Source organism: Mesoplodon densirostris, chromosome 6 (genome assembly GCF_025265405.1).
Source record: "Mesoplodon densirostris isolate mMesDen1 chromosome 6, mMesDen1 primary haplotype, whole genome shotgun sequence".
Taxonomy (NCBI): domain Eukaryota; kingdom Metazoa; phylum Chordata; class Mammalia; order Artiodactyla; family Ziphiidae; genus Mesoplodon; species Mesoplodon densirostris.
This window is the reverse complement of record NC_082666.1, coordinates 24,260,788-24,317,661: the sequence shown is the minus strand read 5'-3', so window position 1 is coordinate 24,317,661 and position 56,874 is coordinate 24,260,788. Positions and strand designations below refer to the sequence as shown.

The window sequence follows — 56,874 nt, the reverse complement described above, 5'->3', positions numbered from 1 at the left end:
TTCTGCCAAAATCTTACAATTGGCCAGACAAATTGCCAGATACCCAGTCAACACTGGATGAAGTCTTTATTGGGTCTAGGAATCAGCGCACAGCTGCCATTAAAACTCACGTTTTGGGCTTCCCTGGTGGCGCACTGGTTGAGAGTCTGCCTGCCGATGCAGGGGACACGGGTTCGTGCCCCGGTCCGGGGAGATCCCATATGCTGCGGAGCGGCTAGGCCCGTGAGCCATGGCCGTTGAGCCTGCGCGTGCGGAGCCTGTGCTCCGCAACGGGAGAGGCCACAACAGTGAGAGGCCCGCGTACCGCAAAAAAAAATACCTCATGTTTTGTTAAATGTGCAATATACTCTTTCCCATAAGTTTTAATTTTCCAAGATGAAGTGCCCAGCATGCCTTTTGGAAGTTATTTCCTCTGAAGTATTGATCTCTGTTTTAAGTTACCCATTCCTGTTATCCTCCGTCCTAGCTGACCATGTGGAATTCCCCCTTTCACCTCTGTGTTCCTCATTGGAAGTGATCTCCATGTGGGCAGGGACCACAACGTGTCCTGGTCACTGTGAAGGTACAGCGCTGGGCATAGAGCAGAGATGGATGGATGGACAGATGGAAGGATGGATGGATGGAAGGGTGGGTGGATGGACGAGGAGTCCACACAAAATAAGCCTTTATTGGGAGTGGGTTGCGGGTGTCACAAGTACAGGCCCTGGATGGTGTGCACAGAGCGCCTCCAGCTGTCCTTCCAGCGCTGAGCCTCCTTCACCTGCAGTGTGTTGTCGTCCTGGATCTTCTTCCACTCCTCTTCAAATGACGCTAAATATTTCTAGGAGCAAACAGCAGGAGGAAGCCACGTGAGGAAGGGCTTCTGGGCTCTGTGCCCTAGAGGAACACTGTAACCTGCTGGCAGTTAGCTTTGAACCCACTCCAGGCACCGGCAAGGGTTCCACAAGTCATTTCTCATTTACTTTGCCCAATAACCCATCAGCCAGGCCCGGTTGTTTCCCACATTTTACAGATTGGGAAACTGAGGCTCACAACCTTGCCTGGGGTTATTTAGCTAGAAAGAGGCTGAGCAGGGACTAGGACCTGCTCTACCTGATTCTGCACTCAGCCCTCCTTCCTAATCACCATCCCACACTGTAGCCTCCTTGAAGCTCAGGGGTCCTGGCTTCCTCCAGAGGCTGAGCCCACTAGGCCTGAGCCCTCACTGAACTTGGCAGCAGAGTTGTCCCCTCTGCCTGGGTCTTAGCACGGTGGCCTGGGAACTGAGGGCTCTCCAAATACTGGGGTCAGCATATCTCAGGATGAGGTTTCTCTCTGGGGCACCAGGAACAAAGGTCCACACATCTTCAGAGCCGAGAGGTCCCGCAGGAGGCCTCTGGGTGCAGCCTCCTCTTATGGCAGGCCCCATGGGGTCTAACAGGCACTGGGTTCAAATCCTGGCTCTGCTACTCTGCAGTGCCATAGAGGGGACACACTTCTTTAAGTCTTAGTGTCCTCAGCAGCAACATGGGGACAATTCTACCTTCCTCATGGGCTTGTTACAAGGATCCAACGAGAAGGCTCACGTCCAGAACAGAAACTGCAGCAGGTGCTCAGGAACTGTCCCTTATTCCACCCATTGTCACCCGCTGCTCCCACGGCCTCCATGCCTCTGACTACTCTGTCCCCTCACTCTGTCTCAACTGTTCCTCGGAAAGTCTTCCTTCACCACCCCCCCACCCAAGTCTGGGTGCGGTGTCTCTCGGCTGGGCTCCTGCAGCACTGGGGCTCGCACCATCAGACCCGAACTATCATTGGGACTGGACACAACCTGTGGCTCACCTGCTGGTGCTTAAGAACATTGGCTGTTCCCAGTGCTGACACTGTGCCCTGGGGCACCCTGACGTGTGTCATCTGCTCCATGGACCAAGTGACAGGGCACCTGGTGATAGCAAGCTCCCTCCTTCCCAAGGCAGACACACCGAGCTGCCCTGCGTTCCCTGGGGTGCACCCGCTCCACCCTGTCTCTCCACTCACCAAATAGATAGCATCTCGAGCTTCCACGGATGCCAGGTGGCCCAGGGTCGTTTTGGTGGTAGTGATTGATGGTGTTTTCTGGAGGAGAATCTTGTGTTGGATGGTGACTTTGGTGGGTTTGATTCCCGGCCACTTCCTACAAACAAACATGCATGAAAAGTCCTGCAGGCTTATCTTCATCATTCACAGTGCACCCTTCATCCGTGGTGAAAAAGGTTAGCATTTCTTTAAAAAAAAAATTATCATGCTTTAAACGCCTTAATTAAAAGAAAAACCCTGATAATAAACAAATGGGACCTAATGAAACTTAAAAGCTTTTGCACAGCAAAGGAAACCATAAACAAGATGAAAAGCCAACCCTCAGAATGGGAGAAAATATTTGCAAACGAAGCAACTGACAAAGGACTAATCTCCAGAATTTACAAGCAACTCATGCAGCTCAATATCAAAAAAAAAAACAAACAACCCAATCCAAAAATGGGCAGAAGACCTAAATAGACATTTCTCCAAAGAAGATATGCAGATTGCCAACAAACACATGAAAGGATGCTCAACATCACTAAACATTAGAGAAATGCAAATCAAAACTACAATGAGGTATCACCTCACACCGGGCAGAATGGCCATCATCAAAAAGTCTACAAACAATAAATGCTGGAGAGGGTGTGGAGAAAAGGGAACCCTCTTGCACTGTTGGTAGGAATGTAAATTGACATAGCCACTATGGAGAACAGTATGGAGGTTCCTTAAATAACTAAAAATAGAAGTACCATATGACCCAGCAATGCCACTACTGGGCATATACCCTGAGAAAACCATAATTCAAAAAGAGACATGTACCACAATGTTCACTGCAGCTCTATTTACAATAGCCAGGACATGGAAGCAACCTAAGTGTCCATGACAGATGAATGGATAAAGAAGATGTGGCACATATATATAATGGAATATTACTCAGCCATAAAAAGAAACAAAATTGAGTTATTTGTAGTGAGGTGGATGGATCTAGAGTCTGTCATACAGAGTGAAGTAAGTCAGAAAGAGAAAAACAAATACTGTATGTTAACACATATATATGGAATCTAAAAAAAAAAAAAAGGTTCTAAAGAACCTAGGGGCAGGACAGGAATAAAGACGCAGACGTAGAGAATGGAAGTGAGAGAGTGGCATGGACATATGTACACTACCAAATGTAAAATAGATAGCTAGTGGGAAGCAGCCGCATAGCACAGGTAGATCAGCTCGGTGATTTGTGACCCCCTAGAGGGGTGGGATAGGGAGGGTGGGAGGGAGATGTTAAGAGGGAGGGGATATGGTGATATATGTATACGTATAGCTGATTCACTTTGTTATAAAGCAGAAACTAAAACACCATTGTAAAGCAATTATACTCCAATAAAGATGTTAAAAAAAAAAGAAAAAGAAAAAAGAAAAACCCTACTGAGCATTTAACATTAAGCTTCGTCAAGTTCTTTTTTGCATTTTCATACAGTTTAAATCCATGTGTATACACAGTTGGGTTCTGCATGGGGAAGGGGAATCCCACACCTCTAGGTGTTTCCCTTTTCTGGGTCTCAGTTTCCTCATCAATTGGCCAGCGAGGTGGCAGTCATCAGTTCCTGGCCTGCTTTTCCTATTCTGCTATAAAACCACTGCTGACAACTTAGCTGGGCAAATCGCTGCCTTATTTCTTCTTCCAGAGTAACATTCTTGGGTCACAGGGGACAAGCACTTTGGTAGCTCTTGTCATACATGACGGACAGTTGTAGTGGATCACAGTGCCACCAGCAGTCTGAGAATGTGCCCCACACTGGGACAGGCCTCCATTTCTTTGGGGACCCCTTTGTGGGTCCTCATCACATGAACTAATAGCTGTTGAGCTCTTAGTATGTGCCGGGGCACTCCAAGTACAATCTCATTGAACTTTCTCTTCATAATATCAGGTAAGGTAGGCTGCCATGCCCATTTCACAGATGAGGAAACAGGCTTAGGACACAATCCCTTCCCAAGATTACCAGGTTTGTTTGACGTCAGAGCTCGTGGCCCTAACCATTCCACTGCACCACCCCCAGCAAATACAGCCATTTGTGGTATTACTCCCTGCTCTCGGCTCTCACCTGCTCCCCCGTTCAATCAGAGGCTTCTCACTCTCTTCCTTCAGGGAGAGCCCGGTGAGTTTCCTCCGTATTAGGATTGATGTTTTCTGTTTCGGGGGCTCCATCTCTGGCAGGCAAGAGACAGGTTACTGACGGCGGCCTCACCCACAGCCTGAGATCAAGGGGAGCCCCGACCTTACATTTAGAGAAATGAGGGCTCGCTCCCCTCTTCCCCACTTGGAGTCTCTGGCAGGAGGCAGAGGCCCCTCCCAAACAGAAGCCAAATTCACCATATTCATAGGTGGGGAACAAGGAGATGGCAGGGGGGTCAAAGCTGGAGGATGCGAGTTATGGTTTGGGCATGGTTCCCAGCTCCAAAGCCCTCAGAATGATGCTCTGACTTTCTTGCAGCTTCCGTGAGCCCCTGAATATGCTTTGTAGAGCCTTCTTTGGCTTATACTAGCTCAAATGGGTCCTGAACTAAGAATTTCTCCTGGAATGCATACATTCAAGGTTGTCCCTCTCATGTCCGGCTCACTGACCTGCCCTTTGACGTGAAGAGAAAGGGGCTCCGTCCACGTGGTGAGCAGCCCTCTGCACCCTGGTCTGCGTGGATGGCAGGGCCAGGCTGCTTGGCTCAGAAGCCTGACTTACAGAGCAGGAGAGGCTCCTGCAGACCTGGTGCAGGGGGTCTCCCTGGCCTGGCGGGTCCCTCCAAGTTACCGAGGCCGCCTCCCTGCCGGCTCCTCTCGCCTGTTCTCCCTCAAGTCTGAACCCCAGGGTCTCTGCAGGCTCTGCTCTCCCAAACCAGGCTCACATTTGCCAAAGAGACCCCCAACACTGGAAAGTGACCAACGCCTCGAAATTCATATACATTTTGACCTAGAAAGTCCACTTCTAGGAATCTGTTGCCCTGAAACAGAGAAATATGGATGCAGATGTTCCCTTCAGCACGATTACAGGAGTGAAAAGCTGGACGTGGCCCGATGTGCACCAGCACGGAACTAATCAGTAACATACGATGAACAGCAACTGAAAGTGCTCAAGGAGGTGGTGACTGGCTTGCCCAGCATCAGCCCAAAGGGAAATTAGCTTACAAAAGAGCACACACTTGTGATCCATCCTCCCATCCCCCCACTGATATACACACAGGCCTGTGCCCGAAGGGAAATAAGGAGAAGGAGGACAGCCAGTGTTAAGGGCACTTATTTCTGGGTAGAATGACCATGTTCTTCTCTTTCTTTGTAACTCATATTGAATTTCTCATTTTACTGTAAGAAATATTCATTGTCTGTCTAATGAAAACTTAAAAACATAAAAATAATATATTTATTTACTTAATAGATTAGTGATAAATGGATAATATTTAATATATGATTTGAATATTTGTGTAGTTATAAAAGTAATTGGTGCACATTATAAAAAATTTAAACATCACCTAACGGGGAAAAAGAAAAGATTTTAGAAATCTCTCACAGCCCCACTTACCAGAGATGGTCATCAACAGTCTGGTACCTGTCTCTCAGGCTCCGTTGCTCTCATTCTCTGTCTCTGTCTGTCTCCCCCACAGACTCATTTACATATATGCAGGGTGCATGTTTATATCACATATGTGTTTTTTTAATAGTATCATAGGTAAGTATAAATGGTCACCTTGCTTTTTCCTGTGACAGTATTCCTTCAGGACTTTCTGGGTGGCACACAGAGACCTACCACACCCACTTGAACAGCTGCACAGTACTCCCTCCTACATCTGGACCATAATTTATTTACCCAATCCTCTATATGTAGATATTAACATTGTTTCCAATTCTTTGCAATTTCAAGCAGTGTTGTGAAGAATATGCTTGAAAATATATCTTTGAAAAAGGATGCACGTATTTCTTTTGGATAAATTCCCGGGGTTAGAACGGCTAGGCCAAAGGCACACACGCTCAGGACTTTGAAGGCCCCGACAGAGTGTTCTCCAAGAGAGTGGGGTGGACATACAATTCTCTGAGAGGCTCTGTGGTGCTCAGGCTTCCTGACAGCCTCACCAGTGCTGGCTGTCACTGAACTTAAAAGCCTTGCCAGGCTATTGGCGAGAAATGATATCTTAATAATGTTTATATTCACATTTTTCATCATTGGTGAAGTCAAGCATTTTTTTTTTTTTTTTTTTTTTGCGGTATGCGGGCCTCTCACTGTTGTGGCCTCTCCCGTTGCGGAGCACAGGCTCCGGATGCGCAGGCCCAGCGGCCATGGCTCACGGGCCCAGCCGCTCCGCGGCATATGGGATCCTCCCAGACCGGGGCACGAACCCGTATCCCCTGCATCGGCAGGTGGACTCTTAACCACTGCGCCACCAGGGAGGCCCCAAGCATCTTTTAAATTTATTGGCCTTTTGAATTGCATGTTTGTTCTCTATCTCTTTTTACAAATTTGGCCTGTTAGAGTTCTTTATACCACAAGGATATTAGGCCATTCTCTGACCTATTAGTTATTAGGAATATTTTTGCAGTTTGTGGTTCGTCTTTCCATATTTTGACATTTTTCCTTGTTTTTGTTTTGGCCCCAGAGAAGTGCCAGCCATTCCTTTATGGCTTCTGGCTCTCATACTTAGGAAAGCTGTCCCTACCCCAAGATTATGAAAATATTTAGCACTAGGATTTCATTTTTTATATATCATCTTTGATTCATTTGGGATTTGCTTTTTTAGTTTAAAAAAAGAGAGTTTTAATTAAAACAGACAAAAATTCATCAGTCCCCTCCATAGAGAATGTATTTTCCTTCTGGGGGAGTTGGGGGAAAGCGGACGGCCCACCCCACCCACCCCAGGCCCATCACCCTGTGTCACACACCCTGGGGCCAGGGCACAAGGCCGGTGGCGCACATACTTGCAACCTGGACATCGTCAATGGTGACCACCTCATCCAACTGCAGCAGCAACTTCTCAGTGAAGGCGGCCAAGCTGGCTATAAAAATCCGGCTGTACTTCCGGGTGAACTCCTGGAGGAAACATGGGGAGCACAGTGCTGCAGGGAGAGGAACTTGTCTCCAAAGACAGGCTGAGGGAGGATTTGGGGAGCAGCATGTGAGACAAGACCAGGGCCACACGTCAACTGTGTCCAAGTTAACAGGCATCTGCTCTTCCCCAGGAGGCCTCTCCCTAGAGGGGACTTGGTTTGAAGATAGGCAATGATTCTGAAATAGCCAAGGGACAGACAGACAATTTACTAAAGAGGAAATAACACTTGACATGGATCTTGGAAAAGAAGTTCTCATTAGTAACTAAGTTAGAAATTTAAAAATGCAAGTTACAACGGCCAATAAAGACCATCTCCACCTATGACACCCGCCTGCTTTCATACCCTGCTTTGGCCAGGGTGTCAGCAAAGGGCCGTGCTCAGTGCTGTCGCTGGGCTGTCAGTGGGGATGACCTCCGGAGGGCAGTGCAGCCCTCAGCATCTAGACACGGAGTGGAAGGCACTACTGACCTCCAGCTGCTCCCTGGTCACCGCAATCAAGGTGTCCAAATCTTCCTGCCTTTTCTCTTCCACCTGACACAGAGACTCCATTTCTTGGAGATGTGTGGGGTGTCCGAGATTTGGGTGGAGCTTCTGGGCATTTTCATCCTTCAGAAAATCCAGAAATCAGTAGGTTTTTTGACCTGGTCTTGAGGTCAGGAGCAAAAAGTCACTGGCCTATGTCCTCTGCCAATTATGGCCACGGCCAGACTGATGTGTGCACTGACCTGGGTGTGTGAAGGGCTGAGGACTGGCAGAGGAGGGAAGACAGGGGCATGGCTGGAGCTGACTCCAAGGGTTAAGAAGTGGGAGAGCTGAGCATCTGCCCCAGAACAGTCAGGGTTTCAGTCCAATAAAATCAACAGCATCCACGTCCCATGGCTCGAAGGACCATGTGGACAATTATTGTTGATCTCAATGGCCATAGCCCCGTAGAACCAGCTGACCTACTGGTTAAATCCAACAAGGAGCGTGCTGAAGGCCTTCTATGAAGGAGCTGTTGGCTCAGCTCTCGTCTCTCCAGTGCCTAGTGTCCCTCACCCCCATCCAACCATCCCAAGCCTGGCCCACGTCCTTCCCTGGGACTCAGTTCTGCCGGTGCCCCACTTCCATTTCTGAACTCCCAGGGCCTCTGGTCCTGGAGAGGAGGGGCTGGTCCGGGGGGCCCCACCTTCCTTCTCTCCAGCTGTTCCTGATAATTCGAGAACTGTCCCCGGATCTCTTTGGTAGAGGTGCAATATTTTTTCCAGTGGTGCTCCTTGAAATTTTCCATCACCAGCCAACACACCTGGGGCAATAGCTCCTCAAATCTCTTCATCTGGGCCCGTAATTCTGTAGGAATTGGGGGTGGGGGACCAGGGAAGAGCACAGAGCAGAGCTAAGTTGCTGTGGCAATCTCTCCAACAAAGGCTCAAAGCAGCTTCCCAAAGAGAAAGGCTTGGTCTACAACGTGTTAATAGTTATTCCATCAAAAGGGGTCCTGTGGTCAAACCAGCATTAAAAGTACTAGACTAAACAAGTTCAAAGGACTTCTTTTCTACTCTCTGTAGGACCTTCCAGTGCTTTTAAAAGGCACTGCATCTTTCTGCAGTTGTGTCTTATCCATTATCTCTTCAAATATTGCCTTGACCCTAGTCTCCTCTCCCTCTAGACCTCTAAATATCTGCGTGCCAGACCTACTCTTTCTTCCATCTCTCTTCACCTCTCTCCCATATTTCCATTCCTTTGTTTTTCTGTGCTGCATTTTGGTTATTTTCTTTGGTATTAAAGCCATTCATAATTTTAAAATTTCAATGATTTATTTTTCCAATATAGAAGTTTGATTTGGTTCTCTTTCATATTTACCTGGTCATTTTAATAGTCTTTTGCTCCTTACTCATGCTTTCAATTTCCTCTTTTATTTAACTCTAAATAAATACACTATTTTATATTCTGTGTCTGATACATTCAATATCTGAAGTCTTTACTGGTCTCATTCTGCTGCCTCATGCTCAAGGTGCCTTTTTGTGTGTGTGTGTGTGTGTGTGTGTGTGTGTGTGTGTGTGTGTGTGTGTGTGTGTGTGTGTGTTTTACGGTGAACTCTTATTCTGGGCATTTTATTTGTGGGAATCCCTGGAGGCCTGAACTGAAGGTGGGCTTTTCTGGAGAGAATCTGTAGTATCTCTACTAAACAAGCATCTGGGCATGACTAACTCAAAATCATTTTAAGCTAAGGTATCAGCTAGAGGTCTTATGGATGATCTACAAACACAAAGTTGAATTTAGGTTTATCTAAGTGTGACTTCAGGTTTAAACACCACATAAGAGCTGGCTTATAGTTATGGATTCTCACTGGAGTTTTTCTTCTTCTTTATCCAGTGCCACGGTTTATAACAAGACAGTTTCCTTCTAGTCACTGGGGGAGGAGGGGATGTGGTTTCTGTCTCATTCTCCTTACTAGGCAGATGGAGCCCTGTGGAGACCCTGTTTTCTGTGGCTTGTGCCCTTTCAGACTGCCCACCTTGGGTCGTCTGGTGCTTGGTCTCTGTTCTCAGTGTCCTGGAGGCCATGAAAACAGAGGCTCAAGTGGACCTGGGAGTCAGCAAAGCCCTCATGGCAATAGCCAGAGTCACTGCTCAATTTATCTCTGATTTCCTATTCTCACTTAATCTTGAAGCCCTGTATGTTTCTTACTTTATAGCTAGCTCATCCATGCATTTAAAAGTTTACCGCCAAAGTGTTATATCCAGGATTTTTACATGTTTTCAGTGGGAGAGTTGGTCAGGATACTGGACTCCCTGAAGGAAATGGAAGTCCTCATTTAATGTGAACTGTCAATCTGCCCGAGAGGGACATAATCTGCAGCATTTCTCAAACCCATTTGACCAGGGAACCTTTCTTTTGAGGCAGATCCCATAGGATGGGATCCCACAGAGTTCACATGGGGAAACTCTGAGCTAGAGAAACAAAATGCTGCCCGTAGTTTCAATTCCAGTCATTCTACAGCTACAGTAATGAGAGCCACTGCTGATGATTTCCCCTGCATATGGCAGGGCTATGAGGGGCTTAATCCTCAAAAAGCCTTGCATGGTGGGTATTATCCTTATCTCCATTTACAGGCAAGAGAAGGTGACTTGGTCAAGGTCATATGGCTGGGGGATGGCAGTGCTGGGTCTTGACCCCAGGTCTGGCCGTCCCCTAAACCTCTCCCTCTTCTACCCGTGCTGTCCCTCAACCAACACAGAAGGCCTGTGATGGGCCCTCACGTTCCCTGCCTTACTAGCAGAAATAATCAGGACTTATGACTGCATAAAACACACACAGCTGTGGACATGGAGAAATAGGAATGGGGGCGGGACCTATGGGTGTGTTTTCACAGCTCCTTTTAGGTTGTTATAATAAACATAAATGGCAAGATGTATCCTGCCTGCCTCTTTTCATGTCCCTATTCTCTAGGAGGCTATGTCTATCAAGTTCATCGTAGCCCAAACCCAGCACAGGCCAGCCATACAGTAGGCACTGTGGAAGGATTTTTCAAATGATTAAACACAGAGGCACCATATGACCCAGTAATTTTCCTCCTAGTTATAAACCCAAGAGAAATGAAATCACACATCCACACACAATATGCACGTGAACGTCTGCAGCAGCATCATCCATAATTGCCAAAAGGTGGAAACAACCAAATGTCCATCACCGAATGAATAAACAATACTGCATGACCCCATTCATGTGAAAGCCCAGATAGGAAAATCTATAGAGACAGAGAGTAGATTAGCGGTTGTTTATGGCTGGGGACATGATGGAGGGACAGTGGGTTCTAAAATTCACAGTGGTGATGGTTGCACAACTCTATGACTATGTTAAAAGCCACTAAATGGGTGTAAAGTGTACAATTCAATGTATTTTAATATATTAAAATTAAATAAAATTAAATGTATTAAAATTAAATTCATTAAGTGAACATTTCAATAAAGCTGTAAAAAATATCTATTCAATGAGTGAAACATTTTTAGTGATACAAATCACCATATTTCTCGAGAAAAGTGAATTTGTTTTGGCATTGTTGTTTCTCCCCAGTTAAATCTGATCAAGATTTTTACCTAATTCTAAGATGTCAGCTTTTCACAGGGAGGCTCCTTTGCCTCCCCAGTGACCTCCAGGTCAGGAAGGCATCATTCAGGCCGTGAGAGGCTCTGTGCTCCCCACCCCACCGGCCTGAAGCCCATCTGCTGGCCACACCCACCTATGAGGCAGGAGTTGTGGTACTTATCAGCCTGGCTGTGGTACCCCAGGATCTTCCTGCAGATGTTCTCTGCGCACTGGTCAAAGGTTTCGTACATGCAGTCGGGCCTGGTGACTGAGTGCTTCTTTTTGCGGTAAAACTCCTGCAGGAAAGGGTTGAAAGTGTGGGTGCCAGGCCCCTCCCAAGGGGGCTCTGGCCCAGCACCTTGGCATCCTCCATCGTGCTCGCCTCACCCCCTGGCCTTCTCTACTGCTGTCCTCTCTGCCAGGGTTGCTCCTCCTCCCTGTCTGTCCTTGTCACCACTGTCAGTATCCCAGGGCTGTGTGAGGCATGAACGAGCCAATGGTATAATTCTATGTATCCTTCAAGACTAAAATGGGTCTTCCACCCACCAGGCCGAGAGCTTTCTCTGAAGCGCCAAGCTGGGCCACTAATACGGATGACCCAGAGCTCTTCTCTAAAGATTCACAGCCCAGGGGGAGGCAGACAGGAAGCACAGAGACACCCCTGTGTGGGGTGCACTGGACCAGGGCCCTGGGTCGCTCCTACTAGAGGCCCCCTGCTCCCACGGCCCCACCCATCCCTCTGTGGTGCCACCGTGTCTGTCATCCTCTGCTGGGTGCTGGCCTCTCAGGGACAGAGACGGGGCTTGTTCCTCTTGGCACACCCGGTATCTGACACACAGTAGTCAGGAAATGGTTGGTGGCTGAATAAATGGGTAAATGAATGGATGAGCTTTAATTTCTAGGATGGAAGACAGCACATAAGGTGACAGAAGCTGGGTCGTGTGGTCATGCGGGCTGCAGTCCCCTTTGTTCAGTTTCACCCAAAGGCCATTATCAGCAGAAGGCAGGAGGCAGAGCCCACTGGGGACGTGTGACCAGCGGATGGCAGAGGGGCAGGTAGAGCCCTCACCTCCACCACGGTCAGCAGGTGCTCGTTGCTCTGCCACAGGAGGCTCAGGATGATGCCTTTAAAATCCCTGCAACACACAGGAGACAGATCCCTGAGAGGCCTTGCCTAATCACACTAAATGGTGTGGACAAAACCAAAGGGGCTGAACATTCTGAGTACTCAGCAACCCGGCCAGAACTGGAGTTGGACAGCTCAGGATGCCCAAGCACGTCCCCACCTAATATTTCTGTTCATCTAGTTTAATGCCTCTTGCATGTGACAAGCTGAGCCTGGCAGCTTCCAAGTGTCTCTGTTCTCTTTTGTCCTCATCACTTCTTGTAATTACTCATTCCTGCCCCAGGGCCATTGCTCACACTGATTCCTCTCCAGGGAACACTAACTTTCCTCTTGGTCACGTTTGTTCCTGCTCTTCCTTAGATCCTGGCTCAGTGGTGATTCCTGACTGCCTTGTTCCAATGCTCTTCGTGGCCCTCAGCTTTACAGCACTCCCCACAGGGGGACTGGGGACTGATCTGCGTGACTGGTCATTAGCCCCATCTCTCCCAGCACCTGGTAAAGTCCACCAGGACACACACTGTGCATCTGTTTTTGTTCACCATGGAATCCCCTGTCCCATCGCAGTGCCTGCACCTAGCAGTGCCTCAGTCTTGGTTGAGGGAAGAAAGAATGATTTCTTATAAATATTAGTCGAATGAGCAAGACTGCCTGTAGGACCAAACATCCTCTTTCTGGTACCCCTGGCCTTTGGGTTGACTGTGCGCACACAGGGTCTTTACTGAACAAACCTGCACAGATCCAGTGAATATTCCTGTCGGTTAGGTCAACTGTCTCAACAGTAAGACTGAAATAAGGGACAGATGTGTTAGAACTGCATGGACCTATAGGACAACTATTTTTTCACAATTTCTATAAAGTGATGCAGTGACTGCTTTACACACACATCAGTTTTGGCATTTTCTAAAATACATGTATATAAGTCATGTGATCTTTCATTTAAAAATTCATCATAATTAAAGAAAATTAGAAATAAACTGAAAAGCAAGAAGAAAAAATAAATGCTAACATTTTACTGTATTTCCTTCTGCTGATTTTTGTTGTTGTTGTTGTTGCGGTATGTGGGCCTCTCACTGTTGTGGCCTCTCCCGCTGCGGAGCACAGGCTCCGGACGTGCAGGCTCAGCAGCCATGGCTCACGGACCCAGCCGCTCCTCGGCATGTGGGATCATCCCGGACCGGGGCACGAACCCGTGTCCCCTGCATTGGCAGGTGGACTCTCAACCACTGCGCCATGAGGGAAGCCCCCTTCTGCTGATTTTTAAATTGGTTTGGAACTAGGTTCATGTGCATTTTACATTCTGCACACTTAAAAGTGTTCCCCCTACATTATGATATCATTTTAAATGGCTGTGTGACACCATCGAGTATGTATGCACCATGGTTTACAATCCCCTATTTTTGGACCTTTAGGGTTTTTTTCCATTTTTAACTGGGATAAAAAGTATTGCTTGGTATATCATGTGAGTGTTTTCTTCTTGATAGATGGTTTCCTTGGTAGAGGGACCCATGGACATGCACAAAAGGCATAAACTTATGGCCTTCACTATACCTTTCCTGACTGCTTTCTGGAAAAGTAATTTGCTGTCTGTTGACCTTGACAAAAACTCTCCCCTCGAGCCAACGTTAGGCTCCTCTGCACGCTTTCACTATACTTTCCCAAATACTTTTCCACTGTGTGATTCATGACCCTGGCGTGATTTTACTAAGGATAATTTGGAACGACATTGGCTTCTTGGGGAAACAAGGTCTCCCCAAACTGGAGGGGAGACCCCCTCTAAGACCTCTCTCCCCCCCAACGCCTATGCTTCTTCTTCCTCCTTTTGCCGCCTTCCACCTTCCCTTCCGTTCCCTGGTTTCCTTTGATATGACCCCTTCATAGCCCTACCTCCTCTGTCCGTCTGTCCACCCTGCCAGACCTCTCCTTTCCCACTCCAGCCCTCAACCCCCTGCAGTCGCTTGAACTAAATTCAGGCGTCCTGTCCCCATCAGGGCTCTCAAGGGACAGAGGAGCTCCTGAAAGCAACTGCCTGAGGCTAAAGAGGAAAAAGGGCTAATTTGAAACAGGCTGGATGTTTCACCCGCTCATATGCACTCTAGAATTCGGAAACTCTTGTTAAGTATACTTATTTTATGGCAATATAATTATTTCTGTGAATTCAACAAAAAGCTGTCCTCCTTGTAACAGGATGTAATTGGAAACATTGATGTATAACCAAGGCTTTGACTGAAATGTCATATGGACAATGATGCATAGGATCAGATATGACCAAACAGTTTCAAGAAACTAAGGTTGACTTCATGGAGACAATGCTTCAGAGCCCTCTTGGGAAAACCCACCTGGCACCTGGCTTATGAAGTTCCCAGCCTCACAGGTGAGTAAGGAAAACCTTAAGGTACTGTGGGGACCTCAAGAAGAGAGGCTTTCACCCAAATCTATAGGTACTGCAGGTGAAATCTGACTCACCTTTTTGGCTTCAAGAGGCTTTTAAGAGTCTAATCTGAGATTCTTTTTGAAAAGTTCCAGCAATGTAAACGTAAAACGTTTAGGTGGTCAGTCACCACGCTTGCTGCATTTATGTAAATAATTACAGGCCAAAGCTAATGAGACCAGACTTGTTTTGTAAACAAGAATCAAAAAGAAGGGGGCTTCCCTGGTGGTGCAGTGGTTGAGAGTCCGCCTGCCAATGCAGGGGACAGGGGTTTGTGACCCGGACCAGGAGGATCCCACATGCTGCGGAGCGGCTGGGCCTGTGAGCCATGGCTGCTGGGCCTGCGCGTCCGGAGCCTGTGCTCCGCAGCGGAAAAAAAAAGGGCGACATAAATTTTATGTTTCAGTGGGAAACTATAGCACTCTCTCGTGATTAGTAGATTCTATCCCTATTCATTGGCTTTGAGGTTTTGTGACCTCCCTGGAAACTGGCATGGATCTTGCTGTCATGTACGTTTTGTCAGTTCTTACCAAATCTCTGTTCTTCTAGTCTCTTTCAATATCTGGCTACAACGCTCCACTGAGAGCTGAAACCTGACTCTCTAGGTCCCTGTTGGGACTCGAGGCTGTTCTGTAGCTGGCTTTTCCTCCAGGATCCAAAGAAGCCTTGCCAGCTGGAGTGGGGTGATGGGCAACTGGCATGCCAGGAGCTACTCCCGAGTGGGCCACTCTGGGTGCTTCAGGCCCAAGGTCTATAAAGCCCCTTGACTGGCTGCCCTACTACCAAGTCTCAGTAGACGGTTCAGCTGGCCCTTAAGGAACAAAAGGTGACTGAATAGAAATGAACTTATTGTTCAAAGGAAAAAAAGAATGTCTTCTTGGTGAACGTCTAAATTTGGTGGAAATATCTCTCAATAAATTTAGGTGAGTTAGGCTGAGACAAACCAACCTTGACCCTTACCCATCCCCATGCCAACCTCTCCTGCTCTGCCCCCTACTTCCTATTTCCCTTAGCTGAGTTAGATTTAGCTGCCCCCTGACAAAGATGACAGGTTAAAATGGAGTTAAAGGACATGGCATCGACACTTACTCTGCCGGAGGAGGTGGCTTGTCTCCGAGCACCCGGTACTTTCTATCTCGTCTGTTGGGCTTGGCATACTGTGTGATGCTGTGGGGCAAAGGTGGGGCAGTGCTCTGGAGGCTGGAGATAAACACAGGCAGATCTGAGCCCGCGTGAGCCCCACCCTGGCCTGCCTGTGCGGCCCCGCGCTTCGAGGTGCTCCCTCCCCATTGGCAGCCCTGGAGACAGCCGTATCACGGGGCTGAAGCCCTGACCACTAAAACTCACACAAGGCTGCCAAGAGTGGTTAAGGGACAGAGGTGCTCGAGCCCAGAAATCTGTATCCTTTTCTGTGGTGAGGACCCAAAGAAAAATAGGTTGAGCCACATGTAGGGTTGCCAAATTTTCAAATAAAAATACAAGTTAAACTTGAATTTCTTAATACAACACTGTAAATCAACTATACAACAATAAATTTTTAAAAAGAACTCAAATTTCATATAAGCAATGAGAAATTTTTAGTGAACATCCCATGCGATATTTGGGACACACATATATAATATTAAAAATATTATGTGTTGTTCATCTGAAATGCAAATTGAACTGGGCATCCTGAATTTTTATCTGGCAGCCCTAGCAACATGTACTTCATTGGTAACCACTGAGAGACTGAATATGCAAATGGACAACAGCTGAACCGTATATAAATAGAGAACTCTGGCGCATAAGCTGCAACAACCGGCCTAGGACACCAACCCCTTAGCTACAATAAAAAACTCAAGAAGCCGGCTTGCAGAAGTCAGACTTGCAGGAGGACAGATTGCTATTTCTAGTGGCAATCCAGGAAGCCAAACAATACCGTGGAAAACCACCCAACTCCCAGACAGGTTCCCAGGGTGGGAGGCCATGCGAGCCAAGCCACTGGGCAGGGGTGAGCACAGGCCAGTCTAAAGCCGGTGCCAGAGCTGGCCCCTCGTGGGGTCCCTTGGCGTGTCAGGGCTGTGAGCACAGAAGGTGCACTCTGAGGACATGGTCTGGTAAATGGTGGCGGGGTGGGGCCTGCGGAGGGGAGATCGCAGGCAGCCTAGCCTTTCTACCTCGCTGCCACGGTGGCACTGGCAGTGGACAAGCCCTTCTTCACAGGGTGCTCTGCCCGGTTCCGGAGTCGCTTCAAGCCTTTGGGTGACGAGCACCCAGGACAAGAACAGAGGATCCAAGGTGAGGGGGGGCCGGGTGGCACCACCAGCTGCCCCACCACCGGTGCCCTGAGACCTGTTTGCCTCTACCTGTTTGGGACTGCTCTTTGTCACGCTGCTGGGTTGGACATTTTGAGTCAGGAAATCTGAAACCAAAGGAAAGGATGTGAGCTTTTCCCCAGTGACCATGAGCACGGCTCAGGCCAGGCACTGGGCACCATCCCAGTTAGCCCACGATGCCACGTGAGTCTGCCCAATCGTGAGCCCCACTTCAGAGGAGGAAGCTGAGGCTTTGAGAGGAGAAGCCCCCGCACAAGGTCACGGCTGTCAAGGGTGGGCTCACATGGGGGCTGGCTCCCGAAGGCTCAGGGCCCCACTGTGTACACCCAGGCCACTCACTGAAGGATCTTCCTGACCACCTCCACAGCTGTGTCTTCAATCAGGGACTTCCCCATGCGGCTTGGCTGGCTGAAGGACTTGGGGGTGACCACGTCTACCTTGGCCTCTTCTTTATGGGCTTTTGAAGACACCAGGATGTCACTCTCTACCTTCAGGTCGGTCAAGATGTTGTCCTGCAGGCCAAAGATCAGGGCCCGACTGTGTGGGTGGCAGGCAGGCTGGGTTCCCGTCCCAGCACCACCTTGCCCAGGTGCTGTGGCTGGAGGCCAGCTGCCTGACCTCTTTGAGCCTCCCTTTTCCCTTCCGTGAAGTAGCAGTGATCATATCTACCTTAGAGGACTATTCATTCATTCATTCACACGTGCATGCTTCAAAAATGTTTCTTGAGTGCCTGCTTTCTGCAAGCCTCTGCCTGGGTATGGGACACAGGATGAAGAGGCCACATGTGACCCTTACCCTCATGCAGCTTACAGTCTGGTCAGGGAGACAAGACATTTATTTGACTACAATGGTCTAAAATGGGGCCGGTGTTATGAAGGGGAAGTTCCAGCGTCTTCCCTGAGGCTGAGGGTCACGGACCTGTAAGGCCACCCGTAGATGTGCCCAGGCAGTGTTTCTGACCAACGGACAAGTGAGTGAATGAGTGCATGGATGAGTGAGTGGCCACCTCCACCTCGAGTTGGACCTTAGAGAAAGGGTGGGAGTGGTGGCCCACCACGAGTGCTTAGTTAAACTGTCCCCTATTTTATCCTGCATCTTGGCTCAGCACTAGACTGTAAGCACTGTAAGGGAAGGACTCCAGCTGGACTCCTAAGTTTCATCTTGTGGGGCGCAGTACTGATGGTGTGATGGAGGCTTAGTGCTAGTGGCACGGCAGGAAGAGCCTCCCCAAAGAAGGAAGGGCTGGTTCAGAGCGTGGCAGTGTGAGGCAGGGCCTGAGGGTGGCCAGAGCAGGACTTGAGGGGTGTCCGCTTATGCTACCATTGGCTCTGTCACAGCCCTTCTGGCAGCTGGTTGAGCACCTCTGGTGTTTAAAGCTTGGTGAGAGAGGGTGGGGTGAGGGTGACGGGTTCTGCCCTCTTGGGGCACACCGTCTAGGGGAGACGACTCCTAAAAGGGAGACCTCACTGCATGGTCTGTGGGCTCATGGGGAACTGGGACATGCCAACGAAACCAGGGGGTGAGAGAAGGCCTGGGGGAAGAGATCTCTTAGGGGGGCCAGAGAAATGAAGTGCCCATGGAGGGCAGACCTTGGAGGAGGTTGCTGCGCAGGTCTAGGTAAAAGGTCTGGATTTTATCCCAAGGGCAGGAGAGTGACACGGGCAGACTGGCTTTGTCCAACATGAGGTCTGGCTGCAGCTCTGGAAATGGATCATGGGGGGAAGTGAGAGGATAAGGGCAGCCAGGCGGGCAAGAGATGGGGGGTTGGACAAGGCCATGGGGGTGGGGTGGGGAGAAGCTGGTGGCTGCTCATGGCAGCGGGTGGGAAGGAAGAGGCTGAGAGGTGAGGCTGCCCTGAGAGCTGGTGGGCCCTGATGGCAGGAGGAGGTGCTGCCAGGAGGTGAGGGGTCTCCTAAGAGACCAGTGCAGGGAAGTGACCCATCTGGGATTTGAACCCAGATCTGACTCCACAGCCTGTGGCCTTTCCAAGGCATCCCAGCAGGCCTGACGTCCGGCAGTGGCCTGGGAGATCTTGCCTTGGGCTCTACTGAGCCCTGTGGGTTTCCTGGGAGCCCAGACCCAACAGCTCAGCTGCTCTTCCCCACGGCCGCCCCATCCCGTTCCTTACGGTAAAGACCGCTTGAGTCACGGATACCATGTCCAGCTTGCAGTTGAGATACTGAATCCTCTGGCTCAGTTTTTCTTTCCAAGTTCGAACAAGGCCAAGGAGGTCTTCTGTGGTCACTCTCTAGTGTGAACATGGAGGGAAAAAGCCACAGGAAGCAGGCTGCGGGTAGGCAGGCTGACTCCATGTGAACTGCGGGAACCGGCTGGCTGGCAAGGACACCTCTTGGCTCCATGGGGGCCCCTCACTTGCAGGGAGGGCCCTGTGGGAGTGGGGAGCCCTGGGCTGGCTCTCTCAGGTGGCTCCACTGCAGCAGTGAATCCTTCCCTGATGGGGCATCGGGAGTTCTATTCCTGGTTCTATGGGTTTGTTCTGGGCAAATGATTTAAGCTTGCTCTACTTAGTCTCCCCATCAGTGTGATGGGGACACAGAATGTTCCTTAGGATCTCTTCTAGTTCTAATGCTCTACGTGTAGAAGGAAATATTTGGCCCAAGATGGTGAGGGTGGGTAGGCGTGAAATGGCCACAGCCTTTCTGGAGGGTGATCTGGCTATCAGATCAAATACGTCAAATACATGACCCCTTAGAGCAACAATCCCACAGACCATACCTTGCAGGGGGCAGGGAAGCACCCGTGAGGATGTTCACCTTCCCCAAGCAGCCCGCACAGCGCTCAGTGGTCCCCACACATTGCTCCCTGAATGGCCCACTGACCTAATGGATGACCCAGGCCAGGTGGCACCTTGACCTCTTCCCATTCCCTTCATTTCCAATGCACCCTGAATCCCGCCCATTCCCCCGCCGCTCAACCCCGGGATTGGAACATGTCCCTGCTGGAGTCTCGAGTGGTGATACTATTTGGTCTTGGCACTCTGCCTCATTCCTATCTGCCTCCCTGCCTTTCTGCACCCAGCAGCCAGAAGGTCTTCTTTAACGTGGCACTGAGCACACGGCCCTGGCCACACCCTTCCCTGGTCCCCAGCGCCTTCACCGAGCATCTGATGCATTGCTTCCGCCTCCTGATCACCACCCGGCAGGAGTGTCCAACCAGTGTCCTCTGCCAACACAGGACCACCTGCCCGCTCAAGCTCATGCTCCCCATCCCATGCCAGGGTCTGTGCAAGCCCCCTGGTACCCTGCCCAGTGCCCTGACACATCAGATAGGAAGTGAGGAAATGTGGGAGAGCAAATGCTTCTGCTCTGAAGAGAGAGAGTTGTCCCTAAAGGGCCTGCTGAAGCGGTCACAGCAGATTAAGCTGGTTTTCCCCTGCTCCCCCGTGTATGTGTAGGAACATCTGCACGAAAACACAAGAGGTTACACGGGACCTCCACTCTGTGCTTTGTGGATGTTCAAACTTTTTTCACCAAGCACACGTAACTATGCAAGAAAAAGCAGTAAAGATAGAAAAATAAATGTCCTCTCAGTGCTAATAACAATAAAACCTCAACTTAGTCACTGAAATGGAAGACAGAACCCCTGGCCAGGACATCTGGTTCTCGAGTGCCTGGCTGAACTGTGGAGAAAAGATTACTTGGAGTGGCCAGGGTGCAGGTGGCACAAGGGACAGAGACATGCACTAGAGGCAGAAAAACAAGCAAGTCAACAACGTAAACACGCAGAGATCCGCTATGCTGGTCAGTGCCTGGCAGGCACCTGGAACCTCGCTTCTCCCAGACTTTGCTCCAATTTGGACTTTTCACAGCTTATACACAGAAAATGGAAGTAACCAATTTATGTGCAATGGTCAAAACAAAAGTAAAATCAAACAAAAGGTGGGTGTTCAGAGGGCAGAGTCCTGCCTCTGTTATTCATCCAGGGCTGCGTTCCAATTACAGGGAGGGAGGCCTGGTGACATCAGAGGGGGAGGGAGGCCAGACTCAAGCCCCTGTGCTCACTGGCCTCGAGATGCCTGCCTGGGAGGAGCTAGAGGCCGGGGGCAATGGCTGGTTTCTCTTCTCGTCCTTAATTCCATTGAATAAAACAGGAGTTAAGTAGGAAGGCTCAGAGACCCCGCTGGTGGTGGAGAAATCTTACAGATGTAAGTTTATTTCCAGTTTATGATTCTGGCCTGATGCATCTTTACTATTCATAGCTTAGTATCCACTGAGCACTTACTTTTTCATCTCTCCTTGAGCTTTGGCACATTTGTACCTTGCTTTGAAGCTGTTCCAGAGAAGAATTTAATCCATCTGTTTGCAAATTGGATTTTGCCACCTAGAAAAACCAGAGGTTCTGAGATTTGTTTCTAGAATACTTATTTTGATCAAGAAAATGTTCGGCAAATCATTATCTGAGAGGTGGATTAAGTATCGAAAAAATGAAATCGGGGGAAAAATGCACAGTCGTATCAGGAACTCGATCAATGCAAATTTAAAGGACTTTTTTTTTACTGTCAAATAGTAAGTTTTAAAAATAAAACTAGTGACCTGCAGTACTGGTTGAGGGCGTTAGGAGGACACTCTCGTGCCCTATTGGTGAGGGGATGTCTGTACAAGCCACCTGGAAAGTACAAAGAGCCTTAAAACATTCATGCTCTAACCCAGTAATTCCAGCTCTGAGAGACACCCTATGGACACCATCAGAGTTTCCAGTGCAAGCATGTCTAACACACCATTGTGTATATTATAAGTGAAACCCACCAGATGTTCCTCCAAAAAGGAATGGTTAAGTAAAAATGGCAACACATTCAGGAGAGAGAAACCATCAAAGTGATGGGGGTTTTTTTGGGTTTCTTTTTTGCGGTACGTGGGCCTCTCACTGTTGTGGCCTCCCCTGTTGCGGAGCACAGGCTCCGGACGCGCAGGCTCAGCGGCCATGGCTCACGGGCCCAGCCGCTCCACAGCACGTGGGATCTTCCCAGACTGGGGCACGAACCCGTGTCCCCTGCATCGGCAGACGAACTCTCAACCACTGAACCACCAGGGAAGCCCCAAAGTGATGTTTTTGAAGAAACTTTTCAAGATAATACAGCTTAAAAAATCGTAATAAATAGCACCCTTCCCTTGTCCCCACTGCCCTGACCCTCACTCCAACACCAGCAGCCCAGCTCACACGGCCCTGCTGACCCGGCCCCCACTCCAGCCTCACTGCTCCCCACTTTTTCTTGCTCGAACTCTCTCTCCCCTTGGCTCCAGCTCCCCAGGATTTTTTTCACGATCTCTCCAGGACACTGCTCCCCAGCCTCCTGCCTGGCTGGCTCTTCCTTCACCATCAAGCCTTGGGAAACACCACTTTCCTAGTCCAGATGAAATCCTCTCCTCTACCTCCCCACACACCTCACACAGCCCTCATGGCTTCTGTAGCCCAGATGGCCTGGCATGGTTAAGGCCTGAATTTCTGGTGTCAGTCAGACCTGGGTTCACATTTTGGCTCCACCATTTAAGAACTCTGTGTTCTTGCCCTAAGTCACTTAATGACTCTCTGCCTCAGTTTCTTTATCTCTAAAATGGGGATAAGAACAGTACTTGCCTCACACAGCTCTTGTGCGGACTCACACAGTTAATCAAAATAAGCCCACTGGCAGGCTGCATGGTGCATAATAACTCAGTGGATGTTAGAAACTATTACAATTTAATCTCTGACTTCCGGGCTGGGGTGCAAGTCCCATGGGGCAGAGACCACACCAGTATCCCCAGCACCTGGGACAGTGCCTGACATGCAGGTGTGTGTGATAAACGTCAAGTCCCATGGGGCAGATGAAGAATGAATCTGTCCTACCTCGCACTTGATGTTCACCTGCAGATTTGTCAGCAACCGCTGGATTTTCTCTATGAAAATAAGGTCCACAGACAGGTTATGGAATTTACTTTCAAACTTGTTGATGACATCATTAGCCTTAAAGAAAGAGAAAAAGTAAAGGAATGGAGCTTAATTTGGAACTTTTGGACTTTAGAAGCAGAGGGGGACAGGCTCAGTTAATGGTTGGAAAGGGGGCTTGACCAGCCTATCAGGCAGTGAGCAAGGTAACCACCTTGTGAGCGGGTATCACGGGAGCCTGGCTAGAGGTCGTGGTGGGGCCCGCTCACCTGGTCCAGGTACTCGCTCTCCATCTTCTCCATGTTGATCATGATTAAATTTTCAACAGACTCTATCCGGGCAGCTTCCTTCTCCAGTCGATGACACACTGAGTCAATTTCTTCAGAAGAAAAGTTGCCTCCCTCTGAGAACAATCTGAAAATAATTGGGGAGAAATAAATCCACTGATCAGACCTGAACCTTTCCACGCAGTCCAAATACTGTGGTTGACCAGGCTTTAGATTAAAAGTACAAGATCATGGGGCTTCCCTGGTGGCGCAGTGGTTGAGAGTCCGCCTGCCGATGCAGGGGACACGGGTTCGTGCCCCGATCCCGGAAGATCCCACATGCCGCGGAGCGGCTGGGCCCGTGAGCCATGGCCGCGGAGCCTGTGTGTCCGGAGCCTGTGCTCCGCAACGGGAGAGGCCACAGCAGTGAGAGGCCCGCGTACAGAAAAAAAAAAAAAAAAAAAAAGTACAAGATCATGGAAAAACAAATGCAGGTAGCTCAAGGACAGAAGCAGGGCAACAACCCAAATGTCCATCAAGAGATGAATGGATAAACAAAATGTGGTACATCCACACAATGGAATATTACTGAGCCTTAAGAAGGAATGAAATTCTGACAGATGCTGTGACATGGATGAGCACTGAAGACATTATACTAAGTGAAAAAACAGACGCACAAGAGAACAAATCTGGTGTGATTTCACTTCTACAAGGTCCCTAGAGTAGTCAAATTCATAGAGACCGAAAATAGAATGGTGGTTCCCAGGGGCTGGGGGAGGGCAAAATGGGCAGTTTGTGTTTAAGTTAGTGTTTAGAGATTCAATTTGTGAGGATGAAAATGTTCTGGAGATGGGTGGTGGTGATGGTTGCACAACAGTGTGGATGTACTTAATGCCAGTGAACTGGACACCTAAAATGGTTAAAATGGATCATTTTATGTTACAGATATTTTATCCCTATTAAAAAATGGAGGGGCAAACAAGACCACCTCTCAATAGAGAAAGCCCAGTGGTCTGCAGAGGCCCCAGATGCTGGGTCTCACCTGCAGTGCCTGACAAACTCAACGTTGGTGTAGCGAAGCTTGCCCAGGCTCTCCTCCAGGTACCGGCGGAAGCTGCGCAGGGTCACCTGGACGATGTTGACATAGCTGAGCAGCTCCTGGTGCAGAGTGCTTCTGACAGTGACCAGCCTGGGGGACACGGGAGGGCAGGGTGGTGACCTGGGCACAGGCGGGCAGCTTGGGAGGTGGCTTGAGCTCCACATGCCATGCCCAGCTGTGGGGTCACCAGAACCACTGCCTGTCTTCTCTGGGTAGAAAAAGAGTCCTTAGAAGGAAATTCACGATGCCAGTGCGTGTGGGGCTCTCAGTGAGCTGGACCAGAGGGCAGCCCTCTCCTCTGTCCGGCCCCTGCCACCAGATTGCTAAGAGAATCCCCAGGTCCTACTGACTCCGTCCCCTCCTTCCCCCACCCGCTCTCTCTAACTCACTCCCACAGACGTAGCTCCGGAGCCCGGGACTTCCTGGAAGCACGGGCTGCAGGTTTCCTCTGTACACCCAAGTCTACCCTAACCAGCTCCCTCTGGCTCACCTGACCACGGTACAGACACCTTCCAGGGCTCCTCACCAGTGACCTGACGGAGGCCTCCCTGGGCACACAGGTGCCTCACCTCAAACCCCTGGGGGGCCTCTCGGGACCCCTCACTCTGCCCTGAGAGCAGGGCATCCCCACCTCGAGCTGGGCCAGTGCTCCTCTCCAACGGGAGAACCTGCCCCCTCCCCACCTTTCTCCATCCCAGGCCCGAGGGCCTCCTGCAGGAAGCTCTTCCGGACTTCCCCTGATAGGAGTGGTCTTTCCCACCATGGACGTTCCAGGGCACATCATCTGCACCCTTGCACTCTGACCGCGGGCACCCTTTTCTCTCTTTGGCTGCTCCCCCACCCCCAATGCCCAGCCCCCGGCCAGATGCTTTACACAGTTGCACCCTTGCGAAGAGGTGAAAACCCTTCTGGAAACCCTGACCCTTCTATTATCCACAGAGGGTGGGGGAACCACTCCTTTGAGAACAGCCACCTGGCTGGGATTCTAGGGCCACAAGGCTACAGCTGAGACCCCCAGTGCCCTTACTTCTGGCTCTTGGTGGTGCTCAAGAAGATGTGCTCCAGGTCGTGAATCTTGCGCCAGAAGTCTTTTCTCCTCATGTTCTGCTCCTCTTGGAACTGGCAGAACATCATCCTCTCCTTCCTCAGCGTCTCCATCACCCCTGCACAGTGGCTGTCCAGCCGCTCTTGGTGAAGCAAGAGTTCGGCTGGAAAAGGACAAGGAGAGATGAGGCCCTCCAGGATCTCAAGCCAGCCCAGGACAGTGCTTTCCTGGACAGCGATGTGCCTCTCCCGGGCCAGCTACAGAGCAGGGACCTTACAGGCCAAGGTCCCTTATTCTGTCCCCACTGCCCTCCCCGGGGCCTGGCCTGGGAATGGACACAGAGCTCAGGGAGGCCAATATGAGACAGCCCTGGGTCTTTAACTGGAGAGGAGGATCTGGCCAGCTGTGATCAGGGAGGTGCCTGCGGTGGAGATACCCTGCCTGCAGCAGAAGAGAACAAAGCCTGGGAGACGGAGAGCACCTCCCACCCCAGGAGCAGGTGGGATGGGTGTTGGGGAGGGCAGGGATCTTGATGCGAAGGCCTGGGAGAAAATAGCCAGCACAAAGCTGGGCAGTTGGCATGTGTCCCTTTATATCAGTGGCTTCTCATTTCCATTGAGCCTCAGTTACAATGAACTTCAAGAGCTCTATCATAGGCCTTTAGAGTTAGCAGAGAGTCCCAGCTCACCTCATCTCACCTCCTACTGCCTGGAGTGGAGGAAGTGCTATGGTCTCAGCTCTGCCAAAAACAAACAGTGGGATTCTGGGGCTTTGTTTCTCCAGCCTCGTTTTTCACATTATGCACTGGGCCAGGAGCCAGGGAAGGGGCAGGAAACCAGCCTTCAGGGAGCATCTTTGTTTATATTTATTAATTAATGCACACATTTCCCATATGAGGACAATGAGGTTCCAAAAGTCAAGCTGGTCTCCCAAGGCCACAAGCATTGGGCCTCTGGAGTCCACACTCTTTCGCTGCTCCAGGCAATAGGAGGTTGGGTGGGGTCAGGTGGAGGCTCTCTGGACGCTTTCAGGGTCAATAATGGAGCTTAAAGTGTGACTCGAGTAAAAACCTGACGGGAGCCGTTGAAGGATCCAAATAAAAGTGCCCTCCCTCCAATTAATGGAGCCCTCTGCCTTAGAGAGGAATGGCATGTCTTTTTAAGTGTTAAAAATTGTAAGCTGAAAATAATGGCTACCACTTTTGGAGGTTCTGGCTTATGCCAGATGCTCATGATTCCTCACTGTACCATTTCAAGGAGAGTTAATTACCATCAACAGCATGCCCTCTGCAGGTTAGGAAGGGATCAGAGAGGTCAGGTAACCTGTCCAGAATCCCACAGCTAGACAGGTTGAGCCTGTTAGCTCTGATTCCTGAACTACAGGCTTGCCTCTAGGGCATCTGCCATGCAGGTGTGTGTCTGACAGGTGTGTGAGCATATCTGGGATCCACAAAGCTAAAATAGGACAATACTCTTCATGTCAGCATCTAGCACCTTCTTTAAAAAAACCTTAAATAAGGATTCTGAGTACAACCTTCTCTGCCAACCTGGGAGGTACGAACCCTCACGCACATCTTCCAATGTGTGATGACAACATGCTAAGCATTGCATGGTACAAGCTGCTAATGAATGTGGGGTTGCAATGGTACAGGCAGCGGGGGTCTGCAGTACCTGCCCTGACGTTGTGGATGTCCTTTTCAATGAACTGGGCTCTTGGCTGGTGCAGGTGCAGACGCAGCTCCAGTTCTGAATCCAGCTCATCAATCTTGGTGGCCACGATGACCCGGGCATTGAGGGCACATTGGTCAAACCACTTCTCTAAGTGCTCAAAAAAGCCAGCTCGAAGACTAAGGGAGAGACCAGCGAGGGTCAGCAATTGTGAGCAGGGAGATATCTTTCCACACTGATGCTTAAAGTGCTTCCCCTTCTACTCCTTCTTCCTTATTTTATTTCCCACTACACTGTATCTCTTTGTTTGGGTGGACCATCATTCATTTAGCCAGACCCCCTGCTGAAGGACATTGGGTGGTTTCCAACCATTTGTTCTTACAAAGAAGACTGCAATGAATAACCTCGTACATATGTCAAGTGTAGAACAATTTCTATAGGATAAATTCCCTGAAAGGGAACTATTGAATCAAAGCCTGAAATACGTTTGTGGATCTGGCAGATACAGCCAAACGGCTTCTGTTGCAAGACAACTTGAACTCCCATCAACGATGAATAAAAGTTCCTATTTATCCATAGCTTCAGAATGTATTGTCAAACTCTTGAATTTGACAATTTTGTCATATTATGACTGAGATTGAGCATATTTTCATGTGTTTAAGACTATTAAATTTCTTTTTCTGTGTACTATCCATTAATATCTTTTGTCCATCATTCTAGTGTGTAGTTGCCTTTTTTCTTATTAATTTCTAGGATCTCTTTATGTATTGGGAACATGAGGTCCTTTAACTGAGATGTGAGTTGCAAATATTCTTCCCAGTTTATTATTTCATCCTGTTAAAATGTAGAGTGATTTTCTTGGCTATATATTGTTAAGATGTTGGTTCTCTCCAAATGTATCTACATATCCAATACAATAAAATTAAAAGCTTGGCAAATGTCTTCTTTTGGAAACTGATGAGCTGATTTCAAACTTATATAGAAATACAAATGGCCAAGGAGAGTCAAAACAATTTTGGAGGATGTCAAGGTTGGAGGGCTCACACCACCAGATAATAAGACCTAATATAAAGCTACAGTAATCAATCAGGGGGAGGTGGTGATGCGAGACCTGGCAGAGCAGTGGAGAGAGGAGAGTCTTCTCAAATGGTCTGGGGTCAACTGGTTATCCATATGGGAAAGAAATGAATCTGACTTCTACCTCATACATAAACAAAAATCAATTCCAGTTGAATTGTACATCTAACTACGAAATTTTAAAACTATAACATTTATGGTAGATAACACAGGAGAATATTTTCATAACCTTGGGGCAAGCAAAGATATCTTAGATAAGACAGAAGTTACCCTAACCCTAGTGAAAAAAACTGATGACTAGGGCCTTATTAAAAGGATTTCTGTTCATCAAAAGATACCTTTAAGAGAGTAAAAAAGGCAAGCACAGAGAGGGGATGAACATTTGCCATGTATTTAACTAATAAAAAACTCATATCTGAGATAGATAACTCACATAAATTAATAAGAAATAAGATAGGCAATCCACCAGAAAAAAAATGGGCAAAAAATGTGGCTAGGCATTTCACAGAAAGATTACTAAATGGCCAATAAGTATATGACAAGGTACACGGCATTGTTACTCATCAGGAAAATGCTAATTAAAACCACAATGAAAGACCTCTACACATACACCAGAATGGCTAAAATAAAAACTACTGACAAAACCAAGTGAGGATGTGGAGCAACTGGAACTCTCATACGCTGCTGTAAACTGTTAAAACAAAACCACTTTTGAAACCTCTTTGGCAGTATCTTTTGGTTGTATCTCCTCTGAGACAGATGGACCAAAAGATAGATGGACACACATATAAGTCAATTTCCCAACAATTCCACTCTTAGTTATATAGCTAACAGAAATGTATACACATGTTCACCAAAAGAAGCCGGACATAAAAGAATACATTCTATGGGATTCCATTTAAATAAGTTCAAAAACAAGCAAAACTAATTCAGAAGTTAGAATATTTGTTATCCTTGGGTAAGGGAGGGCAGTGACGTGAGATGGGTACATGAAGGGGGTTGGTAGTGCTGTCTTTCCCGCGAGTACTGATTACTGGGTGTGTTCCCTTTGGGTAATTAATTGAGCTATATGCTCATAATTTCCATACTTTTCGGTATGTATGCTATGCTTCAACATTCAAATCCAATCCGTTGAACACAGAACTATTTTTCTGGTTGGTCCCAAGGCCAGATGGCACAGTGTTTGGTTCAAGACTCTGGAATTACAGGGTCTAGGTTCATATCCTGGATTTAACTACTTCCTATCTCAGAGATCTTGTCCAAGTTATTAATTCTGAGCTTCAGTTTCTAGAATCACCTGTGAAATGAGCTAATTACAGTACCCCTCTCTTAGTTATTGAGAGTATTAAACTTTCTCAATAAATAGTAGCTCTGATGGTGGTCCTTGCTTTTCTTCATTCCCTGGTCTATGGAGAGGGCAGACAATGGCCTGTGACAGAGGAAGGAGGAGGATGAGGTTCAAGTCAGAAGACATTTTCAAGGTGAGATGCTGCTGAGGTGAAGGAGAATAGAGTCCAAAGGCCTGACTTCACTCCTTCTACTCCCTGCCTCTGGTCTCCTGTCCATGTGTAAACATGGGAGGTAGACTAACCAGGTGATCTCTAGCTGGTTAGTCCTAGCTATGACACTATAGTATCAGGAGGGCAATGCAAATGCTATCCAAGAGCCAAATGCAAATTTTCACATTTGTTCCAAATTCAAACATAAAGGATCAGAAAGAAATTTGGGAGTTAGGGGCGGTAAATGTTCAGTGGTAAAATTATTCTATATTCTTCATTGTACTTTTTTCAATTTTCTACATTAAATGTGTCACATAACCAGAGCAAAATATCATACTGATATACTCATAACTATGGTCTATATCTATATAATTTTCCTAAAAAAGAAAAGAAAAGGAACTCTAATATTAACAGGCATGCCAGGATCTAGAACCCAGAAACACCTTCAGGGAAAACCCTGTTTCTTATGTATTGATACAAGGCCCAGGCCAGCAAGTCATCCTGGGACAGGCAGAGGGCTCACTCTCACAGAGGATATCTGTGACTGCGAAAAATCCCTGGACATCTGCTACTTTGTGTTGTGTTTCTCATCTCTACCCTCAGTTACCTACGTGTTTTCTATTCCATCGAAACTAGTCCAATCTTCCATTATACTATTTCACCTTGTTAATAAAACTCAAGGAGAATGAGAATAAAAGGGTTTTTTACTCACTGTTTCTTAATTTCTAAAACTAGTCTGGATAGAATGATCACTTGTTCTAGGACATTGGCACTGGAAGTGTCATTGAAGAGAATGGCAGAAAGGTTGGAATGGGGCCTCTTGCTACTCTCTTCTTTTTCCAGGGGCAGGAAGACAAAGTAAGTGTTTCCACTGGATGTTGTGAAGGACTCCATTTCCTCGTGGGAGACCACTCCCAGACTCTCTTCCTGGGCTCTGACCTAAGCAGAAAACAAGACTTTTAGACTTGCCATCATCAAACAGACTTGGTGATCCCTACCACAGTTTCCTTGACATCAGAGGTTGTAAACCTGTGGGACAAATCTTGCCTATAATTGCTTTTTTACCCATACAGTGCCTTTTAAAATTGGGAAATTCCACCTAAAAATCTGGATTTCTGATTTCTTTTTAAAACCAGAAAATCTGGCAATTCTGAGACTACATTCCCACAGGGCATTGTTGGCTGGAGCTGAATAATGGCTGCATGGCTGCCATCGACTGAACGTTGACGTCCCTCCAAAATTCATATCCCCAGTGTGTTGGTGATTGTAGGTGGGCATTGGGAGGTTATTAGGTCACGTAGGCAGAGCCGTCCCTCAGGAATGGGGTTAGTGCCCTTATAAAAGAGATCTCAGAGAGCTCTTGGCCCTTCCACCATGCAAGGACACAGAAAGAAGGCAGCCGTTTGTGAACCAAGAAGTAGGCCCTCACCAGACACTGAAGCTGCCAGCGCCTGGATCTTGAATTCCCAGCCTCCAGAACTGTGAGAAATAATTATCTGCTGTTTATAAGCCACCCAGTCTGTGGTGTTCTGTTAGCGCAGCCTGAAAGGACTAAGACAGTAGTCTCTCTCATGTGTCACTATTTTACACTTGGTGTCCACTCTTTTCTATTACATGCCTGTGGGCATTTGAGTTTGGGGTCCCTGTTCAAAAAGAGGTCTCATATGCCAATTCTTCCACAGCAATATAGGAAAAGAGTCTTTTGCAATTTCATGATTATGGAATTCAAATTACTGTTCTGTGAGTTTGAATGTGTTTTGAGGACAAGATTTATTAATATGAGAGTTACTTCCCTGCACTCTAAGGGGAGCTATCTGCCAACTTGGATATGGATCTTTTTTCTTGCATAAGCAGAGAATGGGAAGAGAGAAGGAATGGAGGAGCTAAGTTGGTCTACACAATAAAGAGGAGCTGGGAAAGAGGGAGGACCAGGGAGGGATGAGGAAAGTCGAGGGGTGACTTCAGAGTAGGTTGCAAGATGGGATGTGAGGAGAGGAAGGTGAATTTTAAAAAGCATTGCTGGGGGCCTCCCTGGTGGCGCAAGTGGTTGAGAGTCCGCCTGCCGATGCAGGGGATACGGGTTCGTGCCCCGGTCTGGGAGGATCCCATATGCCGCGGAGCGGCTGGGCCCGTGAGCCATGGCCGCTGGGCCTGCGCGTCCGGAGCCTGTGCTCCACAACAGGAGAGGCCACAACAGTGAGAGGCCCACATACCGCAAAAAGAAAAAAATAAAAAATAAAAAAAATAAAAAAATAAAAAGCATTGCTGGGCTTCCCTGGTGGCGCAGTGGTTGAGAGTCCGCCTGCCGATGCAGGGGACACGGGTTCGTGCCCCGGTCCGGGAAGATCCCACGTGCCATGGAGCAGCTGGGCTCGTGAGCCATGGCCGCTGAGCCTGCGCGTCCGGAGCCTGTGCTCCGCAACGGGAGAGGCCACAACAGTGAGAGGCCCGCATACCGCAAAAAAAAAAAAAAAAAAAAAGCATTGCTGTGAGATAAGAATTGGATCCCTGCTGACAAAAATAAAAGGTGTGCATACATTTATTATTCTCTATATGTATCCCAGTGGAGACTGCGCCACAGGGGACCCCAGCTTGTCTTAGGGACACACAGAGTGAACACAGCACACCTTCCATACCCAAGAGTGAATCCGCTGCTGGCCTACCTCATCCATAGATGACCTCTCACGCTCTTCCTCCTCTTCCTCCCTCTCCTCCTCCACCTTTTCCTTTTTCTCCTCCTCTTCTTCTTCATGAACCATCATGTTTGCCTGGTTCAGGGGTGATTTTAAGGAGCTGTCTCTTTCAACCTGCATTTCTTCTAATCCCGGAATAGGGTCCTCTCTGGACTCATCCATCTCTTCACTCAGTACAGACTTTTCCTGTGGCCTTACTACCACCTCTTGAGTGGTGGGGCACTCGATTTCTTGATCTTCTTCTTCTTCTATGTCTTCCACTGGCCTGGGGGAACTCGTTCCCCTACTTACGCTTTCCTCACCTTTGCTCGTGTCTGCTTGAGGCCTTTGTTTTCCCCTCAGTTTTCTCATTCTCTCCTGGAATTGCTTTCCATGTGGTTCTGTTGATGACCAAGCCCAAAGCCCAGGAAGAGACAGGTTACCAATGCAGCCTGATTGGGCCTCCCCAGCCCCCAGATATACAAGCGTGGAGTCGGGGAGACTCAGACTTGAATTGTAAAAGTGTTACCTGGTGCCCTCAGTCGGAAAATGACTTCACCCTCCAAGTTCTACAAGGCAAAAACAAGGACACTGAATGAGCAGAGTGCCACTTCTGAGGGTGTATCTTTTCTTTTAAGGAAAAGGCCCCTCCCCTCCCCTTCTACAGCTGATGCAGGCCTTGACCACTTATTTCACAGGGGTAATCAGGGTGTTCCCAGTCAGTTTTCCTTAATCCCAAGCAGGCTAGCAAAGCTTTCATCACACAGCGGCAATCACAGAATAAAATCTCATTCTGACACATTTTTAGTAGTGATCTGGAGCAAAAAGCAAGAAAGTAAAAATGGAGGGATGCAAACAAAGGGGCAGGAATCTGCTGCACCCAGTGCTGGATGCAAACATACAGAATGAACATGATTTACAAGATCTGGGAGCCCCCTCGTCAACACTACAAATTCCCTCTCTCACAGGCTGTGGGTGAAGTTGTGGATATAGTGTGTCATGGATAAGTGTGGATCTGAATTCCAGCTCCTCACAAGCTGGGTGACCTTGGGCAAGCCCCTTAAACCCTACGGGCTCAGTGTCCTCCCTGTGACACAGAGACCACAGTAGCACCTACACTTTAACCCAGGCAACCAGATGGATCTCAAAGGTAGTGAGCTTCCCCACTGACAGCTTGAGTTCTGCCTCAAGCCAGGTGCCCCATGAAGCATTTACGAGCAATTGGGACAGGGATCCCTGCTGAGGGGAGGGATTCTCTGAGGAGTCAGGAACCCCACACCTATAGAAAACCCACACCAAGTTCAGTGTCAGCCACAAGTATCTTCAGCCCTGGCCGTGCAGGACTCTGGGTGCATGTGTGGGAAAGAGCCAACTCTGGGAGAGTCAGACCAGGACACTCCGGGCATTCGTGCATTTACCAGGGAGCACTCAGTGTGTCTGAATTATGTGCAGGGCACTGCTGAGGGCAGTCAAAGCTGGACGAAAGTTAGGAGGGCACACCTGCCCCTCAGAAAACCCCTTCCAGTAGGATGCCCTGAACTCCTGCATTTGACAGCGACCAACGTACAAGCACATTCAGGGAAAGGAGAGGTGACGGGGTGAGGAAGGGGATATGAGGGTCAGAGTGAGTGGGTGGGATCTTGTCACTGGCAGTGGCTGGAAGTATGGGTGGGTTTGGGGTGTGTGGAAACAGAAGGATCCTAGCAGAGGAACGGGGTGAGGAAGGGCAGGGGGCAGTGGCAGATGCAGGAAGAGTGAGGAGTTTGCTGAAGCAGGGAGAGTCAGGGCGGGAACCAGATGCGGGGGGCCTCTGAGGTCATCTAGGGACTGTGGGCTGGGTTTGGTAGGGGCTGCAGAGCTGGTGAGGGCCTTTTGAGCAGGAGAGTGGGTACATCAGAGCTGTATTTTAGGAGGGTTATGCAGCAGTGGTGAGTTGGGTGAATGGAACTCAAAGTCACATAAATTAGCCTTTTAATAGTAATTCCATTCAAGCCTGAGGCCTGGATTCTGAGCCTTTCAACCTCTTTTAATATGAGAAGAGATGGTCTCTTTAGGAGACGCTTTTAGCTTCTCACTCCTTGATGTCCTGACATAGATTCTAACTCCCCACAGTCCAGAGAGGCAATCAAAATTGAGGCAAATAAGACCTAGAAGTCATCCTCTCCCCATTGCTCCTTGGTGAGCAGCTGGGATTTTTTGTAACCCTTTCCATACCTGTTCAAAGATTTCACGAACACAGAAGTGTCGGCTGAGGGTGGAGCTGTAGGAGTTGAGTTCCTTCAGTATGATTGCTGGGTACTCCATCACTTCCTTTGTCAGGAGGACATGAAAACTCTCATACCTGGGAGGCAGGGAGGTGAGACCACTGTCTAAGCGGGGGCAGCTGGGTGTGAGAGACCCCAGCCAAGAGCTATGCCTGGGACCACATGGAGGTGGGCTTGTATCTGGCGTTTAGTCCTGCGCAGAGCTACCGCGTAGGTTTCCTTTTACAATAAGTCTTTGGTTTGTTTTGCTATTTTTCTGATCATACAAAGAATACATACTCTTTGTAGAACATTTAGGAAACACATGCGAGAGAGTTCTCTGCATGCTGTAACATGGGTTCCCACTTCCTGTCTACTGTACTAACCCTGTCCTTGAACTTTACCTATATCATTCCATCAAGCACTCCAAAACCCCAAGGCCCAGACTTTTATCTGTTCCCTAGGTAAGAAGACCAAGGTTCAGGGGGTTACTTATTTGCTTTAAAACGTACTTCTGAATCTAAGTACTGCAGTCAATTGGCAGTGCAGTTCCATTTCTGTGAATAGTCCTTACAGAATTAGTTGTACAAAGGCACAAAGGTACAAGATAGTTTACAGGGAACTGTTTTTAATATTGAGAGATTGGCACCAGTCTTAAAAAGCTAATCAACTGGAGGATGGTTAAATCATTATGAAGCATCCATATTAATGAATGGATGGTCATTTAAAAATGAAAATATATCTGCAGTTATAGAACAATTCTTATTTTAAAAACACTGTATGTGTATATATATATCCACATTTATAAATGTCTATGTTCACAAAAAGGATGAGTTGGGCAGAAATTAGGAGAATTTCCTATGTGTTTGTATTTGTTAACTTTTTTTTCTTTAACAAAGCATGTATGTTTTAAAATTTAAGAAGGTGGGGGGAGGGTCCATGCTCTTGACCTTTAAACTACATGGCCTAGAAACCTCCCTCCATAAACTTTTCTGATCAAAGTTCTCCCTGAAACCTTTTGTGTTGGCTGAGGGTAGAGCTGCAAAGAACCACAATGGTCTCTGAAGTTGGAGACATCATTGGGTTGGGCTCCTAGGCAGGCACCTTCTGATCTTGAATATGAATTCCAGGCTATCCCCTTCTGGCGTCTGGTCTGCCTACCTGCATTTCATATTCTTCAGAAAATCTTTGGCCTTTTCCAGGTGTAACTTCAGGGTATTCTCACAGCTTTGCTGCCTCAGTTGGTCCAAGAGCTTACCGAGGTGAGCCTCCTGGGCCTGGCAACCACACCCCAAACAGAAGGAAGCAGATATGAGTTACCAGAGCTCGACGAGTGTACGTGACGCGCAGAGACCCTGCCCCTGGAGCTGAGGTCCAGGTGCCCCGGGCAGGCTCTATTCTACAAAAGGGGCACCAAATGTACCACCACCTTACTCTCACTGCTCTGGGCCTTTGGGCTCTTTTCCCTACCTGGAATGTTCTTCTCTGTCTACTTTATATCCCTGGAGACCCCGCCTAGATGGGACTCCTCAGGGACATGTCCCTCACCCCCAGCCCGCCCAGGCAGACCCCACTACACCTTCCGGAGGCACCCACTCCTTGCTCTCCTCTCACCTGTTGTGCTTGACGTCAGATGCTGAGTGCACCCCTCCACCCCTAGACTGCATGAAGGCAGGTGGGTGGGGGCCAGCTCATGTCCTGTGGGGACAGGATGACTGCCAGAGGTAGATGCTCCATGCCCCCCAGTCTGTCTGTCTCTCACACAGACCCCCTCACAGACATGTCTGGATCCGGCACCCATCGCACAACCTGGACCTGACTCTGGTAGGATTCTTCTGCTCCCATGCAGCCCCGTGACCAAGGTGAGCCTCAGTTTCCTATCTGCTCAAGTTTTATAGCTTGAGCTTTTACATTTGAGTCTAAGATACATTTGGGGTTAATTTTTCTATAAAAATAAAGTACATAAAATATGGTGTGAAGTATGGATTGAACTTCTTTGTTTTGCATCTGAACGTTGGCTGAGTTCACGGGCCACCAAGCAGAGCCACTGGGCAGCTGACAGCCTGGGTGTGGCCCTTCGCGCATGCCTCGTGGGGGCTACCTGGATGCTGGGCCCACACCTGGCTCTCGTGGCTGTGCTTCTGCCGCTGCTGCTCCATCCTCTTCTCGAGCTCCAGCTCCTGCTTCGACAGCATGCTCCGATGTACCTCCCACAGCTGCACAGCCTCCTGGAAATAGCTGAAGAGATCTGAGCTCTGCCTCTCTGTCTGCTTCGCCACGGCCTCGAAGGATTTCTGCGGTGGAGGAACCCAGAGAAGGGGCCTTAAGTGCCAACCGGCCCAGGCTGAGGAGAAGAGCCCCACTCACAGGGCTCCCTCGCCGGCCAGTGGAGGCCCATGTCACTGGCCATCACTGCCTGGGCACCATCCCTCAAGGTTATCTTCTGTGCCACATCGTGGCTCACGGTCCCCTCTCTGCTGGGACAGCATTTCTGGTCTGTCCAAGGCCATGCCCTCAGACTGGTTGACCTGAAGTCCCATCTCTAGACCTGCCCCGTGTCCACTGAAGTCCCTGACAGGAAAAAGATGGAGTTTGGGGCCTACAGAGAAGAAGGTGCCACCCTAGACACCAGCCTGGCATCAGGTGGGCCATACCCACCTTGGCCTGGGGTATCCCTCCTTCTTTGGATTCCCTGACTCAGCACCTGAGCCAAACACCACAGTCTACTGTTAAATCCTCACCTCTCCCTCTTTCATGTGTGTCTTTTATACTCTCCTAGGGTCTGGAGTTGGCAAACTGTGGCCTGTGAGCTAAATATAGCCCCCTGCTTATTTTTGTTTAATCTTGGAAGCTCAGCACAGATTTTACATTTTTTAATGGCTGAAGAAAACCTAAAGAAGATATTTAATGATGTAAAAATTACATGAAATTCAAATTTCAGTGTCCATAAATAAAGTTTTATTGAAACACAGCCATACCCATTCATTTCTGCATTGCATAGGGCTGCTTCTGTGTGACAGCAGCAGAGCGAGAATTTGTGCCAGAAACCTGACAGCCCACACAGCCTAAAATATTTACTATCTGGCCCTTTACAGAAAACGTTTGCTGACCCCTGCTCTAGACTCTAAGCATCATGGGATGCAGGCTTATTGCTCCTCGTGACCTTCAGCACCTAGACTCGGCAAGGGCTCGGGGAGCACTCACTGCCCGAGACTGTTCAACTGGAGTCCACAGGTGACTGAGGCATCAAGGGGTGAGCCTGGAGCACCCAGCACAGGGGCACTGCTCCGAGGGGCTGCACGCACCAGTGACAGCAGAGTTGTAAGCCCCTGGGCTCCCACTCCTCTCACAGCCCAGCACGCCGGGTACCCCCCACCCTGCTCTCCAGCCGCACGGGTCCCCAGTTACGCACATCCAAGACCTCCAGCTCCTCCTCCACCTTGCTCTGGAGATTTCCCACCATCTGGAAGAAGGACGGGCTCACCAGGCTCTCTGCTTCCTCCTCAGTGAAGGCCTTCCAGTCCAGCAGCTGCTTCTGGAGAGGAACAAGGCAGAGCCCGGCTTAGGGCTGATGCCCTGAGATCACCTCCCAGCCATCCCTGAGAACTCGGCGGAAACTCCCACAGCGGTGGAGACAGTCCAGCTTTATCTGCCCACTGTGTCCAGGTGCTGTGTGCTGCCCCTGTTCACTGAGTCCCCCAGAGGTGTTCTCATTAGCCCCGTTTGGCAGATAGGAAACTAAAGCTCACAGAAGTGAAGGAACTTGATGGAGGTCACACACCTGGCAAGTGGTGGAACTGGGATCTGAACTCAGAACTGTCCTACTGCACACCCTACAGACATCAACCGCCATCCTACATGGCCTCAGCGTTGCTGTAAGCCAGACACGGCTCCCATTTCCTGTCTGGAATTAGGCCAACTGGAAAGCCAGCTCTCCATATTAATAAAGACTTGATTTATGCACAAAATCTAGAATAAATCAACCTCCCCCAAATTAAAAACATGTCTCCAGTGGTATACTTCCAATGCCGCTGCCCAGGAACACCAGGCGCCCTCTGTCAGGCTCAGAGTGCTCTTGGGGTACATGAGGACATCAGCATTCACCCCCTGCATGCACCCAACCAGGGGCCATGAGCATGGGTACAAGGCGTCAGCACTCAGGGCCACAGGGCCACGGGGCTCTGGGGAGGGCGTGAGTGACGAGGTGGTGAGCGCTGGGGGTGTGGTCTTGGGGAGGCTCTCCAAGGGCACGAGGTTTCCCTCCAGGCTTTACTCCTAAAGTTTGACGCCCCTAAAGGGCTGACTGAGAGGCACGTGACTGCCCCTAAGGCCACAGAGCAAGTGGGCAGAGCCCTGTGGGCTCGGACAGCCCTTGGGACTTTTGCAAATGGGTCGTCTCACCTCCATATGGGGCCAGCGACACCCACTCTGCAGGGCCTTGTAGGATCTGATGAGAGTGGGTGCAAGATGTGGCACAGCCCCCAGAGACCACAGCGTGCGCACCGTGCACCGCGCTGGCGAGCGTTCTGCTCCCCTGAACTCTGCTCACCTCAGAGTCTTGGCGGCAGAGCCAAAGCTCGACAGACACACACGTGAGGGGTGGATGGAGGAACAGGTGCTTCTTGGGGCCCGCAGGTGAGACCCTCATGGCTTGGGGACTCCTACCGCCAGAGCCGGCAGGTTACACCATCTTCAAAATGATTAGGCTTTTGGGGGTTTTTCATCTAAAGTTTTCCCAAGGAGGCAGGGAGGGGGCATTCTGACACAGTATGTCCTTGCACCTCAGAAAACCAGGCATTGTAATTGAAGGGGGTTGTGAGAGGGCTCGCTGTCTCACCCTCTAACAGAGGTGGGCAGGTGGAGTGAAGTTGTGTGTGATGCCAGTGGCAACACTATCTACAAAAGGGAAGCATTGGAAATAACTCCCATGACATGACCTCCACTGAATAAATAAAGTGAAGTGATACAAAGGGTCAAGGGTGAAGGCTGAGGTGATCAGAGGGTAAAACTTTGTCCGTGGGGTCAGGGAAGGCTTCCTGGAGGAGGTCACGTTGGGGCCACTGAGGGGTAGGTGGGAACAGCTGGGGAGAAGAGGGTCCAGGCTGAGGGAACAGCTTCAGAATGCCCAGAGGCCAGCGTGGAGGGAAAGCAGGGGGTGCAGGCTGGAGAAGGGCAGGGGCATAACCTGTGCTCCCCTCCTCAGACGGGTCAGGAGGGGCACCCACCTTGCACTTCTGCACTTGGGCCAGGCACTCCTGCCAGGTCTTCTCATACTGCAAGCGGATCCGCGTCATGCAGTCCACGTGGTAGGCGTCTCCATAGGTGGAAAAAAGACATCAGCAGCTCTTCCAGAAGAAGAGGGGAGGTTGGGAAGAGGAGTTTCCCCGTCGCTCAGGGAAGAGGCTTCTCCCCAGCCAAGTGCCTCAATAGTGGGGATAATTTAGATCAGGGGCTGCTATCTCCCTTGCCTCAAAGTTCCCAACACCCCAAGATAAGGACCTCAAATAAGGAGCCACCTTTTTCTGTTCTGACCCTAATTCTTGACTCAGTTTTGAGGCTGGTGAAACTCTTTTGGGGGAGTTGCACCAAGTCACAAAACAGTAACCAGGTGCAAATTAAGGAGTGTTTACAGATCATGTCTGTGGTGAACCCCTTAAGAAGCGAATGGACCAGCAGAACATTCCAAAGCTGATGGACTGATTGATTGACTGATCTTCTCCTCTTCCTCCGCCCTACTGTTTCTGGTTTATAGTCACCTCGGTGTATCTCTTGGTGTCTAAGATAAGAAACTGAAGTTTAATGTTCCTGGCAGTTCTAGAAACTGAAAGATAACACGAAGATTGTGTGGTGGTTGTTCCTTGACAAGGGCTGGGAGGAGGGCAGGCTGAATGGCAGCCAGAACACTGGGGAGGGGAGGGCTTCCCTGGTAGCGCAGTGGTTGAGAGTCCGCCTGCTGATGCAGGGGACGCAGGTTCGTGCCCCGGTCCGGGAAGATCCCACATGCCGCGGAGCGGCTGGGCCCGTGAGCCATGGCCGCTGGGCCTGCGCGTCCGGAGCCTGTGCTCCGCAGCGGGAGAGGCCACAATAGTGAGAGGCCTGCGTACTGCAAAAAAAAAAAAGAACACTGGGGAGGGTAGATGTGTAGTGGAACTGGTGAGGAGAGGCCATAAGCTGGTTTCTCCCATCCCCAAGGCCGCTGCCTAGGCCAGCACACCTCCACCCTTCCTATGAAGTCACTATGATGAAGCCCCCCCGGGTATCTGTGCTTCTGTTCCTGTACCCCTCTGATCCGTTCCCCCCTCTAACCTTATCACTCCCAGCTCAGAACCTTCCACTGGGTTCCCACTGCTTTTAGGATAAAGTTCAGCCTTTTGCACATGGCCACATGGCCAGCACAGTCTGGCCCTCTGGCATCTTCCAGCCTCGCCTGCCACCTTCTCCTTTCCCTGAAGGCCCCAGCTCTGTCTGACCTCTCAGCCTCCCCACGTACTAGTCTTCCGGCTTAGAAAGCTCCCCTGACCCCTGGACCTGGCTACCTTGTACTTGCCTTGCAGGTCTCAACTGGATGATCACTTCCTTGGCACTCACCTTACTGGGTTGCCTCAAAGGAGACTGAAATATTGTATTGAATATATCTTCTAGAGCAAGACTTGGCAAACTCTGCTAGATAGTAATATTTCCAGCTTTGAGAGCCATACAGTCTCTGCTGCAACCACTCATCTCTGCTGTTATAGAGCAGAAGCAGCCAGAGACAGTATGTAAACAAATGAGTGGAGCTGTGTCCCAATGAACCTTATTTACTAACGGGCAGTGGCCCATGGGCTGGAGTTTGAGGACCCTGGTTATAGAGAATTTCTAAACATTACTATTTATTCTTGAGCACTGAGTAAGCCAGGCACTGAACTATGTATGACTGGACTGCAGGATTGCACGTGATTCTTACATCAACCCCACAAGGTAGGTACCTTTATTACTCCTCTTGAGATTCCTATTTTATGGAGGAGGAATTTGAGGCCAAGAGAGGCCATGACTTCCCCTAGGTCCCAGAGTGGGGACAGTGCACCTCATACATCCAGGATCTGGCCCCTGAGCCGTCCTCATAGGTGGTCCTTGGAGCCATCCCTCTGGCTCCATGCTGTGGTCAGGGGTCAGAGTGTGGGACCAGCTGGGCAGTGACTTGGGAGGTGGGGGGAGGAGGAGGGGCTCTGCCAGGCAAGGTCTGGGGGTCCGAGATAAACCCTCAGAGCTTACTCTTCTCTCCACACCCCAACCCTTCTTCCCCAAGAGGGACTTGCCACCTACTCCTGAGTTTATAACAGACTCTCACATAAATGACTGGCTGACAGACTGAAGCTGCTACAGTGCTACTACTTGAGCAGAGTTCTGGCGACATTCAAGTGGGATCCCACAAACCTCACTCACCGAGGTGCTCATTCAGGGAGTTGAGAGTAGAACGCCATTCAGTCAGCTGAGCTTTGCTGTAATTGGGGGGCAGGAGGTCACTGGGGAAGGAAGATGTGACACGTGAGCCATACTTGAATAAAACATTCACTTACCAAAATTGGTAGCATCTTCAAGGAGCACGGGTCTAGGGAAGTATCTACGTAAATACCGATGAAATGGGTGACTGTTGGGGATTTCCTGGTGCCAAAAGCATACCTCTTGAAAAGGTCTAATAACATTATTGAGCCTGTTACTTAGAAAATAAAACTGAATTTTCCTAATGGAAAAAAACAAATGGTTATCACACAACCCAGGAAGCTACTTCGAGGAACCTAATGAGGGATAACAATATAAAATGCATACAAAGTTTACGCATTAAGACAGTTGCTTAACAGTACTGTTTATAAACACTCAAAAAATCAAAAACAACCTTCATTCCAACAATAGGGAATTGTCTAAATAAAATATATGAATTCTCTTCTGTAGTCACTAAAAAGAGTGTAGCAGATTGAAAAATGGTCAGTATTGTTAGGTCCTCCCACCAGCAGGTGGAGTCTATTTTTCCACCCCTGGATCTAGGCTTGGCCCTGAGATTTGCTTTGGCCAAGGGGACACTAGCAACCATGACACAGAAAAGGTTTGGGGAAAGGGCTTACGCATGCCGCTTGCCCTCTCTTGCTGTAGGGAGCTCTTCTGCCAGCACCACCACCATGCCTACAAGCCTGGATTAGCCTCCTGGAGGCTGAGGGAGCAAGTGGAGAGAGGCCCCAGCTGCCCCAGCTGATGCTCCAGACACGGGAGTGAGGCCATCCAGCCCAGCCACAGGGAACTGCTTGGCCAGCTCACAGAATCATGAGAAGCAAAAAATGATTGTTGCTTTAAGCCACTAAGGAAGTTACAGGTGGTGTTTAGTGATGTGGAAAAATGCGTATGACATGCTATTTACTGTCCAAACCAGGACATTTTGCCAGTGAAAGGGGGATGCGATGAACAATTATGTCAGGACAAGACGTGTAACCCAGGATGGTCTTGGGCAGCCCCCTCATAGTGGGACAGTAAAGAGCAAAAGGTAGGTACAAGAGTGTGCAGTGCATAATCTCAAGTCTAAACATTGCACTAAATGCAATGTGGCATCCTAGACTGGGTCCTGGAACAGAAAAAGGACATTAGTGGAAAAACTGGTGAAATCCCCAAAAGTCTGGTGCTTACTTAATGGGAACGCATCAAAGTTAATTTCTTAGTGTTGACAAGTGTCCACTGGCAGTGTAAGGTGACAACATCAGGGAAATTGGATTAGGAGTATACAGGAATTCTGTGTATTATCTTTGTAACTTTTCTGTAAATCTAACATTACTCCAAAATGCAAATTTTATTTTTAAAAACTATTTTTAAATTACATGCACATATACTTACTGGGTCCAGGAAAATCCATGGGGATTCTCCTGGGATTTTTGGATAACTCCCTCTTGGGGCCATGGGAATCTTAATAAGACTCCCCACCCCTCTGCCATCATTGCCCACAAGTCTGCAGAGGGCCTGGCATGCGCCAAAACAAGGACCCTCGCCGGACATCTGGGGCTCTGGGTTTACAGAGGAAGGCCTGGAGCTCTGGGCAGGGATGGGACGTGGGCACTACGTGTGATCCCATATGAGGCAGTTCCATGGAACAGCTCCTCGGGCTTGATTAGAAGGCTCCCTAGCAGCCGCTGACAGGTCAAGGAAACATAGGTGGTGTCTACACAGTGTGCTTTGTGGGAGCTGTCCAGACCTCTTTGCACAAACACCACAAACCCAAACCTTCGCTCAACACTCACTGGAATTCTGTGATCAAGGCTTTGCAACTTTAAGTTGTGTGTTTAAGCATTGTGTTTGCAATGCTTCCAGACAGTGGGATTATGTCCTGACTTCACCTTTTTATATATTCCCACTGCTGGGTCCTATGTCCTATAAATGTGCTCTTGCCTCTGATTTCTTAGAATTGCCCCCACCTTCCTCCAGGCCAGGTCATATCACACACCCAGCTCCATGCTCTGCCTGCAGACACTGCCATTATACAGTGTGTTCCAGCTTTGGCCAGAAGCATCAATGAATGCATTTTTCTCCAGGTCTTTGGCCCTGTCTCTCCCCTCCACTCAGGCAGCAGTCAGCCCCACATTCACAGCCTGTATGAGGGATGTGGTGGGGCATAAAAGACATCAGCCTAAAAATCTTTCTGCATTTTGTTTGCAAAAGTCTAAGTTCTTAGGAGAGTCGAGAATATTGTTGAGGAGAAGGCATTTGTGGGAGTGGGCTGAGAGCCCTGGGGAGGAGGAGGACGCTGGGGACCAGGATTGTCTCCTCACCTAAAGAAAGGGGTTGGGGGGAGGTGCAGACACAGCAGGATGGCGGCTGCCTGGCAGTGCCAGCCTGGCAGTACCACCAGCCTACTTCCTGGTGGCACCGTGGGAGCAGCTGCAAGACCCACATCTCTGGACAGCAACGGTTGCCTGGGTGTGAGGACTCGGGGGCTCAGAGCGGCCTCCTCAAGATTCCTTCGTCCAACAGTCTGGAAGCAGCAGCAGTTGCCCAGCTGCATGTGTGTGGACCAAACTCTGATGACCAGACTCCCACTACCAGGCCTGGCTTTGGGTGGGATTCCGTAACTTTCCCTCAGTGGACAGGATCCCCAAGAAAGGCTAAGTTTTGCTCAGCTTTATGAACAAGGACTCAGAGTCCGAAATAAGTGGAGTCAGAGAAAACAACAAAAGCACTTTTCCTTGTGTTGAGATTTTTATCCACGTTGTTAATTTCACACTGCATGAAAATGTGGCTGCACATGGGGCAGGAGATGCCAAACCTGAGGGAGTCCTTCTGGCTCACGTTGTAGGGGTCCTAAGAGTCATTTATGTCCCAGGAGAACTTGAGCTCTGTGGTGGGGAGACGGGAAGAACCTGCATCCCAGCGTCCAACGAGGGACCATCTCAACATCCAAGGGACCAAGGAGGTGCACGGGTCCCAACACATGAAATGTCTTTGCCTTGCAGGACCACACAGGCTCCATCCTGCTGCTAAGGGTGGATGCTACAGGCTCCCCAGACGGTGGGCTTCCAGGGTCTAGAACATTCAGTATGCCCCTTCCAAAGAGCTTATCATGGGATCAGAGCTGGACCCAGGTCTGAGGGAAGCATCCACAGCCTCTGACAGGTCCCTGTCTGATGGCAGCAGCCTCCTCATCAACCTCCGAGCCTTCAGCTTCATTCATACCCCTCTACCCGCCCTCCAAACTGCAGAGCTGATGGAGTCACTCCGCTCCCCACTGCCCTCAGGAAAAGTCTAGCCCCTGACCTGGCCCCTCCTTCCCCAGCTCCCCTCCGACCTCGCCCCTGCCATTACCCCCTTCCAAGCTCTTGGGCAGAGCCACACTAAACTTCTTTCTGCAGCAAATGTGTCATGTGCCCTGCTGCCACTGGGGCGGGGACACCCCAGAACATGGACCCAGGCAACCAGCCCAGGACCAGAGAACTGGGAGATGGCCGGGTCTGGAGGACACCTCAGAAGAAAGTTCAACGCTGAAGACTGTGCCTGCCTCCCCCATGGACCCCCCGAAAGGTGCCCCTCCCCAGCGGCCCCTCCTTCTGTACCAGATGGTGAAGAGATGGTCCAGCTGCTTTTGCTGCAGGGCGCTCTGGTTCTTAAACATGGTCTCCAGCTCCATCTGCACAGCTGGAGTAGTCTGGATCCTTTCACTGGCCATGAACTCACTGGGCGTCCAGACACGTCGGCACCATGCAGAGGAGGGGAGGGGCAAGGTGGATGGGAGAGAAGGGATGAGACCCACGGTAAGAACGTGCAGAACCCTAGCACCCGGACACCACTCCCAGCCCCTTCCCCTCCATCCGGGCCTCTGAGGAAAGGAGGGAAGAAAGAGAGGGAAGGAGAGCGGGGGAGAGAAGAATGGAGGGACCAGCAGGCACAGATCGGGTGTGGGGCCTGACTGCCGCCTCCAGCTCTGTGACCTTGGGCAAGTGGCCCCCGCTGAATCTCAGTTTCCTCTTCTGTAATGGAGCTAATGACAGTACCTTCCTCAAGGAGTACTTGTGAGGACCCAGCAAGATAATGTGAGCAAAGCCCTTAGCACCATGCCTGGCTCCTGGGAAATGCCCAGGAGATGTCAGCTCCTGCCATCACTGCCGATGATGATTACTGACATCTTAACAACCTCCCAAGCCCAAGCCCAGGCCAAGACCAGGCACTTTCCATACAGCATCTTGTTGACCATCACTGAAACCCTATCACCAGTTCATCACAACACCTGCAGAAAAAGGCTCTGTATGTTCAAGCCCTTGACCAAGGTCACAGGGAAAGTACAGGTGCAGCCAGACCTCAATGCACTTTTCCTTCCTCCCCAGCGTCAGACTCTGGTGCTCTCCATCTAGAAATATGGGCGTACAGATGGGCCTCCCACCCACACGGCTACAGCACAGACAGACACTCTTTGGTGTCCTCAGACATCTTGGTCCCAAGAGTCCCTTTCTTAGCAAAAGAAAGCCTTCCTTATTGGCCAAAAGCTCCAGGACCCTTGTGTCAGTATTAACAAAAGTGCCATCTGGTGGAGGAAGCTTGGAGATGGGCCCTCTCTTCACCCTGCCTCCCATGGGTAAAACCTGCTACCACAGGGTGGGAAGTGTCCCAAGCCTGAGGGATGGCCATTCTCCTTGGCCCAGTAATAGTAAAGAGTGGACAGTGGGCAGATAATCAGACTAACATTTTCAAACAATTTGTACAGTGCTCAGAAAATGCTTATGAGAAAATGTGTACGAAGAAAATAAGATACAAATCTACATACGCAGTATGGGTCTAAAAAAGCCTGGGAGAAAATATACCAAATATCAGCTGTGCTTCTCACTGTGGTGAGGAATTAATGGTGATTTTTAATTTCGTCCTTATACTTTTATCTATTTTGACTTTTAAAAAAGAGCACCTATTACTTTTACCACCAGAAAAAGCAAGAGCATTTTAAAGTAACAACAAAGGGAGGGAGAATGTGCCCCCCTCGCCCGCCTATGCTGCCGCCCAGGGGGGCAGGGGGAGAGCCTCGGGTGGGGTGGGCAGCCACCAACCTGAAACCCTGCACCAGGTCCTCCTTCTTGAGAGCCTTCCAGGCATCCACCAGGCCCTGCCAGCGGCGGTGGCCATCGAGCTCCTGCTGCAGCGTGGCCTCCATCAGGTTGACAAACAGCTGGGCGAGGGCCCTCCGGTTGCCCAGCAGGGCGTGGTTTATGATCTGCAGTCACAGGTGGGCAGGCTCTAGATAGAGCAGGGGCTCTCCAAGGTCAGAACAGGGCTCAGTTGGAGAGGGGGCTGGTGAGCTGCGGGCCGAGGGCCGAGCAGGGCCGTGGCAGCGTCTGAGGAGTACTGTGGGGTCGCTGGGCACTCAAGGAAGCTGCCTGAGGCTCAGCAGCTACGGACATAACAAGGGTCTTTCCTGAAGGCTTAACCATGACCATGTGAGTTTCAAGCCAGCTCCAAGGCCACCTCAGATTGTTTGTTTAAAAAGGTGATTCTAAGTTCACTGGAGTTAAGCACTTCAGCAGGCTTTCAGTGTTTAACTGTTTTTTTAATAAATTTGTTCCAAAAGCAGAGTGCTCATGCTACCAGGGACCAGCCACATACGGTTGTGATGAGAACCAGTACCCAATTACCAAATGAGATCAGAGCTAGGACATTCTTTGGCAGTCCTCCCAGCGGACCTCACCAGGGCACCTTTGGCATGGCAGTCGGGATGATTCTTCACTGTGTGACACTGTTCTGCCATTTAGCCTCTCTACCCCCTGAAATGAGAGCAGCCTCTCCCAAGTCCCCCAAGGACTGGGACAGCCAAAAATGCCCCACGCATGTCCCAAAGCCCTCTATGCACTGCCCTGGGGCAAGGGCGAGAACCGCCAAGCTCAGCAGGCAGAAATTTCAGTAACAATTTTCACTGCAAGCTGAGGTTTGATGCCGGCTGTTCCCAGCTGGGGGGCATTGGCAAGTATCTCCTGAACCTCCAATTCCACAGTCATAATGTAAAGATAATGCCATTTACAGCACAAGGAATTGGTGAAGTTAAATGAGATAGATGCACACAGAGCAAGTAGGAAGCGCCAGTTGTTATGCACACAATAAACACAGGAAAGTCAAATGCCGAAACATAAGTGGGACACTGTTAACTCTGACTCCCCTAATCGATCAAATGGTTCAAAGTTAGGAACTCCTGCTTGTCTCAAAATGAGAGCGGCCACTGCTGCGTCCTCTTATGTCATCCTCCCACCAAGTACTGGTGTTTAAGTATCACTATCCTCATTTTTTTTTTTTTTTTTTTTTTTTTTTTTGCGGTACACGGGCCTCTCACTGTTGTGGCCTCTCCCGTTGCGGAGCACAGGCTCGGGACACGCAGGCCCAGCAGCCATGGCTCACGGGCCCAGCCGCCCCACGGCATGTGGGATCTTCCTGGACCGGGGCACGAACCCGTGTCCCCTGCATCAGCAGGCGGACTCTCAACCACTGCACCACCAGGGAAGCCCTCACTATCCTTATTTTATGGACATGGAGTTCCAGGTGCTAGGGCTGAGTAATTTCAGGAACTTTCATGTCTGGGCAGTGGAGAGGGGGGTCTGTGCTCACTCTCTGTCTGTGCTTTGTCCAGGACCCCAAGGCACAGACCTGGGCTGGAGTCCATCTGTGATTCTGAACACTGTACTCCTTCTACCCTGCATGCTGCCAGGAGGCCCATTAACCGGCAAGCCCAGCTTTCTGTACAGGACCTAGAAACCTATACAAGAGAATGTACCTCTGAGTAGCCAAAAGAAGTGTCCCTTCATGAACAACCTTGATTTTCTTGTATTTTTTTTATCCCAAAGGAAGTATTTGGAGAAGGCTGAGGGTGTGGACAGAGAAGCAGTGGGGACAGAGCCAGAGGAGCAGGCATGGTTCAGCAATAGATAGACAGCAGGAGGAAAGACAAGAACCACTAGAAAAACTAGACATACAGAGCATGCTGAGGTCACTTATGAGTGCACACACCACCCTGAGACCACAACAGTTGTGAGATCACGCCTCTGTCTTGTAGCACACATAGCATTGCACATGGTAGCTGAGACACGGCCCCGTAGGTGCTCATAAAATTAGCATTGGTCACATTGACGACACAGTATTAGGTTAACTGGCAGGGAACATGGCAGGGAAGTATAAAATGTACTAGAGAGATTTCTATTGAAAATACTTAACAAAGACTCTAGTTCTGAACTCAAGTAGCCAACCTGAGTTACTTGGAAATGTTATATATGAGAAGCCCATCATTCCTGAGACCCAGGCTCTAGGGCATCCTGGGGTCCTGCTCCCGCGGGCTCATCCCCTGCACGTGAAAACCACTCACCATGGCTTCTTTATTGATCAGCCTGTACACGTCGGGCTGCGTGAGGTAGGAAGTTTTCTCTATGATTTCCACATATTTCTTCAACACACTTTTTAGCTAGAAATGACAAGGCACCACAGTGAGTGACTCCCTTCTCCTGGAGAACTAAAAACAGGTGATGACTCATAAATCCCACAAGTGAAAATCACCAAGAGCACATCTGGAGGCCAACTCACTTTATCTGCCCGGGAGAACTCAAGCGAGTGCAGCGTCTTGTCCAGCTCCTCGATCTCCTGCTTCTGGAGCAGGAACTTCTCGGCCACCTGATCCCGCAGCTCCAACAGGGTCTGTGCCAAGAAGTTTGGGTCAGGCTGGGAGAACAGGTGGCAGGGAAGAAAGTAGCAGGACGCAGGTAGGGCGGGTCCCGCCACGAGGGGACCCCTACTTGGATGGTGTAGTCTTCAAGGTTGTTGTCGTTTTCCACCTTTTCGAAGAGATTGTTGATGTCTTCGTCAGACTCAGCCAGCTTTTTTAAAAGAAGGGTTCCTGGCTCCAAGATGAGAGGTTCCATTTCCTATAACGGGCCAGGAGGGCGAGGGCTATGGTATCAACACCCCTGGGACAGGAAGGACCCCCCCCCCAACCCTATAATAGGGAAGTGCCAGCTGTGGTCCTCTCACAAAAACAGTAACTCTTACCTAGACCTAAAGAGTTCAGGTTTACTAATTGTTCACAGCCAGAGCACTAGGGCAGCACTATTCGGGACACACATCATGTGTGAGCCCTTGTCCTCAGACTCACTTGGTGCTCATCATAGCCTGCAAAGTACGTGCTGACCTTATGCCTGGTCCATGGTTGGAGCTCAACAAATATTCATTAAAGAAGTGGCCAGTGAAATAATTCCAAGAGTACTTCAGATGAGGAAACTGAGGCTCAGTTCGGTTGTGTGACCAAAGCCACTGAGCTCATGGTGACACCAGAGCTCAAGTCCAGTTGGGATATATTAGGAAAGTGATAAGCTGGCCGGGAGAGCACCTTCTTGGTGCTTTGGGTCTACTACCAGCTCCCGGAATCCAGGGAACTCAGGGAGAAAGTGGTGAGTGTGATCCGGGGCCCAGAGAGGACCCGAAAGGGCAAAGAAGGGTCTCACTTAGGCAATATTCCAGGGATTAGTCTGGTTAGAGGTCTCTGGAGAGGAACAGTGAGCCAATTGAGGGTAGTGCCTAAGGGTCAGGCCGTTTGGCCCCTTGTTAGTAGGACTGAGCAGGGAGATCAAAGACTGGGCTTTAGCATCAGATCCAGAGTCCAGTTCCCACGTGGCCCTTACGTGCCAAATCAGGGAGGACTTTCTCGGCCTCACCTATAAACTGGAGGTTATAACAGTACCTGACATATAGAGTTCTTCTCATAATCAGAACTTGTAGCAAGCCATCCAAACATAGCTACTATGATTCTGTCTACACCTGGTGAGCCACTGAGGACCTGGGAGGAGGGGCGGTCGGCGGTGGGCGCTGTGCAGAGTCCACCCTCCCCTTGGAACGGTCCAGGAACAGAAGGCAAGCGAGAGGGAGAATTCTCACCATCCCAATCTGATCGATCTCCTCCTTAAAGCTCGCTAGAGCACTCTCATAGCCCCTCCTCTTGTAAGCCTCTAGGTCTTGAAGGGTGATGGTGCTGCTCCTCTCAGGAACTGGGGGAGAACAACGGAGGTGATGAGGTTGCCCTCAGAGCTCCAAGGCGAGGTCAGAGTACCCAGGAAAAGACAGCAAGGCAGCAAGTGCCTGGGCTCAGGAGATGGCCCCCCAAAGCAGGCCAGCAGTGTCAGAGACTTAAGGAAAAAGAACGTGATCCCTAAGTGCTGTAGGGGATTAAGTCTTGCATATACAGTTAAATGCTCAAAAAAAGTTCCAAATGGTATGTATAGAATAGGAACATTTAGGGTTTTTTTTTAAGTTTTATAGAAGAAAATACATACACAGATAAGAATTACCAACACTTATCAGCACTTACCATTCACCAGGTATTGTTCTAAATCAGTTACGCCTCAGGATGAAGCCAAGAGGCAGGTTCTATTACCGGCCCCATCCTACAAGTGAGGACACTCAGGCATGGGGATCCAAGACCAAAGGCAGTCAGAGGCTCGGCAGGGGTTGGCACGTGGGCCCTCTGCTCTAGGGTCTGTGAGCTCACCCTGCGCTCTGCTGTCCTCTGAATACGGGTGGGACCCGGGACACTATGTGGTTTCATGGGCGGTGGGCACTCTTCGGCGGAGAAAGGGTGCTATTGGGAAGGCGGAGTTTTCACCTTCTGCTTTATCTCCTTCCTTTATCTATAGTGAGTATGTATTACTTTTTTAATTACAAAGAAAAAGAGCCTCCATATCCAGATAAAGTCAAACCAGGGTAATGTGATACAGATTGAAAAACCCTCCTGTGAAATCACAGAAGAGCAAGCTACATCCTTTACCAAATGGTTTCATCAGGAAATGCTAACTGTGCAGGCAGCCCCTCCTCCCCCCCAAGTTCCCTGTGCTGGGGAGAAGGTTCAGGGGAGGTTCAGGGGAAACGCTTGGGAGGCAAAGGCCCAGGGGAGAGGGGCGGGGCGGAGAGGTGGGTTCCGGGGAAGGCCCTCTATGATGCTGAGCAGAGGAACAGTGGGACCTTCAGGTGCTTCTACGTTAGTGCTTCCAGGAGCTCCCCACAGAGCGCTCTCTGGCCCAGGCCATGCCCGCCCTCACGCCTGAACATCGGCTCACCGGGGGTGTCTGGGAGGCCCCGCACTTCTCTGGCAGCAATGCTGTTCTCACTCTCTTGAGCTTTTTCCTTCTTGGCTATTTCCTTTTCCCTGAGGCATAAGCAGAGGAAAACAATAACCAACACCCCCCACCACACACCCCACCCTGCTCCCCTCCAGGGTAGCTATGGGTCTCCAGAGACACACCCTGGGAATTGGTAAGTCTGGGCCCACTGATTGCAAAATGCCCTGAGGATGTGCCCCCAACAAACACTGCCTGGGCATCTGCTGCCAGCAGACACCACAGTCCTCAGATGAGAAGCTGGGGTCTGCCCTCAGGGATCTTGCTCCATTCTGGCTGCACAAGTGTGAGTGGTGGGCAGGAGCCATTTTCAACATGTGGAAACTGAGGGCCACAAGGGGCCTGGCCAACCTGGGAAAGCCAGACTGGGGCTAAGCATTCAGCACGCTCCTCATTTGCTTCTTCAACAACCCATCCTATGAGGCAGCCAGGGTGACCCCGTTGTCCAGGATGGGGGATGAGGGAGGGAAGTCACTGGACAAAGTGGCGCTGGGATTCCCAGATCCCTGCATGTGACGCCAAGGTCCATGGTTCATGGGGTCTGGGTGTGGGAGAAGAGAGCTGGGATCCCAGGACAAACTATCTCAGTAGGGAGGACCAGGTGGGTGAGCATGACCTCAGCTTTGGAATAAAAATCCCTTAATGTGCTGTCCAGAGGGCAAGCGTCACAGAAATGCAGTTCTCAGTGACGCCTGCCATTCCTCGGGGCCCTGACATGTGCAGCACTTTCCAGACTTTTTCGTATGTAGTCCTCATGGTACACCTACCACCAAGGAAGATTGCAGGGCCTGGGTGGCAGCTGATGGGGCCCAGGCTGGCCCTCCAGAGGTGGGTCTCTCAGCCTTGTCAACCAAATGCCCCTGGACTAAGGCGGCCCCACTAGAGCCCGGGTGCCCCAACTATGGGAGCTGCTAACGGCTCTGGCTTCTTGGCCACTTGTCCCAGGAACTTGGGGGCTTGGTTTACACTAGTGGTGATCTACCCGTACCCCAAGTTTTTCTTCCACCCACCAGAGGTCCTGTCCCGTGTGAATGAATGCACAAGTTGACCGGTTTGGCTGGCCAAATTTTCAAGGAGGGGACAAGGCACCCCAGAGAGGTGCCGATGCTGAGTCAGTGATCCCAGTTGCTTTGAGGGTGGCAGGGCCTGGTAGGTTATAAGCACATCTCTCTTCTTGTGTCCAGAGCAGAGCTGGCCTTGTCTGTCTGTGCCAGGAAGCCAGCACAACGCCAGCACCCTCCATGAGAAGTGCCTTTCCCCAAACAGTGTCCTGTGGGTGCCAGAGCGCCTGACTGATGTTATATCCAGTTATGGGGAGGATAGGTGGTTCTAGGCTAAACTCTGGGGAGGAGGGGACCCTCGGGAAGCACAGGGAGATGTCAGGAGTCCCTGAGTCTGGTAGAAAACAGGCCAGCTGAGAGGAGCCTGGCACCCTTGTAGGAGCCAGAGTCACAGCCAGGCTGCACAAGACTATCCTCCCAGGAGGTGGGAGGGAGTATGGTCAGGTTCCAGCTGTGTGTGCCTCTGGACCCCTGCATGGGGCATCAGGGACAGGGCTGGAGAATGCTGACCTCCAGTCTGTGCCTGGGTGGCCAGTGGGTTTGCCCAGCTGTTCAGGGTGCTGAGTGTCAGAAGCCTCAGGGGACCTTTTCCTGGGAAAACTCAAAGGGCAGGGCAGAAACTTTTACCCAGTCAATCCCTGCTCCAATGGAGGTTAAAAGGAACACAAAGGCAGATACAGCAGGACTGACTTCCTGTCCCAGAGTCCCAGACTCGAGAAGGTTTATGGCTGGTGCAGAGCTTGACGAGCCTAAGGGAAGCCCAGCTCCTGCTACATTCTCCAAAGTGCCCCGTGAGGAAGCACTTTTCCTTTTCCTTTCCGTTCCTTTCTCCCTGCTTGAGGAGTCTAAGCTCAGGGAGCTGAAATGGCATGCTCAGGAATCTCAAGTTCAATTTCTGAACTCGGAAGTTCAGAAGGAACTCCTCATCTCCCTGTCCCAACCCACTTGCTCCCATCTCAGGGAATGGCACCTCTGCTGTCCACCCAAGCGCTCAGGCCAGAGACCTAGGACTCTCAAGAGCCCTCTCCTCCCACCCAATCTGTCACCTAGTCCCGTGGGTTCTGCCTCCAAAATAAACCTGAAGTGCCCTGTGTCCCTCTCACAGCCCCACAGAGCTTGCGTGGACTGTGGTGGCCTCCTCCCTGGCCTCCCTGCCTTTCCTTGCAACCCCCCCCCATTCTACACACCGCACAACCTGAAGGCCTTAAAAATGCAAATCAGCTGTTCACTTCAGTACAGTCCAAAATACGGACTGTGGCCTGCAAACCTCTCCTGGCCTCGCCTCCCACTCCTCTCCGCAGGCCCGCTGACTTCTTCAGCCTTCTGGAACAGATAAGCCGGTACTGTCTCAGAGCCCTGCTCCATGTTTCCTTTCCTCATCCTCTCATCTCAGCTGAGGCCTCTCCTCAGACAGCTTTCCTGACTCCTGTCCCACCACCCCGTCCTTGGTGTCAGAGCCTTCCCCCCCTTGGGGAGACCTGCTTATTTATGTACTGTTGAAGCCTCAAGTTCCAGGAGGTTGGGATCTGCATACCCAGTGCCCAGTGAGGGAGAGGGCGGAAGACAGGGAGAAGCAAACAATCCTGCAAAGTAGCTGTTATTACCTCTCTCTCTCAGGGGAGGTACCTGGGACTTCATACCTATCTGGTACTCATCTTGTGAGCTCTTTTTGAGTTTTTGAAAATTCTGACCACCTCTAATGTGTGGGATGTGGCCTGGACAGCAGGACCTACCTGTAGAGAACAGGGTTTTCTGTGACCCAGTCATTGGGTAGGCTGTGCACCCACTTCCGCTGTCGAGGAGACATCATCTCCCCTTCACGAATATCCATCTTCTTCATCAAGAGCTTCCTGCCATCCTTTGGGGCCATGGAACGCTCCATAGCTCGCTTCCTGGTGGATGCCAGGGAGCGGACCAGCTTTACCTAAATCCGGGAAGATCCAGGTTAGGGGGATCAGAACTGCAGACTTCCCAGCACCCAGGCTGACTGTGCTGTCTTAGAAGGTCACGTGGGAGCCGGCCAGCAGGAAGGCACTTTGAGGGAGGCCTGCAACCCCAGGGCACACCCCATGCAGGTGGGCTCTCCCCTCCCCATATCAGTCATTCAGCCATTTCTAGGAGGGCATCTTTTAAGAAATTTTAATGAGGACCAAGATGCTCATCCCCGCATTTATAATCATAAGGAATTGGAAAAATGGAACTGTCCAACAACAGGAGATTGGTTGAGTAAACCCAGTATGACCCTTCAGTTGAATGTTAGGAATTTATTAAAAATGAGACTTACAAAGGATTTTTTATGACATGAGGAAATGCTCAGGATATGATATACCATAAAATATATCAATTAAGAGCATAAATTAAGGGAGTTCCCTGGTGGCCCAGTGGTTAGGATTCCAGGCTTTCACTGCCGTGGCCCAGGTTCAATCCCCGGTCAGGGAACTGAGATCCCGCAAGGAGCGTGGAGGGGCAAAAAAAAAAAAAAAAAAGTATAATTAAAATTATAACCAAAATTATACATTATAATCTCAAAACTTTAAATGTATGGGGAAATGACGAGGAGAAAATAACCCAAACGTTAAGAATGGTTGCTTCGAGGGCGCAGGATCATGTGAGTAATTCGTTCCTTTTGTTTCTTTATGCTATTATAATTTCCAAGCCTTCCACAGAGAGCATTATTTAGGGCTCAAAGTAGGAATAAAAATCCCTTTTAAATAAGCAGTACACAACTTCAAAGGAAGGGTTTGAGTCTGTGTGTTTCTTTTAAGATATTGTTTCATCTGTGCAGTTTTTTATAGATGACAAGGCAATGCCAACAACCTATATGGCTGTCAAGAGGGCATTATTACCTTAATAAATTATGGGAAGTCCTAGGTCAAAAACTAGGCAGCCACTAAACATCGTGAAGTTCGTGAATGTGCAGTGACACGGAAAGGTCTCTGGGATAATTTAACCAGGGAAAAAGTAGGTTTTAAGACACTGCTATAGAATCAAACCCAGTTTTTAAACAGAAAAATAAGAAATGCTTTCATGCTAGGTAAAAGCTCCAGGATACCCAATGGCTATTTCTGAGTAATTTAAATTAAATTAAATTAAATTAAATTTTAATTTTCTAATTTTCAGAAACAGACATTCTTATTTTGTATCCTTACATTTCAGGAGCCAATAAGAATTATTTTTAATCTAAGCAATTTCAAAGCCCTTATTTCATTAGATTCCAGGCAAGGAAGTCTTCAGAGGGAGGGAAGTTTCCAGGGGGCCAGAGGGAAGGGGGGAGCAGGAAAAGGGGGAACAGAAGAATAGGCTTACCTCAGCCTCGAAGATCTGCTGGTAGAATTTCCCGCTGGGAATTTGGGTCACCTTCCCCACTGAGGACATCTTGGCCTCTGGCTGGACACCCCTGCAGGGAAGCTGTTGTCTGGGGTTTGGTCTCTATTAGACCCGGACGGATACTGACAAACCTCCCCCTACCCCTCCGAGGACAAGTCCTCCCCCGAGGACAAGGATCCCCAGGCAGACAGGCTGGCCGGGTCCACCGGGGCTGAGACTCCTCTACCCTGGGAGAAAGCATCAGGGCCCCTATCAGGCCTCAGGGTTTTTACTTTAAAAGAAGAAGAGGGGGAGGGGTGCGAAGAAGCAAAAGGGAAACAAACCTTAGGCAAGAACCTAACTCGAACT

At 49.7% G+C, this 56,874-nt stretch overlaps 1 protein-coding gene across 1 annotated transcript; it reads right to left on the bottom strand.

The window, feature by feature from the left end:
* Positions 1-688: 688 nt before the first annotated feature.
* CCDC180 (coiled-coil domain containing 180) lies at positions 689-56,607 on the bottom strand. Its single transcript, XM_060101245.1, is given in 37 exon segments — positions 689-820; positions 2,017-2,152; positions 4,134-4,239; positions 6,989-7,100; positions 7,589-7,726; positions 8,289-8,449; positions 11,343-11,484; positions 12,258-12,324; positions 15,832-15,909; positions 16,899-17,056; positions 17,059-17,143; positions 17,397-17,569; positions 19,186-19,305; positions 21,300-21,398; positions 22,902-23,018; positions 23,210-23,354; positions 24,249-24,395; positions 25,333-25,513; positions 27,021-27,196; positions 30,306-30,532; positions 32,257-32,666; positions 32,795-32,834; positions 34,480-34,606; positions 35,670-35,785; positions 36,629-36,802; positions 37,921-38,043; positions 39,734-39,822; positions 41,931-42,010; positions 45,572-45,691; positions 47,051-47,214; positions 49,345-49,440; positions 49,560-49,670; positions 49,769-49,897; positions 50,904-51,013; positions 52,079-52,167; positions 54,933-55,123; positions 56,506-56,607. Coding segments are annotated over 37 exon segments (4,938 nt in total). The 5' UTR covers positions 56,575-56,607.
* Positions 56,608-56,874: the final 267 nt, after the last annotated feature.